The sequence below is a fragment of the Dipodomys merriami genome, unplaced genomic scaffold, assembly GCF_024711535.1.
Source record: "Dipodomys merriami isolate MVZ:Mamm:240054 unplaced genomic scaffold, mDipMer1.0.p SCAF_4, whole genome shotgun sequence".
Classification (NCBI taxonomy): domain Eukaryota; kingdom Metazoa; phylum Chordata; class Mammalia; order Rodentia; family Heteromyidae; genus Dipodomys; species Dipodomys merriami.
Window position 1 is genome coordinate 70,805,059 of NW_027205603.1, and position 72,089 is coordinate 70,877,147.

A 72,089-nucleotide genomic window follows, 5' to 3' on the forward strand; every position below is an offset into this window, starting at 1 on the left:
TTGGGGGACTGACCTCTTCAACTGAACTACACCTTAGCCCTCTGATGTCAACCCTTACTAAAGAAATCTTCAAAATTAGATTAGCAAAAGTGTGGTGCAAGTCACATTTTAAAAAAACAAATATAATGTATGGAACAAATATAACGTATAGATTTTAAAAACAATATTGAGGTGATCAACATTGAATATGTGTGATGTTCAAAATGTGAAATCAATTGCACCCTCAAAAAATAAACCCTCAAAGAAACAACAACCCCATTAATAAAGGGGCTGACTTAAAGAGAGACTTCTCAAAGGAAGAAGACAGTATAGCCAAAAGACACATAAAGAAATGTTCACTATCTCTTGCCATAAAGGAAATGCACATCAAGACAACATTGAAACATTGAAATATCAAACACTGGCATGGATGTGACCAAACGGGAGCTCTATTACATTGTTGGTGGGAATGTAAACTTGTTCAATGGCTCTGGAAAGCAGTGTGGAGGTTTCTCAAAAAACTAAACACAGAACTACCCAGCAATTCCACATTTATCCAGTAGAACACAAACAAGGCCACACCGAAGCTGCCACCACAGCCATGTTTATCACAGCATTATTACCATAACCAAGATATGGGATCAGCTCAGATGCCCCTCAATGGGTGTATTGATCAAGAAAATATGGTGTATATACACACAATCAAATTCTACTCACACATCAGAAAGAATGACATTGCCCCATTCCAGGGAAATGGAAAAACTTGGAGAGGATTATGTTAAGTGAAGTAAGCCAGACCCAGAGAAGCACAGATTGCATGGTTTCCCTCATTAATGGGAACAAGAGTGAGTCTATAAATCTAGAATTAAGCACACTGGGTGGCACCCACGCGGTTATAAAGGAATTAACTGAAGTATAATAGAATCTATGGAGAATACAAATAGTATAATTCTTTAGAAAGACTAAGTCAAAGCCTAACAAAATGAGTACTAGAAAATGATTACTTGTGAGGAGAAGGGGTCAGGAGGAGAAGGGTGGAAGAATGAAGAGGAGAAATGAATAGAATGCAGGCAAGAATGCACTGTATTTGCCACAGAACCGAGGAAAACAGGGAAAAGGAATAAAAAAATAGGGGCTAGGAAAAAGGGGGTGAGGATGTTGATGGGATGATACAGATCAAGATGTATTGTATCTAGAAATTGCTTTGTTAAATGGCAAAAATTCAATGCATAACATAATAAAGAAAAGTGAGGGCAGGCAGGGGTGGGGTGGGTGAGAATGATCAAAGGGGAGATGATCAAGAGGAACTGTACCTGTAAACTGCTGTCGAATGGCAATTCCTTTGTACAACTACCGAAAGAAAATAAAACACATTAAAAAATAGAAGTAGAAATGGAGATGCATTATAAGAGTGTTTTACACTTCTGAGGCCCAGAAATAGACTAGTCATTAAAAATGAAAACAAAACAAAACAAAATGTGGTATCAATGGGGAGATTACAGTTTCCATTTTTATTTGCACATACGATACATTTATGTAGTCATGTTCATTTTAGAAATAAGTAGAGATACAAAAAGAAACAATAAATGAAAGATATCCATACGTCATAATACTAAAACAATTACTGTAACATTTTGTACATGTATGTGTGTATGTTATAACCTTGTAGTCATATTTGCAGAGTCCCAATAAAACTTACATAGACATTAGTGTGCACTTTGACAATACATTAGATTATAGATAATCAGCTGTTGGTTTGTTTACTTTAAATCAGGTCTACCTCAGGGTTGAGAATGAATCTGCCCACCATTGATGGATAAAGTAGGAGATATCACTGGGTTCTCAACATTAAGTAGATGAACTTCATTGTGCTCTGGAGTGGATTAATATGGTCAACCACATGAAGGAAGGTATGCAATGATAAATAGCAAACAACATTATATATCAGTAAAGCTCACCCGTTTGTAGTGGGATCAGGTAGGATGCAAATTTAAAACTTGAGGTGTTCAGTTTTTTTTACTTTGTGACCTTGGACAAATTCATTGACTTTCTCCTCATAGTTTTACTCTAACAATAGTGTAGAATGCTTACATTGTGGTTATTTTGAGGACAAATGAAATAATGTAAGTTAAACTGTCTAGACAACCCCTTGCACATAAAACTTGTGATAGTAGATTACACTTCATCTGAGAGCCTTACCTCCTATTAGACTACTTTTCGGCAAAAAGAATATACTTTATTTGTTCTTGATCTTTAGGCTACTTGTTTATAAGCACTGAAATTATTCATCTTTATGGATAAGAGAACATTTGCATAGAAGTTAATGGTTGTAGAGCCCTAGGTCTAAGTATTTGTGAGATTCCACTATTTGTCCACTCCTCAGTGTTCACAACCAAAGAGAGTAAAAGGATTTAGGGTGTCCATTTCTTGTGTTGTCTGCTCTGCAGTGCAGTAACTTCCTTTGACCACTAGAGAGAGCTCCGTGTAAGAAAGAATCTGCAAACATGAACTATATAGTATGTCTTCCCTTACATTCTGTTTTTAGCAAAATAGATTTTTAAGGGTGGTGGTTTAAATTGCACAGATATACTTCCATGTGACATAGTATATGCATCTGTTAAGTTTTGAAGCAGAATATTAATTTAGGTTCAGTCTGGGTTAGCCATCATTTACATTATTGAACAAAATGTTCATAATGTCCTTGGCAAGATCAGAAAAACTCATATAATCTCATATATCAAAGTAACCTTCAGTGGCAGAATAACTTTGTAAATCTCATACCTTAGGAAATGTACTTTGGGTGTGTATATATAGATGAATAGGCATATGATTATCCTTAAAATAGTCAAGGCAGCAATCATTTTGAATCTTTCAAACCATAACCTTTCAAAGAAATTAATCCTTCCTGTGACAAACATTGCCAAGGCAATAAACTATAAATGGCTTCCAAGGAAGCTACTCCAAATAGAAAAAAGTTACAATTAATATCAATGCTTTAGATATCCTAAATTTATTTTCAGCTCATTGAGCAAAAATTCTTGTGTGCAAGCAAATGCTCACCACTCAAGCAGGAAGTGAAGAACCAACAGTAATAATTCAAAAAACAGTGAGCCATTGAAGGAGGAAATTGATGCAAAATTTATCCCTTACATGGTTAGAAAAAGATGCCATAGTTTAAAAACTGTTTTATCTAAAAATGATTGAATACAATTGTGTGTGTGTGTGTGTGTGTGTGTGTGTGTGTGTGTGTATGTGTGTGTGTGTGTGTGGTATAGTGTGCATGCCAGCTATGGAGCTTGAACTCAGGGCCTCAGCTCTGTCCCTGAGCTTCTTGTGTTCAAGGCTGACACTTGAACTGCAGCTCCACTTCGAGCTTTTTGCTGGTTAATTAGAGAAATGAGTCTCACAGAATTTTTGGGTTGGCTTCAAATCTTGATCCTCAGATCTCCACCTTTTGAGTTGCTAGGATGCGAGTCATGAAGCATTCACTGGTACCCAGATATTGAACTCAACTTTTTTTTTACACGGAAATAATATTTTTATAAAACCAAGTATACGTATTTATTACAGGAGATCAAACAGAAAAATTACTACAATTACTGGGTAGAAGATTTTTATATTTTTTAACATAATTTACTTTTCTATTACTTTTATTTGAAAACAAAGGAGGCAACAAAGCTTGATAGGAAATGTACTCATTACCTTGCTCTTGTAACTGCAACCCCTCTGTACAGTATTTTTACAATAAAAAAACATACAAAAAAGGAAAACGTTAAACCAGAAGGGTAACAGTTACGTAAATCAGGCCAAGAGTACATATCCTTTTGGGTAACATCACTCTTTGCTTCATTCACTCCCATTTTCCCCTCTTTTTTAAAAATTTAACTTAATTAAATTATAAAGTTGATGTACAGAGGGGCAACAGTTACATACAGTTAATGAGTACATTACTTGTTGAACATTGTTATCTCCTCCCTGGTTTTTCCCTCTCTCCTGACTCCTTCCCCCAAGTTATAAAGTCCATTTCCAACATAGTGTCTTGTGAGTATTGCTTCACCCTTTGTTCTTTGTCTCATCATTTTGTTATTCCCCATCTCTTCCCCAGATCAAATAAAAATGTTCACTGCAGCATTATTCACCATAGTTAAGTTATGGGACCAACCCATATGCCCCTCAGTAGATGAATGAATCAAGAAAATGTGGTATATACACACAGCGGAATTCTATGCTTCCATTAGATATTAGAATGACACTGCCCCAAAAACTTGAAAAAAAAATCATATTAAGTGAAGTAAGCCAGACCACAAGAAACATAGGTCCCATGGATTCCCTTGTTTACAATAGTTAGTATACATCTAGATGAGCAGAATAACTCAATAGCTATGTACATATGACCATATAAGAATGATGCTAAGCGACATGAACTTCAAGACATGGACACAAGAGGTTTTTCTTTGTTGTTGTTGTTTTTAATGTGCAATGTGATTTATTGTATGTTCTTTTCCATGGGCTATATTCCTTGCAGTCTTCAGGGTACTGGTACTAAGAGGCGTTGAAACACTTAAGAGTACTAATCCCTAACAAAGGATTAAGGAATTTCTCCTGGCACCCTGGTTAGTCCTCTCAGGAAGATCATTATAAAAAGCAGAGCTTGACCCCCATTGACACACACTCTCTCTCTCCCTTTTCCTCCCTCTCCCTCTCTTCCTCTCTCTCTCCCCTCCCCTTCTATTACCAGATTTGTAACTAGTGATGCTCCAGAGAGGAAACCTCCATTGGGCCCTTAGGTACCAAGTGCATGATGCTGTTGCAGAAAAGGTTTTGAGGACATATCCAGATGGAGACTAAGAAAGCTTATTAATAAAGCAAAACAAAGGAAAGATATAAAATACAGTACCCAACCCAGACAAGGGCACAGGCACATCTGATACCAGATGCATCGTGTGTGTTCTGACATCACAGGTAGTTTTGGTGACAAAGACTAGCATGAGGGTTTGCAGCCAATTCCCCTTAGGAGAGATGTTCCCCTTCGTCCCCACAACTGGCACATGTAATCAGTCTCTTTCTGTACGATATTCTAGCTCAGTTTCCAGTGCGTGTTAAATATTTGAGCCATCAAGTAGGTCAGAGGGTGAGAATTGCTTTGCAGTTTCTTCTTTAAGAAACACTATAGCTTCTGAGGGAGTGGAAGGCTTACATAAAATAATGCTTGTGTGCTTTTAATTGAGCTCATCATTGATAGGGCATTAGTGTCTGAATTCTTGGCTTGTGTGTCCCATGCCTCCTCTTCCCTTACCTGTACGTGCTATCTCCAGTAGCATAAATAAGGTGGGGTTACTGGATAGGAAGAAAGGGATCAGAAAAAGATTTGGGTATACCATTTAGCAAGTAAAAGCTGAAGATGGATACAAATGAAGTAAAATATATAACATTATAAATCATAGGCTACATTATATATAATATGCAAATAGGTAATATATTGATATAATATATAAAACACATCACATACACAGCAGCATATTCTATATGCTATATATAGTGGACACATTGGACTATACTGGATTTTTTTTTCCAGTCCCAAGGCTTGAACTCTGGGCCCAGGCACTGTCCCTGAGTTTCTTTTGCTCAAGGCGAGCACTGTACCACTTGAGCCACTTCTGGCTTTTTTGAGTAGTTTATTGGAGACAGTAGTCTCACGGAGTTTCCTGCCCAGTCTGGCTCCAAACTGCCGTGATTCTCAGGTCTCAGTCTTCTGAGTAGGTAGGTTTACAGGCATGAGCCTCAGTGCCTGGCTTGAATGAGTTTTCTTAATGGAGTTTTAAAAGTATGATCTTGGGAATAACTCCTTTGTTACCTGGATTTCTGTGTTTTTTACATGATAAGAAACTATGAATTTTCTGAGAGGCCTCTGAAAGCTATAATTAACTGGAATGGTTTCAGAAGCAGAGTGCATGGAAAACAGGAGCAAAGTGTACAAATGCGATCAGTGAAGGTTCATCTCCTTCCAGCTGCTGCCTGGATGGTTTTATGGGTCACTCGGGAAGGACAGTACTCTTCTAAAGCAGAGTAAATCAATTAAAAAATAACATCAATACACCATGGCAAGCAATGTAAGACTGAAAATATTTCCTCAGGAACAGGAATAGGCCTAAAATGATTTGATCTACTGTTTTCTAAGCAGCGAAGTGCAAGCTTTATGAGATAACAAATAAACATGATATGATTTGATCATGTATTCATGATCAAATTGTTAGTATTATCCCCACTTCTGGTCCTCAGCTCCATCCAGATCTGAGCTCCACCCCGACCTAGACTTCCCCCCATACAGCTGGCCCCGCCCTCTCTCCGCCCAGACCCTCCTGCCACTTGGATAGGGAAAGAAGCCACGTGCTCCCTCTACTGGGAAATATGGCCTCTCCAATAAACCTTATAATGATCTTCCTCTTGTACCTGCTTGCCTCCCGAAAAGTCCCCTGGGATGGACGTGAAGGATTTTTATTCCACACTATATTTGATTGAGAAACCATCAAATCTTGCCAGTATAATGAAGCTATTGAGAAATTCATCAGTGGAAAAGAATAGATTGGCTTCGAACATACTTTTTATTCTTTCCTCAAATATTTACAAATTTAAGATATTTATCATTCAGTGCCAAGATAGGCAAATGACCTTGTCCTTAGAGAGTTTACACACCAGAGGGTTTGAAATGAGGACTAGATAATAAGTACACAACAGGTAGTTTATAACCTATGATACTGACTTTTCCTCTGATGGAAATGGAGAGCTGTTGCAAGGTTTTGAGAAAAAAAAAAAGCTGTTATTTGAGTTCCAGGAAGATCATTTCAGCTGCTGTGCAGAGAACGGGAAACAAGGAAACAAATTAGGAGTTCTCTGCAGTTATCGCAGTGAAAGGAACTCCTCACTTGGAGAAGAAGAAGAGGGGTGGGATGGTGGAGACAGTGAAAAGCAAGGAGAACCAGAAGTTCAATGGAAAGGGCTGGACTTCACATACACATTGGAACACTATCCGGACATTGATTGTATCTAAAGTTATGAGACTTGAAGAGATTGCCAAGATTGTGTTAATAGGAATAAAAAAAGAAATGGAGAGTGAGATTTGGTAATATGGACATGGAGACTATGGAGGGGTGTGGGCGGGGAGAAACTGGTAAAGAAGACTGAGGAGAGACCAGCAAGGTAGGAAGTAGGGGTGCCATGACCTGGTAGGCAAAGGGCACTGTGTTTAGGGGCTGGGTATGGGGTGAGAAATATGGTAGTTGTTAGTATTATCCCTACCTTTGGTCCTCAGCTCCACTCAGACCTGAGCTCCTTCCAACCCTAGAGTTCCTGCCCTACAGCTGGCCACTGCCTTTCTCCACCCAGACTTATCTGCACATGCACTGCACCTACGTCACTTCCTGCTCCCAGACTCTCCTGCTACCTAAATAGGGATGATGCATGTGGTCCCTCTTGGCTCCTCTAATAAACCTTATAATAATCTTTCTCCTATGCCTGCTTGCCTCTGCATGGTCCCCTGAGATGGACATGAAGGATTCTTACAGTAGTGACTGCTGACTTGTCAAGTATAAATTTAGAAGCATGGAAGAGTCAAATGTTGAGGAAGTGGGTTGGAAAGAGAATGCGGGGAAAGAGCCAATTACATACAATGAGAATTGTCACACTTCCAATCATGAGTTTTGCTGCAAATAGGATGAAAATACAAGTGGGAGGCAAGTTTATTCTTTTTAAGATATAATGAATCCATATGTCCTGCACTTGTATGGTTAAAGTAATGATCAGAGAAGAGTGAAAAGAATGGCTGATGGGAGAAGCAAGAGGAAGCTTCTAGAACATTTTCTTGTAGGAACAAGTGAGCGTATAGATATTGGATCTAGATATGGCGGCAGGTTTTATAGATTATCATGAATACTGTTTTGGCAGCTGGAAGGATGATGCCAGAAAGGGAAATAGTAGTGTTCAAAATGGGTTCTTAACACAGAATGTTTTCCTTGCAACCCCAGCTCCAATCCAACATCCATTAAAGCTCTCTGTTCCGCTAGTGGTCAGTAGAACACTGCAAAACTGGCTTTGGACCATCCTTTCACCTCCACAAGGTATAAACCATATATATATATTTTTTGGGGGGTCCGGTCGTGGGGCCTGAACTCTGGGCCTGGGCACTGTCCCTCAGCTCTTCAGCTCAAGGCTAACTCTCTACCACTTGAGCCACAGCACCACTTCCGGCTTTTTTCTTTTTGCTTATGTGGTGCTGAGGAATCGAACCCAGGGCCTTGAGCATGCAAGGCAAGCGCTCTACCACTGAGCCACCTTCCAAGCCCTAAACCATACTTTAAAATTTAAATTCTTCCTTATTTGTATGGCTAGCATTACCAACACTTCTATGTTTTGATAGAAAAATTAGCTGAGTACCAAATAATCCAATGGCTTTGAATTCTCTATCTAGTATTCAGCCATTCTTCCATCTCATTCTTCCTCTCTCTGTCCTCCTTTGCCCTCTTCCACTCCTCCCTTTCCAATTCCCCCCCTCCGTTCTCCTCCCCCCCTCTTCCCCTCATTTTCCTTCCCTTTCTTTTTTTTTACTTTTTCTTTCTTTTTCCTTTTTTGTTGGTTGTGGGGCCTGAACTCTGGGCCTGGGCGCTGTCCATCACCTTTTCAGCTCAAGGCTAGCGCTCTACCACTTGAGCCACAGCACCACTTCCGGCTTTTTCTGCTTATGTGGTGCTGATGAACCGACCAGGGCTTCATCTATGCAGGGCAAGCATTTTACCACTGAGCCACCTTCCCAGCCCCCTCCCTTCCTTTTCTTTGTCTTTCCTTCCTTCCCCTTCACACTTCTCCCCATTCCATTCTACTAAATTCTTTCAACTCTGGTTAGACAACTGTGTTGGAGGTATCTTTCAACTCTGGTTAGACAACTGTGTTGGAGGTACTATGCTGGATTGAATAGATATAAAAATAGAAGTTGTTTTCTTAGCTCATAAAATACTCCTAGCTAGTTGGGTAAACCTCACAAACAGAGTATGTAATAAAAGAATGGGGGTCAAGTAACATGTACTAAAAACACCCATGATAAAAAAAAAGTACTGATTTAGAACTTCTTGGGGTTACCTTATACATTCTATTATTCTCAATAATACACTGGACCACAGGGATTCTTCCAAAGTAATTACATTTTCCAAGATCCTCAGCTGGCCATCTTTGAAAAACAGTTTTCTCCGTCACCTCATCTTCAACTGCAAGGCCATTGCCTTGTGACTAAAATGGAAAACATTTTAGAGTTGGCATGTGCATGCCTGCTTTCTATTATTTAAACTTACAAGCTCAAATAGAAGCCTATAAAAATAAAGGTTCCCCAGTATGTCAATAGAATGGAAGGATGAGACTGAGGCTGTACCTAAGCCTAACTCCACAGAGATATTCTGCATCTAACTCTTTGCATTCACACTTTTCTGTGTGTTGTAGAGACAGGCTGCAGCATTCACTGGCAGGGCTCTATCCAAACAGTAGCAATTCATTACATAGACCCTGAACTATCTTTCATGGACCAAAAAGATCTACCCTGTTATCAACTCAATGATGACAACTGGTTACAAAATTTTCTTTTCTTTTCTTCTTTTCTCTTTTCTTTTCTTTTTGTTAGTCATGGGATTTCAACTTAGGACCTGGGTGCAGTCCCTGGGCTCCTTTGCTCATGACTAGCACTTCACCATTTTGAGCTACCATACCACTTTGGGTTCTCAGGTGATTAATTGGAGATAAGAGTCTCAAAGTCATTCTTGCCTGTGCTGGCTTTGAACCACAATTTTCAGATCTCAACCTCCTGAGTAGCTAGTAGTACAGGTATGAGCCATCAGCACCTGACTACCATTATCTTTTGTTTTGCTCAGAAGCGGTATTTCAGAGAAACTAGGACTTTTCTTGACCAGATGAAGTTCTTTTGAAGTCTTACGGCATTCAAACAGTTATGTCAGAGGACTTTGGCAAAGTCCTGGAGATCATTTGTCAACCCTGTTATGGTGTTAATTTTTCTGTTTGGAAATCAAGTAGACTCAGGGGGTCCACGCATGAGCAGAAGAGGATATATTATCCATTTGTATGAAAGATGTTCAGTTATTTAAATAATACATATAGTCAGACTTGTGATGGCTAAATACCAACCTGAGAGATATTGTGAATTTACTGTTTTCTTGACAATGAGTCAGAGCTCTGTGTTATTTATTTATTTTGACCCATTCACCTTAAAACTGTATTTTGTAGTAAAAATTTCCCAAATATTTTTCTTTGGAATCACGAAAGAGGCTTGGTTTCTAATTTGCTACATAAAAGTTATTTTAAAATATTATTTATTAAGCTATAATCTGTACCTGGTAACAAAAATCAAACTATGTATAGAGCTAGGAAATGAGAAGTTAAACATCCTGTCTATACTTCTCCCAGAGATCATTTCAGGAGTAATTTAGTTCTAGCTCAGTAGTTCTCCTCAGTTAAACACAATAGTTTCATATGTGTAACTCTAAGCAACTTCATATAGCAATTATTTAATTACGAGAACTTTAAAATATAGTTTACAAGGTCCCTATTTGCTAGAACTGGCAAGAATCGAATTCAGTAGTTCTATCTGAATTGGAACATAACCTGAGCCTCTAAAAAGTTCTGATGTGTTTTGTTTTTTGTTTTTTGGGTTTTTTTGCTCAGAGGGAAAGAGGGTCACTGGGAGCAATACGATAATCATACGTTATTCTAGAGCCTTTATGTGACCAACATAGTTACACTTGCTTTTCTGACATATAAGTAATGTTGGAATTTTGTCACATAAAAACTTTGCTTCATTCTGAAAGCACACTACTTTGTTTTCTTCACTTTTTTTCTTTCACCTTTCCCTCCCTAAGCCTATTTGCCTTTTTGTGAACCTTCACTGTGTTCTAAAGTTTATCTGTTAAGCTTTGTATTTCCTGCTTCTCTACCAGATGTAGGGAGCCAAATAAATTGCTGTCACATCATTGTGCAAAGAAAATGGACTCAGAACAGCTCATTAAAATTGTAAAGAGCTGAATTATCAGATGACCAGAATTTTCTGGGAAAACATATAATCTTATGATCAATTAATAGAATGCATGTTCTCAAGAGATGGAAACTCAGCATATCGATTTAACACAGCAATTTATATTTAGCAAAAGTTACTCATCACACTGGGGGAAATAAACTCTCTGTGCTTATTTCTGCCTGCCAAAGCATTTAATGCTGCCCCAGTTGTTTATAAGAAGGAAGGTAATGTGTCCTCTAATAAAACTCTTGTGTAGGACACACTGAACCACTGGGCAGATGCGGTGGGAGCACACATACACACCCAGAGCAGGACATGGCACTGGCCACCTCTGCCCTCATCCTGTCCTTATTCTAAGCCGCACCAGGATTTCTAATATTAAAACAGGTATATTTTAATATTCATATTAATATGTCATTCTGTGTTCTAATACTTTCTCAAATTTGTTTGTAGGAGCACTAAAATTGAATAGTGCTTTCTGCATGATGAATTTCTCTTTTTTGTTTATTTTTTTTAATGAAAGGGTCCACAATGCAGCATTCCTGAGAATCTAGACCGGGCCAAAGCAAATGAAGAAGACTGGGAAGAAAAAAGTCCAATGCTTCCCTACGAAGCCAACTTCTTTGACTCTGAAATTAAGAGCTGATTAGTCTGATCCCTAATGAATAGCCTTGAACTCAGTATGTATTTTTATCTCAGTTGCTTTCACCCCTAGTACAAACTCTAGAACACAACAGTTTTAAGTCCCTCCAATACTTCCTTTCAACAAACAATTAGGAATGAACAATTAGAAATTAAAAATTTTAAATAATATACATAATAGCACTTAAACTATAAAATATTAAAGGATTAATTCAACAAACAATATACAGAATCACCTTATTGGGATTTTTTTCTGGTAGAAAAGATGGAAACAAATTTGAGTAAACACAAAGAAATCATTTATTAATTAGGAACTTCAATATAGGAATGTTCATTTTTCCTCAATGTTTGTGAATTATACATGTGGAAGTGTGTGCTCAGAATAATCTAAATAATGTAAATTCCCTGTGAGCTTTTCTCTTTTGTGGTACCCAGTATTTAATTCTGATCCTTACTTTTGCTAGACAGATGCTCTACCACTTACGCCATACTTCCAGTCCTCCCTGAGGGCTTTAAAAGAATATAGACAAGCTTTTTCTAAAATGTATTTAGAAATAAAAAGAGTAGCTAAGATTATTTTAACAAAGGTAGAGATTACTCAGAGATATTGATCACAACATGTGCTATAAAGCTGTGGAACTGGAGACTATAGTACTAGTTAAATAAAAGATAAATTGATTAAAATAGAACATGTAAAAAAGGTCCATATAAATGGTCAAATAAGTTTCAGATAAGCAACAAAGTGATTCAGTGAGACAGTCTCATGGTACCAGAAAAAACCATATCCAAAGTATAAAGGCATTAACTTCTATCTCACTCCATGTTCAACAATTAATTGGAAAAGCATAATTTAGGGCCTAGAGATAAAAGCCAAACTTTGAAAGATTCTAGGAAAAAGCCTAGGGCTAGAAGAGACAAATAGCAGAGATAAAGAAACTATCAACTGAAACTTTTCAAAACCAGAAATGTCTCAACAAAAGACACTGTTAAATTGGATATGATGGCATCTAGAATCCTGGATATGTGTGAGGTGGACGTAAGTTGATTGTGATTTGAAAGTTTTACCAAGCAAAAGCATGAGCCCCTATGAGGAAAATTAACCAAAGTAAAAATGGTTGAAAGCACAGCTCAAGGGATTTAAAATTTTTTTTTTTACAACTTGTAAGGTCTTGAGTTCGAATACCAGTATGACAAAATAAAATAAATAAGATGTCATTAATAATAATAACTAGATAGGCAATAGTTTACAAGAATGACTAAAACAAAGTTTTGACAAAGGACATAAATCGCCAACATATAAAGGGTTTTACAGCTCAACAAGAATGAGACATATAATCATACAAAACTAGACCAAAGGTTTATGTGGGACATTTCAAAGAACAGGAATATAAATGTCTAATTGGCATATACATAGTGTTCACCAACACTAATCCTTAGAGAAATGCAACTTGAAATACAGGTTTTAATGGTAATATGTAATATTTTAGAGGATGAAAATGATGGAACTCTCATACAGAATGTTGGGAGGGAAAAAAATTACTGTCATCCACAGTTTTATGAGTTACCCATATATGTTTCCAACCCAGAATGTGCATGCGCAGGTGTTTAGCTAAGCAAACTGAAGGCAAATGTTCATAGAATCCTTTTCTGTAGCTCCAACCAATGACAACATAGCTCAAAAATACAACTCAGTCATGCAGCAGAGTCACAATAAAGAGAGACTGAATTGCTGACATCGCAAGAATAAATTAGGAACATTAGTTAAAGGAAGCCAGAAACCAAGTGGTATGTTATTCCTGATTGTATGTATAAGAAACTTAGCATAATCAACATAATCTATGATAATAAAAATCCCATGCGTGGTGACGTCTGAGGGAATGAGGGAGACTTCCTAGAAAGGGAAAACTAGGAACTTGTGGGGTGATGGGGCTGTTGCATTTCTGGACAGAGATGCGTTTTCTGTAAGTGTATTCCTTTGTCAAATTGAACAAACTATACATTTAATATCTCTCACAAGGGCTGGGAAGGTGGCTCAGTGGTAGAGCGCTTGCCTTGCATGCATGAGGACCTGGGTTCGATTCCTCAGCACCACATAAGCAAAAAGAAAAAAAGCCGGAAGTGGCGCTGTGGCTCAAGTGGTAGAGCGCTAGCCTTGAGCTGAAGAGCTGAGGGACAGCGCTCAGGCCCAGAGTTCAGGCCCCACGACCGGATCCCCCCCCCCAAAAAAAAGATCTCACACAATGACTGACTGTACACGGTAGCATAATAATTGAAAGTATCTTTCAGAAGTACAGCTTCTTACCTAAGCTTGAGCCATGAGTACTCCACATGTATTTTGCTTAATAACAAAGTTAAAAATTATAGCACACTGTTTTATTCTAGGACAGGGTCATTCATGTCTCAGTGTCATTCAGGTCTCAGTATCATTCATATCCCAGTGAACGGCCCAGCATAGAGCACATTTTGGCTCTCCTTAGATGGCCAGGTAAGCCAATTGCTTACTTCTGCGTACTTCTGGACATCTCATGAATACACCACAGTTCCAAGTTATTTCAAAACTAGTGAATCCCTTCACTTCCCTCATTTGTTATCATTTAGACCCTTCAAAATACAAGTTGCTTCAATGATTTCCCCCTGAAATCATCATCTCTGTTACATCCTTCAGTATGTTTCCTTTTACCAAACTTCAGCTCCCATTTATTATGTATCTCTCTGCCAAGTTTGAAAAAAAATGGTTTTGGAAATTTTATTGTTAGAAGAAGAGGCAAGAGGGGCTGGGAAGATGGCTCAGTGGTAGAGCACTTGCCTTGCAAGCCTGAGGCCCTGGGTTCTATTCATCAGCACCACATAAGTAAAAAGAAAAAAGCCGGAAGTGGCGCTGTGGCTCAAGTGGTAGAGCGCTAGCCTTGAGCTGAAGAGCTGAGGGACAGCGCCCAGGCCCAGAGTTCAGGCCTCACGACCGGACCCCCCCCCCCAAAAAAAAAGAAGAGGCAAGAGTGAAAAATGTTAAGGAAAGAAAAAAGTTCCTCTCCAAGGAACCTGGATTTCTTCATGGAATACCTCAGGTCTATTTTTGTATCATTTGGATCAGGGATGCTTGAAACCCAGCATCTTTCTCAAGTGGAGGCTTTGAATTATTGCCACTCCCTCGCCTATGAGTGGACTAGGCTTTTTGCTATAAATTAAACCACAACAACAACCCTAAGACACAAGTGAGTACCACCTATTTGGCTCTCATTTTGCATTTTACCTTAAAGTGAAGTTCAGAAATTATTTTAAGAGCGGGGAATGACATGATTCTTGGAATTAACATCATAGATAACTTGTTCTTACTGGTGGTACTCTGTATAAATTTATAATGACAACTCTTGTGATGATTAGTTATTATTAGTTTGCATACAACTCTCAGAATATTATTTCTCTATTTGAATTGGTTGCAGTTTAACACTCTCAGAAATTTAACACACACACGCACACACACACACACACACACACACACACACACACACACACACACACACACCACATAGTTAGAGAACACTGTTACCCTAATACATGCTAATGAATCACCAATGTTTATAAAGGACTCTGACATCTGGCTTAGTGTATCTATCTGTACTCCCATAGCATCCTGTGCAAATATCCATGGAGGTGTCAAATGAAGAGTCTTAGTTTTTATTTCTCTTCTATTTTAGTGGTCATTTTCACCTCTTCAGGACAGACCCAGCTGTTCTCAACTTCTTCCTTTTTTAAAATCAACAGTTTTATTAAGGTATTTTCACTTACCAGAAAATTCACCCATTTAAAGTGCCCCACCCCAAGCAATGGGTTTTTATTTCATTCATAGTCAGGTTTGGAATATTTTCATCACCTTGTGAAGCAATCTCGTATCATTCGGTGATCATTCAACTATTGCACATTTCCTACCACTCAGCCTTAAGCAAGTGCGAAAATACTTTCTATCTCTTTGGTATATTGAACAATTTTGAAACCGTAAACCTCGAAAATTCTTCATCTGGTTTTTTGAAGTCTGTGTGAACGGAATCACATAGTGTATGGTCTGGCTTAGGGCTGACTTCTTTTGGTTAATAGCTGTTCAAGACTCAGACATGAATGATGTATAATAATATAAATATTTCATTCCTTTATATGTCCAACTAGTATTCCATTGAACAAATATGGCATATTTTCTTTGCTTACTTGTTTTTGATAGACATTTTGGTTGATTCTACTTTTGTATATGAAAAATAATATTTCTATAAATACCCATAGTGAAGTTTCTGCATAGACAAATGCTTTTGTTTCTCTTGGATGTTTATTTAGGAAGGGAATTGCCAGGTCATATGTTACATTTGAATACTGCCCACTTTTTAGAATCTGATATTTCACTCTGTGGCCATAACTCAGCCTCACTTATACCATTGTCTTGAAATAACTATGGAGTCTCTTGTCTTCTCTCTTTTTTATTATAGCATGAAATAAAGACATGTATTTAGATTAATGCAAATATTTTTTGCTCATGAATAAATTTCTGGTTTGGCATCATAAAAGTCCCTATTATCTAATCTCAGTTGAGCTATAGGCATTTAAAAAAATTATTTCTACAGTACCACATGGAATGACTCTCAGCCCCATCCTACCCGACTAATCTCTATCACAAACCTGGAACCAGTAGGACTGTTAACATAAGACAGTAACTTCTGTTCTGCTTGAGTCATTTTATATATATGGTCTCTTTTTAAAAGCAAATTTTTACCTTAAATTATACAGGGCTTTTTATGGCTCTCATTTTTCTTTTTAACATAAAGTGTGGTTCAGAAATTATTTTAAAAGTGGGGAATGACATGATTCTTGGAATTAACACCGTAGATAGCCTATTCTTGCTGATGGTGCTCCTGTAAAATTTATAATGACAACTCTTGTATAATTAGTTATTATTAGTCTGCATACACTCTCAGAATATTATTTCTCTATTTGTATTGGCTTCAGTTTAACACTGCACAGAAATTTAACACATATGCACACATACACATATACACAGGTAATCATATCTAAGAAAAAACAGCAAATTGATGAGCAGATTTAACTTTTATAGGCTTTGATGTATTGCTGCCAAAACAAAGGTCTTCATTGTTTTAAGTTCCAATTAAATAACCTTAACTTTTAAGCCTTGCAAAATTTTCACTACTCTTTTGTTGCCATATGTAAAATTTGTATGTAAGTATATCTCAGTTGGGATATTTGAATAGAGTTATTTTACTAGAGATGATGCATCTATATCGATATCACACCCACTATAAGCCAGATATAAATGTGCAAATACCTTCTTCATTGCAACATATTCTGACTTTCTACAGAACTTAATATATTTAATCCTTGATGTCTTTCAGTCAGATTATTTCAGAACTGCTTTTTTTTCTAAAAGCAAATGCTTAAAAAATCACATGTTTAATTTTATAAAAGAATAGGAACAGCAGTAATATCTTAAGAACCCCTTTGGTTTTTTGCTTATATTCTTTGAATTCAAAACAGAAAAACAAACACAAAAAACAAAGCAACCTTTTCTTGCAGGAAATAACAAAGGTCCTAAGAAACAGTAGTGATTTCCTCTGATAGCCATAACCTCCATGATTCAGTCATCTACCAGTAGGCCACACCCCCAGAATCCTACCTTCACGTGCCTACACTGGTCACCAACCTTCCAGAATCTATACCTCTAGGGGACATACTCAAGCCTCCATAGCATTCCTCTCTTTCTTGTAAACTGGTTCAAAAGTGGATTTCTTTATTAAAATCATTCTTTTACATAGCATATAGTGTCCAAATTGATAAAATCTAAGAACATCTTTCAGTCTTGATCACACTGCTGTAGTTGACCTCTCTTGGTGTGTTAAATGTTTCTACTCATAGGCTCACTTTTCTTTAGCTCCCAGTAGGTTTTCATTATCAACCCACTACTCTTTTTAATACATGTGCTTTTTCATGATGGTTCTCGTTTTATGTACTGCCTATGAGATTGATCTGTAGATTAAACCTGTCTGACTTCTCTACTGAGCTTAATATTTGAAAACGGAGACTAACTGCACATCTTCATAGGCTGTTTCATAGGGCTCTGTATGGTTCCTGTCAAGCTGTAGACACATTGCTTCTGAAAACTATGCTTTCTGAAAATGGCACCTGACACAGTTGGGGATGATCCTGCTACCTTCATTTTTCACTGTTCTTCCAGTGCCATTGTATCTAGCTACTACATCAAATATTATATGGAACAACAAGTGAATTGTGCTACAGATCCTAGACAGTTTTATTTGTCTGATACAAGAATCTCTTCGTTTAAAAGATAAAACATCAAGAAGTAGGCATACAAAAGGAGGGAGGGGAAATGGGTAGACAGATAGAAGAGAGGGAGAATGCGGTCAATAACCCAATGTATTCAAAATTACAGAATGAGGCAAGGGAGGGGTAAGTAGGGGAGTAACGGATGACAATGTTGAAAGCGATGACATTGATCAAGATGCCTTGTTTCTTGTTTCTTTCTTCTTTTTAACCTAGAATGGAAACTAAGGATCAGCAATCTACATGCAACAATAAGGTGGTCTTAAGGAGACAGCCATTCAGCCAGGGTGATATTCTCTGTATTCCAGACAGAGAAGCAACCTGGCCCATTGTCATGCTGGCCCTATACCCCTGTATTACTTAAGATTAATTATGACTGTGAGAAAAAAGAAAATCTCAAAAAAACTATGGTATGAAAACATAGAGGTTCATTTTTCTTTCATGCAAATGAAGTTTTTGAATGCATAGCCAATGACTAGTATAACTTATGACTCCATGGAATAAAAACTTTGGAAAACCATATTACCCAACTATTGCATCCACATTTAATTCATGGCCAAGAAAAAGGGACAAGAACAGACATGTTTCCATTTAAAAAATGTTTTTCACAAGTTGCATAGTATACTTCTATTTACATCCCTCAGGGAGAAATTAGTCATACATCATACAGACGTGTTAAGATAGCCATGTGTTCAGCTAAAAATAATGAATGTTAGAGTGAAGAAAGAAGGCAATAGGAAAACAGGGAAAGTGATAAGCTATTTCTACCCAACTGGATATCTTAGACTTCTTGTTATATTAAAAAGATCACAAAGGATCAGTATCTATCATTTTAAATGATATTTATTGAAATGAACCCCAAGAAATGGAAACAAGACAGTTTTTATTTTGCATTTGTTTTTGTTTTTCAGATCCCCCCCCCATTTGTCATTGTTTTTGATTTCTGTACCTTTTGTCTAGTATGTAAGTTTATCTGTTTGGGGGAGGGTAAGTGTTACAGAAATGGGACAAAGGGGGAACAATACAGCAGAGACTCATACTATATTGAAAATGAACTATACAACTTGTGGGAGACAGGAGCTCAGAGAGAAAATACTGGGAGAAAAGAGGGAAGAGGTGATACAGTGCAAAAAGAAATGTACTCTTTACCTGACTTATGTAACAGCATTCCCTCTCTATGTACCACTGTTTAAGTAACAATAAATTTTAAAAAAATTCACTAAAGTTCTTTAGTTAAGTTTGATTATATGCAGTTAAATGAAAATTTTCATTAATTCATGACTTAGATCTAAAAGGAGATTGCTAAAGGTAACAGAAGTTGAAATATGATTAATAGAAGAACATGATGGTATGGGAAAATAATGACATGTTGCAGGCTGGAACAGTGGTATTCTTTCTGTAGAATCTGATCAAACTGTTTTCTTAATGATTGTAGTAGTCTAGAATCCAGACCACACATGTATAAGGGGTATTAAAAACTGGTAGGCAATTTGAGTGTTTCCCTATTCTAAAAGCCAACAAATATATGTCTGTGATTTGGAGAAACTTTTGTACATATGCTCCTGGAAATATGTGCAAGAAAGTTCACAGCATCATTGTAATGGGAAAAAATGGAAAAGGAATGAAAAACCATGGAAAAATATATAAATTATGTAATGAATACAAAATTATTCACCAGTAAAAGTTAATGAAACACAAGTATATGAAGCAACAAAAAAATCTTATAAAGGAAAATGTTGAGTATGAAAACAAAACCAACCTTTTGAAGATTTTTGCAATACTAGTTTTTATAATACAAGCAAAACTGAAGCAAATGGTAGGATGTAGGATATTGTACGTTGGTATACTTAACTTATATGACAAGTTACTTTGAAAAACAGTGATTTTATTGACCTAAGATTCTGGTAGTTTCTAACCTCTGTAGAGGTGAGGAAATGAGTAGCTGGAAGGACATAGGAAACTAATATGAGGCTATGATTCAAGATCTTAAGTTGAATGGTTTGGTTTATGCATTAAGCTTATATGTATTTATCTTTATACACATACACACGTATATACATATATACACACAGACACTCTTTTGTATATGTTAACGGAAACATTTTTTAATGATGACATACATGCTGGTATAAACTAATGTCTAAGACAGATCATTAAACAGGCAGCTCTCTTGGTTTGCTTGCATGGGCCAATCATGGGTGCTTATACCAGTGGTTCTATATAATTGCTGATTGTAGAATTTTTACCCTCATATCATCCCAATTGAAATAATAAATTGCAATTTGGTCCTAGAATGTTCTGTTGTTAAGTGGAAACACACCAACTACAGTATAGTGTTTATATATTATGCTTTATCTCTCATAATAAGACCTATTCAGGAACCAATTTAAATTTTAAAACAAAGGTATTGTCTTACTTCACTTAATATGATTTTTTCCAAATCTTTTCATTTCTTTACCAAAGGGGTGATGTCATTCTTTCTTATAGAAGCATAAAATTCTGTTGTGTGTATATACTACATTTTCTTGATTCATTTATCTACTGAGGGGCATCTGGGTGGGCTCCATATCTTAGCTATGGTAAATAATGCTGCAATGAGCATAGTTGTGCTGGGAGCTTTAGTGTGGCCTTGCTTGTGATCATTTGGATAAATGCTCAGCAGTGGGACTGCAGGATCATAGGGGTGCTCTATGTTTAGTCTTTTGAGGAATCTCCATACTGCTTTCCAGAGTGTTTGAACCAGCTTACATTCCCACCAACATTCCCTTTTGGCCACATTCCCACCAGCATCTGTTATCATTTGTTTCCTTGATAATGGGCATTCTAATTGGGGTGAAATGGAATCTCAATGTGAAGTAAACCAGACCTAAAGTAACATAAGCTCTATGGTTTCCCTCATTTGTAATAATTAGTATATGCCTTGGATAGTCCTGGCAGACAATCATGATAGCTCAATACCTATGTACATATGATCATACAAGATGATGCTAATTGAAATAAACTCCAAGATATGGAAACAACAGGACTCTTTTTTTTTTTTTGGTTGTTGACCTTGTTATTACCAATGTACTGTAGTTCTTTCTTTTTATTTCAGTTTTCTTTTTCTATTGGTTTATCCCTGGCAATCACTGTCTTTGATTCTGGTACCCTGCGTCTTGTATATGCATTTATCTGATTTGGGGATGGGAAGAGGAATAACAAAATGCTGAAACAAGGACAAAGGATGACTCATAGCAACAATGATACTCACAAGACAACTTGTGGTTGGGGAGAGGGTGAGAGGGGGGAGGGAAAGGATAGTAGGAGAAAAACAAAAAAGTGGGTAACAATGTTCGACAAAAAATGTACTCATTACATTACTCATGTAACTGTAACCCTTCTGCACAGCATATATACAATAAAAATAAATTAATTAATTAAAAAAGAAGAAAGAAACAAGAGGAATAATAAGATTAAAAACCAATAGAGATCAAAGTGAATTACCTGTATAAGTGACAATATTACAATGAAACCATTTGCATTATTAATTTTTATGGTGAAATAAACAATAATAGTTAACATTTAAGAAAAACAAAGGTATTGGGCATAGCCAATAATTTAAAAAGAAGATACATGGAAACAAAGTGTTTGGGAAGCAACGGTTCACTACAAATGGGAGCAATGGTTCTGTAGAGCAGCGGTCAGGTAGGTGGAAATGGGGGGGGGAGATACTTTTTTCTGCAAATTCTTCAACTGAATAGAGTTTTGTCCTTTATTCATGTATTACCTACTTGGAGCAGTAATGTAAAACAATAAAATCCATTTCTAATGCATTGTTATCTATACTGTGATAGATATTTTCATTTGTGCCTTGTAGTATACTTCATTCATGTGATATAGTTCAAGATGTAATATTTATTTTAGTATTTATTGTTCTCACTTCCATTTGTTGGATATTTGCTTTGACATGCTGTGCTAAACACTTGTAGACACACTAGATTGTCTTGACAAACCTACAAGGTAAGAGTACTACTTACTAGCCGTGGTAGTAAAAAGTTATGCCTTCTGCAAAATTATTCTAGTTCTATCCTATTTATAGTATTCCTATTTCTCCTCAACCTGTGATGTTGCATATGTTAACTGCTAACTGTTTGCCACATCAGTAGTGGTAGTATTCTGAATTACAAGTGTTGAACTCTCTTGCTCAGCTACTTACCACCTATCTAAATCTGAGAAGACTGCTTTGCCTTTCTGAGAAAGCCTGGATTTCTTATTATAAAAAAATGAGGCAATATGACTTGGGATAAAGTAGAAATAAACTGTGAACTAGAACACATACCATAGAAATTGGAGCTATTGTTATTAGTGACCTAGAGTACCTTTTCTAGCAGGAAAGCTACAAATCAATAGAGATATAACTGGAAATAATTTGAAGACCATTTTCATGCTTGTAACACAAGTAACATTTTCTCACTGCTTGCTGCTTTATATAGTTAATAGTTTCATGCATAGCAACAGCCTTGAGGCAGATCAGCAAGAACACAGCCAGCATAGTTTCAGCAGGAAATGTTAACTGATCTCTATCTGTTGTCATGGGCTGGGCCTCAATTAATTTATTTTTTTCAGTTGAAGAGAAAGTAGATGACTTCATGTTGTTTATTGCACACCAACAGATGTAACATTTGGTGATATAATGGAACAAAATTTCTGGCTCTTTCTCTTAAAAGAGTCCTGGCAATATTGCTGAAGATTTTTCATTTAGCCTCAACCTCTTTTTGGATAATTTGGAGGCTATTGCTGCTTCTTCAGCTCCTTTGCCTGAAAAAAAAATCTATGAAAAATACTGCCAAATAACAATGAAAGACCTTGCCAGAAATTAAATGGAAAATAATGTAGAAAATTTTGATTTTATTGATTAGGATAGAAAAGCATCCATGAAAAATATATGCAGAGTTCCAGATGACTGAATAAACTATAAATCCTACTGAATGCCACATCTATGCTGCCAACACTGCAGGAAGTGAGGGGGAAGGTGAGGCATGTAGCTTTCTCATTTTTATAGTCTGGTGAAGTTACCTGGCACCCTTGTCTATGCTCTGGTTTATTTGAGTTTGCCTCGGCACTTTTAATAGCTGAGCTCCCGACCCCCACCTATCCCCTGCCCCAAATCTTCTAGATTAAAAATCAATTCATCATATCAACAAGCTCAGGCCACTAAGTTTATTTTATCACAGAATTCTATTTTTTCTCTCAATAATGCCTCATTCCCCGCTCAGCCTCCTCCAGAGCCCCTTACTCACCCCAGTGGCACTCTGCTGGGTAGCGTTCCAAGTAAAGAATGAAGATTTGAAAATCTGGGGAAGATGTGAACTGCAACCCACATGGAATTCTTTATTTAGATAGATTTTACCCAGAGATCAAAAACAAAAGAAAAATCCCACCAAAATACTGGACCCTATTCTCTTAGCAGAAGCCAGAGAATTAAAAAATGTGTCTAATGATCAGTATATCATGACTGCAAAGAATTCAACACTTATTCTAAGCCATATGATTATTTTTGTAATCCTTTATCCAGGACTGATAGCCATAACAAGAGCTTGATGGGCAATAAATTCTGAGTGTGAGTTTTGGAGTCAACCTGACCTCGCTTCATATTCCTTAAGTAATTTTAGACCACATAATTTGACTGCTGTAACAGAAGGAGATTGAATTCTACCCTACCCAATGGAAGCCTAATGAAACAAGACAGCAGTCCAAGCAATAAATGCCACAATTAGGCCAAAATGGTTGAAATGCATGGTCATTACATTGTATGTTTACTGCAGTGGAAAGAGAGTGCATTTGAAGTCAGGAAATATATACATTTAGAATCTTAGAATGGGCATTTACAGGCAAGGTGATCCTAAACTCTTCAGCCTCAACTGGGCTAGGGAGTGTAAGCATGTAATTCTAGTTACCTGAGAGGAGATCAGAAAGTTGTATTTCAAAGCTAGCCCAAACAAAAAGATATCTTCATGACTTCATTTCAACCAATTGCTGGGTACGGTAGTGAACATTTGTTATTCCCAGCAATTTGGGAAGCACAAGTAGGAGGTTCAAAGTCCAGACCAGCTGGAGTAGAAATCAAGATACTAACTTGAAAATAACCAAGAAAAAAATGGGGCTGGAGACATGACTCAGAAGGTAGAACACCTGCCTAGCAAAGCAATCTGAATAAGCATGAGTCCTAGAGTGGGTAGGGAAACAGAAATAGGGGAGGGAAGAGGAAGATGGGGTTTCAATATTCCTTTCAAGGACAAAATCCAGTGTCTTATTTTCTGTTCACTGGCTCCTACCTCCTAAAAGTTCTATCACTGCCAATAGTACCAAAGGCTAGGCACATTCAAGGTTCAAATCCCAATTGAGGGTCATATGAATTGTTAAAGACAGATGTTGGAGAGCTGAAAGACTGAGGTGATATGCCATTTAATATTCATCATTTCCCTCGCATATGCTTTGTAAAATTAAAATTGGATAAGATGAATATGTTGGGTTCAACTGCCATACAGTGACCTATCACAGGAATGATTTTATGTGACCAAATCATCTAACATTCATGATATAAACCATTGCTGAGAAAGCTTCCACTATGACTTTCAGAATACATTAACATGCAGACCCCACAATATGTCTAACAGCTGTTTACTTGATTCCAGGTGCAATCCTCAATGGCTTTAGATAAAGTCGCATGAGAATCAACCCATCTCCTAGGGTGGGAGATATGGGTTAAAAAGCCAAGTGCACCAGCGTAGTCATGCTGCATTGGTCACAAAAGCTGTTTTAGGAGACGAGTTGCCAATAGCAGAGCTAGACAACTATTAGCCAGCCCATTCTGAGTGTGGTTTTGACAGAATGCATCTGTTGGCAGGAGCCAGAAAGGCAGCAAATGCTTGTGGCTTGTTCTTGCTCTGACTGCAACATTAACTTCTCCTAACCTTTATTTGGCAGTGTGCCTGAAGCTCTCCTTAGCAAAGATTCAATTATCCCTTTGCCCTTTCTCAAAATTCTCTCCATGTCATTTTGTAGTCTGGCTGCAGCAATGTCATGCCCGATGACTGCTGTCAGATATGAGCCCTAGCCAAGGGTGTCATTAGCTGCAGAGGGGACAGTGATGTAATTTTACACCATGATCTATAGTGAACAACCCTGGGAGTGCTACAACCCCAAAAGCTTTTACAGGTTCAATGCTAAAGCCAGGCTGCCAGCACAAAGGGAAGGAGATGATTTGTTTGCTTTGGGATTGGGTTGAGGTATAGGCTGACTGTATCAGTTACAGTGTTCGGTATTCTCTTCCTCACAGCTGTAATCCAACAGCTTCTGGATCTATAGATTAAATGAATATCCAGGGCAGTCTCCCTCCTCTCCTCTCCCACCCTCCCTCCTTCTCTCTCTCCTTCTCTTTCTCCCAATATTATGCCTCTTCTTTCTGAAGATATCCAGAAATCCACCTGACTAATATCTTTCCTAGCTTTTAAACTATTCTTACTTTACAATCTTTTGTGAATGAATTTTGTGTGTGTCTCTGGGTGCTAAATTGTGCTTAAGTTGTGTCTATGTATGTCTTTCCTTTGTGGAAGAATCAAACTTAATTCACTTACCTTATTTTGATGTCAATTTACTTGTCAATCATGCCGTCATTAATTCAATAAACCCCTATAGTATAATTAATACAGTATTCTATTACACCTTAGAGATGAAAAGCAGCATACTATTATGGTTCCGAATATGGTTTTTAGAGTCAGAAATTTGGCCTTCTGCATATACTTACCCATTTATTTGATCTTATATTGTATTTTCTAATCTTTCTACACTGTAGTTTCCCCATCATGCAAATAAAAACTAAGTCATAGAGTTCTTATAAGGATTAAATTAGAAAAAGGTATTTGCATAGGGGCTGGGTTATAGCAAATATCTAACACAAGTAAACCTTTATGAATAGTGAGTGACTCGTGAAAATTACTTTCCTTCTTTTTTTTTTTTTTTTTTTTTTTTTTTTTTTTTTTTTTTTTTTTTTTTTTTTTGAGTCATGGGACTTGAACTCTGGGTCTGGGTGCTGTCCCTCAGCTCTTCAGCTCAAGGCTAGCGCTCTACCACTTGAGCCACAGCACCACATCTGGTTTTCTGGTGGTTTATTAGAAATGAGTCTCATGGACTTTCTTTCCTGGGCTGGCTTTGAACAGTGATCCTCAGATCTCAGCATCCTGAGTAGTTAGGATTCCAAGCATGAGCCACCGATGCTGGGCTTCCTTTTTTAATTAACTAATTATTATTTTTCTTGTTATTGTAAAGGTGATGTACAGAGTAGTTGCAGTTACATAAGTCAGGTAATATGCACATATGGTTTTGAATAGTATCACCTCTTCCCTCCTTTTATACCAAATTTTCCCTGTAGACCCCACCCCAAAAATTGTATGGTTCTTTTTTTTCTTTTTTCTTTTTTGGTCTGTCATGGGGCCTGAACTCTGGGCCTGGACACTGTCCCTCAGTTCTTCAGTTCAAGGCTAGTGCTCCACCACTTGAGTCATAGTGCCACTTCTGGCTTTTTCTGATAGTCCCATATCTAGAGTTTTTGTTCACAGAGGCCACAGGCAAAAAATATGCAACCTTCTTCCTGTTCTATCTACCCAAAGTATCTGCAGGTAATTACTCATGGCACTCAGTTTTATTCTCTACTTAGATACTTATATAAGGACATTTATAATGTCAACCAGACTATCCAAGATTTAGACAACTGCTTTTTGAAATACATTTCAAGGATTTATTGTAATATATATATATACATTACTCTCTTCCAAAAAAATTAGTCAACCAGGATTCTTTGCCATCCAATAACCACATGAAACAGGCTTAGCCACAGGATGTGGAGCATTCCCTCAGAGGCTTTGGAAGGAATCTTAAAGATTCATTCTCCACCCAGTACATTTCTTCCTATGCTTCTGAAATGATCATGATTGAATCCAGTAAGTCTAGGAAATAATTTCTGGCATTTCAGTTTTCATGCTGTTATCACCAAAGACCCAAACTGACAAAACAGGCATCATCTTCAATAAAGTGTTGAGGGAGGAGAGCCTCTTAAAACATAAATAAAATAAATAGGGCACAGGCCAGAATCTATCATCTCTCCAGTCTCACTCAACTGAATTTTCAGAGAGTCAAAGCACAGAAGCACATAATAGACACTGACATGATGTTTACAGCCTCCTCCATGTTGTATCCCCTCCATTCTGGAAGAAAATGTACTTAATTATTTAATATATGTTCCTAAGCTGAGGATAAAACAGCTGATGCTCATGAGTAGGCAAAAAAATCTATTTGAAGTCTACTCATCATTATGTAATCTCAGGATTTATTGTAGCCTCCTCCTCATTTTCTCTGACTTCTTAATCTGCTCTCTTTTAAATGAATTTCCATGAGTAGATAGGAAGTTTAATCTTAGTGATGACAGTTTCAATGACCAAGAACTTCCAAAGCTAAACTCAGGAATTTGATTCTCCAGCATCATATTCTTATATATACTTTCTTCCCCATGATACTCTCTTACCTGATAGCTTTTCCATTGATATATTTATCATCTGCTGTAACAATTTCTATGGTATCATTTCATGTAAACCTGCTTCCTTAACTAGGTGAAATCACCTGGTAGCTTCTGGCTTTGTCTTGCTTACTTTTATATTCCATTGTAGGAAAATACATCGACTATAACATTCAGTCAATACAATTTACTGAGTATATGCATATATACATACATACATAAATACATACAGATATACATGCATATGTATATACACATATATATAGGTGTATATGTATATACATATATACTCATAAGAATAAATGTCCCACAAATTTGTTTCTTTTACTTTTCCAGCATGGTCATTCCTGTATTTCCTCACTGTACTAGGCAGCTTTGTGTCACTACAAAAATGCCAAGATAATTAACTTAAAAGAAAAACTGTACTTTAATCATTTCAGCAGTTCTAGTGCAAGATTAGATAGACATATGCTTTGGGCCTAGTGGAAATGTGTACCAGAAGAAATTCTGGCCTCAAGGTGAAGAAACAAACCCAAAGATTAGGGTATATGGCTTGGTGGTAGAGCACCTGCTTAAGTATATAAACGGCAATCCAAGCAACACACACACACACACACACACACAAATACAGAGACTAGGACACACAATCCCTTTCAGGAGTATGGTCCTCCCAACAGGCCTCAAATATCACAGATATTAAGGTTCTATTCCCCCCAAATAGTGCTATCATGGCACCAATACTTTTACTCACAGAACTTTGCATGACAGTCAATATACAAACTATAGAACTCATTTTCATATAATTCATAATTTTCACAGAATAGACATATTGCTGAATATCAATTAAACTCTTTTTTACCCACTGAAACCAACACTTCATTCCAACACAACACTTTCCACTTGTTATGCTTCAAATCAGTACAGATAAAATAGTTGTGAGTTAGTCATTGTGGAACGTAAACCTGACACTGTTAAAGGAGAAGAGCTTCATTTCAGGGAATTCCAAAAAAATGTTAATAACTTCCAAAGCATTAGTATTTCTTGGGAACTTGCTATGCAAATACATATCTAAGAATGAGATCATTTTCATAGTGTTAGATGTCTTTAATAAAGTAAAATTCAAATATAGTATACAGTCATATTGGAGATTTTATAAGGAATACAAAAGAAACAACTGGCCATTGACAGTTGATATTAACATGTATAGATTAGATCATTTGGGGTGACCAGAAGGTTGTCTGACAGTTTTTATATTTTGTGAAAGAATGTCTATACTTACTGTGTTCTGAGAAATAAGTAAATATGTATTACTTAGGAATCAAAGCAGCTATGTAAAGAACCTTTCTAGTAAAAGGTCTAATTCTTTAACCAACATTTTTTTCAATTAACAATATTTACATCTGAATTAATAGCCTTCTCTATGAGAAATGATAATGATATCAGAATCATCCATCAGGCAGGTGTAGGTCTGCTGTTTGACAGAATAATCAGAATTAACCATTATTTATAAGCATTAATAATTCTTTCACCTATGAAGATTATAGGTATCTGATGATTTAATTATTCTTTCATGCACACAATCTGATACTGAAGTGTTTAGGAAAAGAATAGAAGAGTTATTGAAAAGGTGGTTGGGGTAAATAGTGGTGAGGCATGAAATTTGATTCCTATTTGATCTTTTCACTTTAGTCTAAGAATAAGGATCTTCAGAAACTCCATTTCTATCCACACAGAGAGAACAAGAAAGTATTTTATGGGGTATTCAATTTCTCTTTTGCCTTCACAACATAGCCAAATAGGAGCACATGCTAAAGTGACCACATAGCAAAGCGACTGTAAGCCAAGAAGAAGAAAAGCTAGTTTAACAATGACATCTATGACTTTACAGGTCTTTTAGATTTTCAACAGATGTGACATTTTCTTTTTTTTTTTTTCTTTTTTTGATTGGTCATGGGGCTTGAACTCTGGGCTTAGGCGCTGGTCCCTGCACTCTTCAGCTCAAGGCGAGTGCTCTACCGCTTGAGCCACAGCGCCACTTCTGGTTTTCTAGTGGTTTATTGGAGATAAGAGTCTTATGGGCTGGCTTTGAACCGTGATCCTCAGATCTCAGCCTCCTGAGTAGCTAGGATTACAGGCATGAGCCACTGGCACCCGCTAGACGTAACATTTTTCTATAGCCATTTTTAAACCAAAGAAATAACAAAATAAATTAAAAACATCAAAAGCCCTTCAACACTTAGGGATGAATAAAAACACCATCCCTTTCCCAGGATGATAAAGGGAAGGATTCAAAAGAAGAGAATAGAAATAAGAGTTACTTGTTTTTCCTCATTAGTCGTAGACAGAATGTACCTAAAAGTCTAGAAATATACATATTGGATGGTATGTAAGAGGGTACAAATAAATTCACTGAAGTATAATAGACTCTATGAAGAGATCAAATAGTATAATCTTTTGGAAAGACTGGGTAATAGCCTAGCCCAACAGAACCAGCATTGGGAAATGGGTACATGTAAGAAGAGTGGAGCCAAAGGGAAAGGGGTAGATTAATCAAGGGAGGAAGCGGGGGAGAATACAGTCAAGAACTCATTGTATATACCACAAAACATTAAAACAATAAGGGAAGAGGTGGGTTGAAGGGGGGTCAGAATGTCAAAGGATTACCTCTGATCCGATGCACTGTATTCTCAAATTGCTTTTGTACAACTACTTAAAGATGATAGAAAAACACCTTTGAAAAAAAGAGAGAAAAAAGAGAATACAGTTTTAGCTATGGCGGATCAGTAACAGAATAAAGATGCATTTAAAAACTTAATTCCTAGATTCCATCTACATTTCTACCTATTTGGAAATAGCAGTCATTTTAAGATGAGGAGAATTTCAGACCCTTTCTGTGAGGATGATAAAGTTGTTTAAAAATAAAAGATCATGAGGCCACCATATTTTATTGGATGCTGTTCTAAGAGACAGAACCTTTTTGTATTCTGTTTGCTCTTTAGTCGGCTGGTGGAGGTCAAGCCAGCAGGTAACACAGGGAACATGAACTTGAACTACTACTCAAAGAAGAAAGTTCTCCACTGTCCAGCTCATCTCACTCCATTGTATCTCTACTTACAATTTACTGACCACTAGTAACACTTGGATCTAGTTTTTATATATATTATTTTCCACTTTCCCAGGTATCTTTAAGAGTAAGATTAGTCTTACTTTGCCAGAGATAAACCCCTCTTCACATTCTCTGCCTACCCATAAGAATTCAATGAAGCTGAGTCCATTAAAAGTCTAAACAATCTGCTTCATGATGCTTTTTGGTTCTAATGTTTCTAAGCTTTCCAGCCTCTTCCTGTTTGATTTTTGTCACATCTAATCAACGTGGGTATCATTTCTGAGAATACAGATTTGACACATTTGCTGGTCCTTGGCTTGCTAGTGTTTGACCTTAAATATAAAAATTGAAAATTGGGTACACATGCCTGCTGTTCTTACTTGAATGAACTGGACATTCAACTTCACATTTGAACTAGTGCTCAGGTTTTTAACTAATTCTGAAAAGAGACCTTCAGGTCTGGCACATCTGCCTTTCTGAGGTACTTCTTTTTCATGTGTCAAACAATACTACAATTATTAGTCAAGCATCTAAAAAATCCTTCTTTCTAAAGGGCTTTAAGAGGTAGTGGTGGACTTGTCACCCATAGACAACAGAACTTAGCTAACAACTTAGCTCTTTATTTATTTTTTCATTTAGCCAATATAATTACTTTTTTTTATTTTAGAAGACCAGGGCATGAAAGAGGAAGTAGATTAAGAGAGATGTTAAGAGAGATGATTAATTGGCAATAAAAAAGTTTGAAAACATCCAATTTCCTTTCACATTGAGGTTTGGTTTTTAATTATATATGTTATATATAAGAATATATTTATATTCCTGACCCAGTTCAGGGTTAAGAGTCACCTGGACAATCCTATTAATACAATATACATAGAAAGACATATTAATACAGATGTTAAGATATTAATATAGAATTAGATATGAATATCTATAATTATATAGATATATTGATTCAGCTATATATTCTATAATCTCTCTCTCTCTATATATATATATATATCAATATATAATAGAATGAACTTGAAAGTTCCTGAGCCTTACCAAAATCTATTTATAGGCAACTTCAGTACTCTACTATTACGTTTGGTATAGTCTACTACAAAATGACATTCATAGAAAACTGAATGAGTAATATTTCTTCTTTGTATGTCATTTCTTCATAGAAAGTCTCATATCAAAACAGAAAATACCTTATTGAAACTGTTATTTCAGTAACCTTTATCAATATTACAAAAGCCCAAGATTTGTTGCATACTTAATTCACTAGAGAAAGAGCTTTTAACAAAATGAACTTCTATGCTTCTACCCTAAATTATGATCTGTGATGTACAATAATTAGAAAGTTGGGAAGGCTCATTTAAAAGGTTCTCAGCATTCTGGCCCAAAGTCTTTCTGAGGGAGATTTTCTCTGTAAAAATAGAAAAGTTTGTTGGAACCAGCCTGTTTGTTCCTTGTCAGAGTATTAGGAAAAACAGAAAATATACTGAAGATTATTTTCAGTAAGATCAGCACAGTCTAACTACCATTGCAAGTACTTGTATTTACTGTTTTTCTCTAATATTTAAAAGTCACCACCAGGGTTTGGGAATGTGGCTTACTGGTAGAGTGCTTGCCTCTCATGCATAAAGCTCTGGGTTCGATTCCTCAGTAACAGATACACAGAAAAAGCTGGAAATGATGCTGTAGTCAAGTGGTAGAGTGCTAGCCTTGAGCAAAAGAAACTCAAGGACAGTGCCCAGGTCTGGAGTTCAAGCAGAGGACTGGAAAAAAAAAAAGAAAAAATAAATAAAAATAAAATAAAACAAAAGTCACCACCAGATGATCTTGTCCAGAAAGTTATCAATTAGATAATATTTGAAAGTATTCAGTAAAAGCAGCAATGAAGAATACCTTTATCATTGGATTATTAATTAGTGGGTTAACATTTTGGTTTTGTAGAATCATTAAAATGTTCAGTACAGAGGAAATGAAGGCTTATCTTTTGGTTGCAGTAACAAAATGTCAGTATAAACCTTCAAACATTTCAAACAAAAATTATATAAGTGCCATGAGAATTTTGTGAATGACAACAGATTGAAAGTAATTTTCCAAATAAGAGAGATTTTTGCAAAATTCCCACTGAGCCCCATTCATGGGAATATGGGAAGAGCTTCTATAATGGAATTTGTACAGTAGATCCCATTTCTTCTCCCGGAGGTCTGACACCTGAAGTATTGGAGTTTCTTTCATCCACACACAACAATATAAACAGTTTAGGCTCTTAACAGAGAGATCAGTAAACAGAGTAGAGATTCAGTAAGTTTGTCAGAAGTTTTGACAAAAATCAAACATTTGAGCGGTATAGAAGCAGAATAAACATCAGTTATAATTCAAGTGTGACAAACTATACTTTTGTGATTTGTCACCATCTCAACTCATATCAAGCCTTAGTTCCTCAAGGAAGTCTTAGTGCTAGAGCCCTTATGACTAGATTAATGCCATCTAGTGGGAATGAAGTTGAAGAATAGAGCAGAGAGTGGTTACTACTGATTGAGGGTGGGTAGAGCGGGGGAGATATATAAATCTTATCCATAACTATAAATATATATAAAGATATATCTATATATTTATATGTACTTTTATATATACACATATATACATACATGTATAAAAATATATATATACATATATATATATAAAGATATATAAATCAAGAGGTGTACTATTCAACATGGTGATTAGAGTTAGTAACCATACACTGACACCTTGTAGACTAGAAAAATTCTGAGTTAAAGTGATCTTGCCTCAGAAACAACATGTAGATAGATAAGTATTGCATATGTTTTAGTCACTCCATAGTATGTGTATACTTTAAAACATCACTTTGTATGCAATACTTTAAATTTTATTTACCAATTTAAAAGTATTGGTGTGAGTTCTATCTTGTTTGAAGTTTTCTCTTCAGCCTTCCCACACAAAGAATTATTTATTGTTAATCCATATACTCATCCTTAGGCAAATTTCCAATTTCCCTAGCAGCATCTTTTCTTAACTTGGTATTGCAGGTACTTCATCACAGCAAGTCACAGTTTTTAAATGCTATTTCAAGGTCAAATTTTTCATTACATTTCCTTTTTTTCCTTCATTAGATTTTTATGTGTAGGTACTTCTTGTCAGAAATGTGTTTACATGCTAAATAGCTCATGGACTGACTTTGTGAATAGTTTATAATAGGAGATTTATGAGGATGATATTTAATCTGTGAGCTAAAACTTCATTGAATGTCACAGAAATAAAAAATTAAACCAATATCATTTAATACAGTTAGAAATAATTATTCTGCTTATCTAGTTTTCTTATTATAGTAGATTGAAATCAATAGTACTTCTCAACATCATTATAAGTATGTTATTAAATTAGACCATCTTTGATTGTTAAACTGATATTTTTTCCATGTATATTATGACACAAATTATAACTTCATAAAAGCCCCAGAAGAAGAGGGGAAACTGATGAAGTATAGTTCAGCACAAATAATGCCATCTAGCTTCCAGCTAAATTATTCATGGCAGCTATTTATATGGTGTAATTCCTGTACTTACCTGACAATATGCTGACAAGTTCATCCTACTAAATTTTACTCAGTTGTCTTATTCAAGACTCAGAAGTAAAAGAACAATGGGATCTCTTTTCTTCATATTTAGATTATATTTTTATTCTTTCAAAAAATTAAGTTATTAAGTTGATAGGAAGTTGGTTCATCTTTGAGGCTCTTTTAAAGATAACTGTAATTAGAAGACAAACTGGGTCGTCCAACCTGCTTTATGATTTAATGAATCACTGACTTATGGGACTGCCTTAGTTTTTGACAGTCAACTTCCTCCTTCATCGTGAAGCATTGTCTCTATAGTGTAGAACCAGTCTCACTGCGATTCACAGAAAAGTTCCCCTATCTCCCCTTGGAAACTCATTCCATTCACTACCTGGATATGGGAATAGTCTTCTTAATGAATAGCTAAATGATTTATCTTGATGTTTTAATCCCCTTATATTGGTTCAAGAGGTCAAGTGAAAATAAAATTAATTCTTGATTTTCATTTTCCTTATCTATTGAACTTTTTTTTTTTACAATCATAGATAATTGGGTGAGCTCAAATCCTGCACCCATCACTCACCAGCTGTGTGACTTGAGGATTTATTTCTTAATTTTACAACAACATTTTTGTTCATAGGAAACAATAGTGCCTACTTCAAAGTGCTCTTATGAACACTGAATAAAGTTTGAGTTAATATCTGTAATTCCTTGAATTATAATCCTAGCATATTTTAAGAGTTACAACAAATGTGTTGAAAAAAAATTTTTTGGGGGGTTCTGGTCGTGGGGCCTGAACTCTGGGCCTGGGCGCTGTCCCTCAGCTCTTCAGCTCAAGGCTAGCACTCTATCACTTGAGCCACAGTGCCACTTCCAGCTTTTTTCTTTTTGCTTAGGTGCTGAGGAATCAAACCCAGGGCCTCCTCAGGCATACAAGGCAAGCACTCTACCACTGAGCCACCTTCCCAGCCCCTGTGTTGAAAATTTTTAAATTCATTTGGAGGACAAAAAAGAAAAACATATAAAAATACAACAAAGAAAAATCTAACGATGCTCTAGTGGAAGCAAATATCAGTATCATCGATTTCTTCACTTAATGTTAGTTCATGATATTTCTTCATTTCCTTAAAAACCTTTGACATTTAGTGATTTTTGCACCAATCCATGTTGTAAGCCTGAAAATCTCAATATTGCTGAGCTATGATGTTATTTTGGGTTTACTACTCTTTTAAAAGGCTAATGCAGTAATAAATATATTTTCAAACTATCATTAGTATCTTTTTTTGTTTTGTTTTGTTTTGTTTTTGTTGTTGTGGGGCTTGAACTCTGGGCCTGGGCGCTGTCCCTGAGCTCTTCAGCTCAAAGAGAGCACTCTACCACTTGAGCCACAGTGCTACTTCTGGCTTCTGGTGGTTAATTGGAGATAAGAGTCTCATGAACTTTCCAGCCTGGGCTGGCTTTGAAACGCAATCCTCAGATCTCAGCTAGGATTCCAGGCATAAGCCACCGGCACCTAGCCAATCATATCATATCTTTAAATATTGCTATTCTAAATTTTTTGAAGAACATTTGAGAGAATGGAGATAGACAGACAGATAGATTATGTATACATATACATGTGTGTGTGTGTGTGTGTGTGTGTGTGTGTGTGTATGTGTGTGTGATTGACTTATGTTCCAGAAAGAAATGACTCAAGTTCCTATGAGGAAATGTATGATAGTACGTCTCACAGAAACATTCAATGTTGCTTTTAAAAAGGGAAAAAATGATCTTAGTTTGATAGAAAAGTGATATTAATTTAACATTTTAATTCAGATTATTGATTCCTCATTCTTGTGAATGTTTCTATATATTTACAGTCATAAATTAGTTAATATTTTGTATCAAGTCATGTCTTAGCCTTTGGCTGATGAAGTTGAATTTATAGTTTTTTTTATGCTGTTCTTTGAGTCTCATGTTGTAACTTGACTCCAAGGATGAGAGGTTACATGAACATGGAGATCAGACTGACAAGAATGTGGCATAGTGGAAGAATTCATCATGACATTACCCACACAAGTCAGGAACAATTATGTGACCAGTATGGGTTAGCTATGACTTTAGGTAGTGTGAAGGTAAGAGTAGGTCTTTGTTCTCTCATAGTTTAAAGTCCAGTTGGGGAAAAAATAGAATGAGTTCATGTAACAATTAGTGATTAATATAAAGCAGCCAAGCCAATAGAAGAGAACTGTGAAATATACCCAGTAGGTAAAAGAGTTATTTAAAGGAAAATGATCTCCCTTTTCTTTAAATTGAGTAATCACCAATAATGGGTACAACTGGCAGAAAGAAGGGGAGGGTTCAGGTGAAAGGAACTACAGAAGTTCATAACAGCCTACATTTTTTGTAAGACCTGGTTAGAAAGCCTCAGCTAATCTATTTAACAACTTACCTTAAGAGTATTAACTCATCAGGATGTCTGGGTTTAAATTCCAAATCTTTTAATGAATTTTGTAATCTTGGGCAACCAAATAATTTTACAGGAAGCCTAACTTGGCTTAATCATCAGGATTTATAAATGTATTCACAGGATTATTGTGGGGATTTGATGAGTAAATGTGAAAATCAGAATCCATAGTTGGCTCTAAAAATTAGCTGATGTAAGCACCAATTTACTGAACTAAGTAAATTATTGTAATAGGATATCATAATGATTCTTCCCACATCAATAACTATGTAAATTTTGGCTAAAAACTGGGCAGATCTGACGCTGAAAAGGAAAGGCACAGACGGGAACCGTCAGGATTCTCGTGTTTTGAAGTGGAGTGTCCAGCTCTTCCTTCAGGTTAGTTCATTGTTCATCTCAGTCCTCCCACTTCTGTACCTTTTCCTCTGAATGGGACAGCCTTGTTTTTTCTCTAGAAGGTCCAAGTCCGCCTCAACTTTCCAAAGATAAAATTCAGACTTTTCATTACTACTTCCTAAGTAAAACAAATACAATTGATATTCCAAAACTGGGTTAAAATAGAAATGTTAAAATATTAATAGTGTAAGAAAGCACTATATTAGTTTAACCCTAAAAAGGATAAAGGAACTTAGAAAAATTGGAGCAGTGAATGTGAAGGTTTTAAATTGGATATGGTCTTTTATCATCATCATCATCATCAACGTCATTATTATTATTATTATTATTTGACACTCCTCACTTCTAAAGGTGAAGCCTAAATTCCCTCTCCAGGACTGTAGGCTGCATCTAGCAACTATTTTAAATATTGGGAGGTGGTAGAAGTGATGTTAAGGACATGCAAAATTTGACCATAGAACACTTGGTAACACATTGGATCACTTCGCGTCAGGGGAAGCCGGCAGCCATTTTGTGAGGAAATCCAGAAAGTCCTACGGAGGTAACCCGGAAGCAAATCTGGATCTCTTGCTGTCAGTCAGCTTCATCAACGTGAAAGAGATACTTTGGAACAGAATTCTCCAATTTCTGTAAAAGAGACTGAAGTTTAGAAAAACATTGACTGAAAATTTACAAGTAAACATTGAGCCAAAGCCCCTGAACTAAGCGTGCCCTTAAATATCAAACAGAAATTGAAGAAGAATAAAGAAAGTAGAATAAAGTAAGAAAGTCAGATAAAGGTTTAGATTATTTTTTAAGGTACCAACCTTGGGGCAATACGTTATACAGCAATATGTAACTTCTAGACTGAACTTGATACAAATAGAGATTTCACCATGAAATACTAATTTAGCAGTGAAAATAGTAACTAATTGAGCAGAGTCAAAAGAACCCCAAATATTTTTTAGTGAACTACAGGGATGACTTGGTCAACAGAAATGACAAAAAATAATTAGAGAAAGCAAACAAAAACAAATTTCTTACTTATAAACAGGCTATACTTTATGAATGGCACAGTCTATTCACTAAATCCTTATCTTCTTTATTCTGGATATAATGCTATATTACATTTCTCAGTTTCCCTTTGCAGTTCAAAATGACAAGAATATCAAGTGCTAACTAACTAAACGTGAAACTCTCTGCCTGCTAGCTATAGACCGACAACCAGTGTGATCTTGGAAACTACATGTTGAAGATGATAGTCTACAAGTCTCTGGCTCTGATTGTGGAGAAGACAGCTCTCCAACAGAGTGATGGAAGGTAGTTTCCTAATGCTTCTTTGGAGCTTCTCAGCCACCAAGATTGGGGAAGTCAGTGAATAGTATCAGTTACGCTGGTTTCTTAACCACTTCATTGGTACAAGCTAGTCATTTTGAACCACTTAAATAAAAAGACAGCTGGGAAATGTAGTTCTGATATAGGCTTATGCTCTCATGAAGCAACTGTACCTAAGGAACAGGGAGCATAGGTCTTTAGTGAATCTGCCAGATTTAATCTGTTTTTAAAAAAATTATTATCTTTAAGTAGTTGCAAAAAGAAGTTTCCATATAACAAAGCAGTTTATGAATACATTATATCTCGATCAGTATCATTCCCTTCAACCTTCTCACCCACCTTTTGCCTTATTTTTCTGAATTTTGTAGTATATACATTGAATTCTTGACTGTATTCTCCCCACTCTTCTCCTCTTCATTCATCTATCCCTCTCCTCTTGGTTCCACCCCACGCCTTACAAATACTCATTTCCAGATGTTTATGTTGTTGGGCTTTGACTTTGCCTAAGAAAATACACTATTTGAGTTCTCCCTTGAATCTACCATATTTCAGTGAATGCATTTGTAATCATTTGTATGTCACCTGAAGTGTTTACTTATGTGTTTATAGGCCAATAGCTTAGCTTCCACATGTGAAGGAAACCATGCAACTTCTGTCTCTTTGGGCCCACTTACTTCACTTAATATTTTTTTCCAAGTCTTTCCATTTAAAAAAAAATGGAATACTATCATTCTTTTTAATAGATGAGTAAACTTTCACCATGTATATATACCATATTTTCTTTTTATTATTTTATTTTTATTGTTATTGTAAAGGTGATGTACAGAGGGATTAGCTACATAAGTCAGGTATATACTTGATTTGTTTGTCCATTGAGGGGCATTTGGACTGATTGCATACCTTTGTTTTGGTGAATAGTGATGCAATGAACATGCATGTGCTGGTGGCTTTACTATAACCTGGGTTGTGATCCTCTGGATAAATTCCCAGGAGTGGAACTGCTGGGTCATAGGGAAGTTTTATGCATAGTCTATTTTCTTTTTGTCAGTTATGGGGCTTGAACTCTGGGTCTGGTCACTGTCCCTTAGCTCTTCAGCTCAAGGCTAGCACTCTATCACTTTAGCCACAGCACCACTGCTGGTTTTCTGAGTGGTTTATTGGAGATAAGGGTTTCATGGCTTTTCTTGTCCAGGCTGGCTTTGAACTGTGATCCTCAGTTCTCTGTCTCCTAAGTAGTTAGAATTAGAGGTGTGAGACACCGGCAGCTGGCCTTATGCTTAGTCTTTTGAGGAACCTCCATACTGCTTCCCAGAGTGGTTGAACAAGCTTGCATTTCCACCAATAGTGTAATAGGGATCCCTTTTGGCTATAATTGTTGGTTAACATGTGTTATTGTTTGTTTTCTATCAAGAAAATGGCCATTTTAACTGAGGTGAGGTGGAATCTCAGTATGATTTTGATTTGCATTTTCTTTATGGCTAGAGATGTTGAGCTTTTCTTCATGTATTCATTGGCCATTTCTACTTCTGAGAAGTTTTTCTAGGTCAGTAGCCCATTGTTAATTAGGATGTTGGTTCTTTGAGGGTTAAAAATTTTAAGCTCTATGAATGGTTTAGTCCTTATTACAGACAAAACAGACTCATCTTCCAAAAAGGATGATTCTAAGATCCATCTAGGAAGTGGCTCTGTGACTCAAAGTGGTAGAGAGCTAACCTTGAGCACAAAGAGGCTCAGGGACAGAGCCTAAGCCCTGAGTTCAAGACCCACAACAGATTTTATATATATATATATAAACGGATTTATATATATATATATAAATATGTATGTATTAGCAAAATTTTGTGATAGTATTGCCTCCAGCTCTAAATCCAAGGCCTGCAAAGTGTACACCATCTTTCTCATAAGGTTAGGAAGTTTCTTCTTGTGAGTTGGTAAAGTATAAACAAAAGAGATAAGTTTAAATTACATATAAATTATATAGTGATTGAACAGGGATGCAACAGCTACAAGAACACTTGTTCCAGTATCTGTTGGTCTACAAGAATGTTGAAATTTTGTAAGGCATAAATTACACAGCTTTCTGTCCTTGGTGTGAGATTAGTTCTGACTATGCTCTGACGATGTTTTCTGGAAGGAACTCACTTGCCCACTGTTCTTCACCCTAAGCCTCTAGAAATTTCTTCTTGTCTTTTATTCTCTACTACTTCATCTACCTTGGATACTCAAGAACATGCTTTCTTTGGAGGCCGTAGAGTTTTTAAGCTTATTTCCTCCTAGAACAAGTTTGAAAATGCACCAGTCTTGTTTTTTGAGGCTCAAATAGTCAAAGGCTCATGGCTTCCTTGACAATGAAATGTTCTAAGAAACAGTTGGCATTCCTGTTTTCCCTCACTTCTGTGTGTCAACAACCATACTCAAATACTTGAATTTCTTCATTTTTTTAATCCCAGGCTTTCCTTCCCAAACAGCTATGCCCCTTAGTATGAGCTTTGGCATGAGGCTCCATCACTACTGAATTTTTACTTCTCTGTCTCCCAGCCATACCTCGTTGTTTAGAGTGTACTATCTCTCCTTTGAAGCACCTTTTTATTTAGGAAAATCTCTGTTAAGTTCATCATTTGTATAGGATACAATTTCAGTCAGGTCCTTGGCTGTCCTGCTTCCTGTTCTGGTATCTGGGTTTCAATGCTATGAATTCACTCAGCAGTAAAGGGCATCATTGACTATTTCATCTAATTATCAAGGAGAAAATGAGCTCCATTCTTGGCAATTGTTCTTAATGCCATTTGCATTCCAGAGCAGTTTTTGCTAATTTGGCAGAATATGGTCAAGGTTAAATAAAAGTAACAGATAAATTACTTTAAAGCACATGAACCCTACAGTTTGAATAAATGGAAGTCTTTTGGCAGAGTGCTCACTGAGCAGAATCTTCTAAAACTATGGAGGAAGAGGAGAAGGAATATGAGGAGGAGAAGGAAGAGAAGAGGAGTTATTTTCAATCAAATAAAAAGACTGTTAGGATTTTTCTATAACAAGAAGATAATTGAGTTTTCTGTTAAATAACATGCTTATAATTAGAGATATGACTATTCAAAATCTGGAGGGTAATAGTACAGAGTATTCATATATTATATCATAAAATTAGCAAAAGAGTTTCCAAGCTATGTTTTGTCATATGAAGGAAAACATAAGTTTCTTTCTTGTTGGAAAGTGTAAATTTCTTTCTTGTCTATACCAATGGTATAGGTACAAGATATCTAAATGAGAAGATTCCATATTATGATGAGTATAAGATGATGATGATGATGATGATGATGATGATGATGACAAAAATGATGGTGGTGGTGGTGGCAGCAATAGTGGTGGTTGTATTGCCCCATTTGTTAGGAAATGGAAAAACTTGGAAAAAATTATATTAAGTGAAGTAAGCCAGGCACAAAGAAACACAGGTCCCATGGTTTTCCCTTATTTGCAATATCTAGTATATGTATGAGTCAAGCAGAAAAGGTCAGATAATGTGATGTTAGGAAAATGAACCCTTAGATAGGTATTTTAATGTTTTTTTTTTCTTTCATGCATGTGTTTCTAATGCATTTATAAGATTATTTCTTTGTTGCTTTGTATGTCCCTCCCCCACAGTATAACCCCCGCTTTCAATATATTTGATGTCAGTATAACTTGTGGAGATGGGGAAAAACAAGTCGTTTAAGGATTCAGGTGGACCTGTTGCAACAATGAGAAGTACAAATTGTCATGTCAAAAATGAGCTTTACAATGTCGGTGGGGGGGGGAGGATTGGGGGGAAGGGGGGAGGCTGGGAAGGGAGATGAAGGGTAAACAAAGGAGGAGGCTGCAATGCTTGGTAAGAAATGTATGCATTATCCTGCCCATGTAATTGTAACCCCTCTGTACAGTATGTTCACAAATAAAATAAAATAAAATAAAATAAAAAATAGTGGTGGTTGTGGTGGTAGAGGGTGGAGAATAGATGAAGAGATGAAGGAGGCTAGAAGGCAAAGGAGAGTAAGAAAGAAGAGGAAAAGAAAGAAATGGGGAGGAGGAAGAGAGTGATCATTATTTTTTGTTTAGGCAATGAGCAGCCACCTACAATGGCCCAATTCAGATTTTAGCCAATAGGTTTTAGCATAAACATAGGATCTCAAGTACCTTCCAAAGCCCTGATTCTGCTGTTACAAATAACTGCAGGTAATGGTAACAGTAGTTAACAGTAGGTCTATTAGTGGAATGCTAGATAGGATCTTCATTAGCCTTACTGCGATTTGCTTATTGAAGTATCTTCATTGTCCTGCTAATCAAATATCATCTTGTTGATGAAGAATTTAAGTTTCAGACAACTTCAGAAAAGTAGAGGGGTCGATATTGAAACTGAGCTATTCCTTGTTTCTAATGCCTATATTGTATAATGTGCTGTGAAGATTAAACAAGACTGTACAGTGTATGAAAATAGTGTTTGGTAGATAGCAATCACTCAAATATGACTTTCTGTCATTAAATTCCCTACTAGAGAGTACAAAGTTACATTTTCTTTTAGTGTGGTGGTAGTACAGGCTTGTCTGAAGCTTAATGCTGGAGTAAATCAGATGGCTATGAATATGGATAGTTTGAATTTGGTTTTCATATTTTGAGAAACACTACATTGCCTAAAAGAAAAAAAATTGTGACTTCTTTATCAAAAGGGCTTCTTATTTTTCAAATCATGTGACAGTTACTTTCTTTTATGAAATGAAATGTACAAAACAGCTAATATAAATTGATTTTCTTGCCAGAAGGACCAAATTTTCAAACCTTGAATAAATATGAGTTTTCAGTAAAATAATTCTAGGTTTTAATTCTTTATCCAAACTGCTTATGTTACGTGTCTTAAGGAAGTCATTTAATATTTTTCATGTTCGGTGTTTATTTCATTGTCAGATACCAACACTTATTTGTATGAATACAGTGAGAATAGAATGAGAATGAGACAAACTTTCAATGAAAAGCTACATATTAAAGTCTCAAGAATTTCCTCCTACCCCAGAATTAGATGTTAATTTCCTTCCTTCCTTCCTTCCTTCCTTTCTTCCTTCCTTCCTTCCTTCCTTCCTTCTTTTCTTTCTTCCTTCTTTCTTTCTGTTGGTTCTCAGTCCTTGAGTATTTTACTCATGACTAGCACTCTACTGCTTGAGCCACAGCTCTTCTGGCTTTCTGGTGATTAACTGAAGATAGGAATGTCATGGATTTTCCAGCCTGGGCTAGCTTTGAACCACAATCCTCAGACCTCAGGCTCCTGAGTAGCTAGGATTACATGCATGAGCCATGGACACACCAATTAATCTCCTAATTTTTGTAAAACAATATAATATCATATAAAATTGGAAAATAAACTGTGTGATAATTGCCATCTTTATGTACTTTTTGTAAAAAAACCCTAAAATTTAAGTCATTTTTGGAGAATATTTAGAAGAATTTTCTGACCTCAGTAAAAGTATTAAGTTGATTAAGCAATCACTAGAGAACATGGGATTATATGTACTGATATCTAATGTGTTTAAACAAGAAAGATCTTGGGCTGGGAAGGTGGTTCAGTGGTAAAGCACTTGCCTTGCATGCATGAGGCCCTGGGTTCAATTCCTCAGCACCACATAAGCAGAAAAAAAAAGTCGGAAGTGGCGCTGTGGCTCAAGTGGTAGAGTGCTAGCCTTGAGCTGAAGAGCTGAGGGCCAGTGCCCAGGCCCAGAGTTCAGGCCCACAACCGGACCCCCAAAAACAAACAAACAAACAAACAAAAAAGAGAGATCTTAGAAGAAGTTCTGATAGTCATTCCTATCCCTGGGCAAACAGTTCTAACTCTCCCCATTTCATAGCACATAATGGAACACCATTTTCAAGCTTGCTTGTGACAATATAACTCATCTTAACTGGGATCATATAATGCATCCGAGTGCACTGTCAAGTTGAAATCTTTCAGATTTTTCCCCCTAGCTTGGCAACCACAACTATTTAAAAAGACAGTTGCATCAGATTGGGACCCTATCATTTTTTGATGTATTGACATATAAGGGACATACAGCAAGAGATTATAGAACTGCTATTAACTTAGCTTCTTTTGAATGATCAAGGTAGTTAACAAATCAGAAGTACTTCTTTATATATGTATATATATATATATATGCATATATAATGTATGTGGGTGAAGAAATAACTACTAAGTTAAAGACAGATAAGAATTTCCATTCATGGTTTGTCTTACAAAGGCAAAATGATATAACGCTCACTTCCAATTGTCCCTTGAAAAATCTTTGATCTTGATAATATGCAAACATAAGAAGCATAAAATTCCACTTAATCATATAACTTGTGATGTATTCCCCAAAACTATGGTGATCAAAGAAGTTTAAGATCAAGTGAAGTTGAAGAGCAGAGGCACAAGCAATTCAATATTTTCACCTAAAAGCCTCCTCGATTTTTAGATGCTTTTAAAAATATGTACTCAAGTGTTTTTATACATCATGTAATTCATACTCTATATTCAATACTGAGAAATTTGGAGAAATCTAGATAGATTTGTCAATTTCATATACAAAACTAAAAAGAAATCTTTAATATAGAGCATTTGGCATTGTTTAATGAGGTGACAGCAAGAATGTTACACTTCGATTGGGAATAGGTATTACCATTTTTGCACAGATATTTCAAATATAATTTAAAGATTCCAAATTAGCATTGAATCAGATAAGATAAAAATATTTTAATAATTTTATTTAGAATAATGACACATTTGCTATTAACATATAATGCATCAAAAACATAAGAAAAAAGCTGTAACCTCCATGTTTGCCCTTTATAATAGCAAAAAGCACATAACAGCATCAAATTGGTCATAAATGTGGAATTAGAAGCACAATAAGAAGCAAAGAGTAAAATCTTCAAACACAGTTGAGGGAATGCCTCATCTTTTCTTGTTTTGCACAACATTTGTTTGAGCTGGGTTAAGATACATAGAAATGGCAGGGGGAAAATAGGCTGGCTGAAATACAGGCATATCACTAAAACTTGGGAACAAAGGAACATGCTGCCTACATTTAGAAATTGTTTTACCTAATTTATGGTAAAACAAGTTCTAAATACACCACACTCTTATGAGCCTGAATTGGAAAGGTTAAAAAAAAATAAATCAATAAGCATTTGTGGGATGCTGAACAAACAAAAACAGATTTTTGTAATTACGGCATATCATTCTTAAGTTGATTCCAAGTGCTTCATTCATGACCTGTGAAAGACTTCTCTGTTCTTAAAATCAACATTAAGGCATGCCAAGTTCCTGTAAGAAAATTGTTTTAATGAGAGCTGTTGGTGGGATGTTAAGTTCTATAACTATAAACTATATCCTAATATATACACAGACTTGTGCATATAAACCATGAGCACACTCTTACAGAAAAGCCACAGATTTTTGAAATCTGTTAGTGTTAATGGCCACAGTCAGGGAAATTACTTTCCAAAATGTATGCCCATAAAAGCCAGGAGAGAATATCTCAGAATACTATACAAGCCATAAAGTAATGTAGCTGAAAATAAGCTAAAGAATGACTTGTTAATGTCTGTCTTATGACCCTTACATCAAGAAAAGTCAGTCTGACTTGCTTTTGATTATTTTTATCACAGCCAAGTTTTGGGAAAGGTTAAAGCCATTCTTTTGATGCTGTGGAATCTAGTTGATGTTAAGAAGTCTTGCTGCAATAGATAAACCACTGGCAAAGATTGTGAATTTCTTTTGTCAGTTTGTCTTTCTTGTTGTAGCCAGTTACTACAATGGAGCCTGACCTTCAGATTGAAAAATGTAGTAACATGTAGAACGCTTTATGTTTAAATGATTGATCCAGATAAAATTCTTGTGTCTGTCATGGCACATGTGAAACATGAAGGGAAAAATGTTCCCAGGTGCCTAGAATGTAAACAGAACCACTTGTGTTCAAACTCAGTTCTTGCTTCAACTAGAAAGGAGCTCTTGCCTTTAACTTTGCAGTGGTAGGTAGGGGAGGAAGAAAGCACTAATGATCTTGGTAAGGAAGTTTCCTTGTCAAAATTGAAAGACAAGTGATAACGCTAAACAAATTGGGTCCTCCAATCAGTAAATATGAAGATGGACCTGACATCAAGGCAAGTACTCAGGTAAGTGCAGAATAATAGACATACCAGGAAAGTAAACATATTCCCCAGCCACCCAAGAACTTCATGGTTCCCAGCAGGCCTGAATTCCTCTAAACCACAAGTCAACTATTCAGTATGAAGCCTGGGGAGAAGGCATTCTTCCTATGAATGGCCAGTACATTCTATTATAAGGTCTGCATCAGGAACTCCAAATGCCTGTATCTGTGAGGACACACAGTGTTGCCAAAAGAACTCTGCAAACTTCACCACAAACAGTTTAAGGTGTCCTAAAAGGAACAGTTTATTTAAAATTTACAAGAGTTCATCGTCCATTAGCAACATTCCAATAGAAAGGGGGAGGGGCAGTGTTTCCACTGTTGGACTGCACTGTTGAAAAAGAGTTGCCATTGAGATTAAAAAGATGATTGAGCTGAGACTTCTGAACCAAATCATTAAAGCAAAGACTCAGGACTCTGTTTTCTACTGAAGATCTAATAACCATAACCAACTGAGATCATAATCAGCATCATGCTTATACATCTTATCAAGAATTCAAGACCAATCCCATTGTCTCTTAAAATTTCTCACTGAGTGTGGCCAAGGTACTTTTAGTGCCAAAAATAGTTTGTTTTAAATTGAAAATCATAGTGCAGAGGTTCAGAACTATTTTGTTTGTCCTGTTTTTACTTTATTAGAATTTATTCTTTGTAATGCTGAGGATCCTACACATGGCCTTCACATATGCTAGGCAAACACTCTACTATGAAGCCACATTCCAAGCCCTGATGTTCATTTCAAACTCAGTTAATCTTCATCTTGAATTCAGGCACTAATAGGATGGATGAGGGCTATGCAAATAAAATACCTGGGGGAAAGCTGAGTAAGGCAATAATCTGAATTATTTCAACTCAGTCTTAAAGGAATCTTCTAGGTGTTTTTCTGAATTTGTTCCTTTTGATGTCATGGTCTGGCTTCATAAAAGCAGGACCTTAAAGGTTATGCTTTGTATTTAAGTACATTTTGTGAAATAATTACTTATTCACTCTCAATTTTAAATTTTCTTCGCAAAAATGACATTTTAAGTGTGCTTGAAGATTACAACTCTATTGTTTAATAGCACAGCAATATTCATAAATGTTGGAATTCATGAATATGGAAAGTTTTGTTTTTCTATCATCAACTTTATAGAACTGAAACATTTCAAAATGTTTCTCAGATTCATCCTCTACTATAAACTGAAAATCAGACTATTAGTTAATTCGGTTTAGTCTTCCAGTTGGCTAGTTAATCTCACCAATAAGTGAAAACAATATTCAGCTGATTTGAGGAGTCTCATGATCTTTGAGGACTAAAGTTGTCGATTTTAAAATGTGTTCAAGTGTATTTTTCATTAAACACAGTTCAGATCTATTCACTCATCCAAGCAAATCATTCTCTCTTGCATCAATCTATCATCCAATAGAATTCCTCCAGAAGACTAGACCTGGACAATTCAAAACTCTCCAGAACATGCAATTTATAATGCTAGTAAGATAGGCCCAACACACATCATGACATGAGAATCACAGGAAAGCAAAAAGTTCATTCAAGATGCTCAGGAAACCAGTTTCAGAAAAGCAAAGGGAATCTGAACTACATCTCTTTTCCTATGATGCTCACATGGTTTTTTCCTTCTTACCTAATTGTTCTTCTATATAGCTCTCCTCTCTCTCTCTTTATGCATTTCTCCTTAATTCTTAATAACTCACCATGGACTTCACTCAGCACACTGATCTGACTTCCTGAAGTGCTCAATTGCACAGATACCTTTCATATTATAATTTATAAGCAGTTGGGCCTTACAATGTATAAAGATACCACTTTTTCACTCTTCCCCTCCACTATTCATACTTATTATCAGCTCAAATCCTAATGAAAAACTGATGCTGTAACAAACTAATAAAAATGACTATAGCAGAAGGATAAGGAAATTTCAAAGAACTCCTGCACAATGCAAAATATTCCTGAAGCTGCGTTCCCCCTCCTCTTCCCAAATGACTGGCATACTGAGGCAGTGTCTGTAGGCACACAGGACATGTCACACAACTGTGACCACTCTGTACTATTTATGAGGCAAGAAAAGACAGGGACTGGATCTGAGTGAGGAGGAGGTGAGGGATGCTGATGGATACAACTCCATCAAAGGGGTAAGTTTGATCTTTCTCTTTCCATGGTAATGTTTTTGGTTGTGTACTTAAGGGCTTCCTACGGCTATGGCTTATTGTAAGCAAGAGCCTGCTAGGCACAGTTCTCAAGAGTCTAGCTGCAATTACATTAGACGTTTTCTCCAAACACCAACAATAAAACGTTACCTGGGAACATGCCAGAGTGAATCATGACTCAGACTTGTCTACATGTTTAGATGTCTGGAGATAAATTTAAAAGTCTCCTGCTTTGCCTCTCTGGTGTGAGAACTAGAAACTTTCCACCACACCGGTGACCAGGAGGATGGTTAATATAAACAAAAAGGAATTATGTCAGTAACGTATTTTACTTTGCTTGGAGAAAGGGCATAGACAATGACAAATATCTTGTGCTAACATAGTGAGCTAATTTCTCATTGGTGTCATAAATGATTTATATAATTTTATTAAACAGTTTAACACAATGACATAAGTGCTGTTTTGAATATAGGAAAAATTTAAACATGACATTTTCATAGTTTTTTTAAAAAATAACCAACGTTCCTAAGCTTCAAAACCCTCACTTCAAAGTTTGTATTTTAGTGTTTAGCTTATAGGAAGAAAAATTTAGTAAGAAAATAAATAAGCACCTGTGAATCTTCCTATGGGATTAATAGATTGGCAATCAATTTCATTTTATGTTGGACCACGAAGTATTCTGAATCATAGGCAATACATTTGTACACTGGGTCATTTGGATGATTTTTCTGTACATGTAGAAGCTCAAAGTCATTACAGATTAATGACATATTTTTTTACACTTCTTAGAAAGACAGACGTAGCTGATTATGGTTTGTTAGGCTTTTACATGGTTTTTCCTCTTCTTTGCTTTTTTTTTTTTTGTTGGTTGTAGGACTTGAACTCAGGGCCTTGGCACTGTACCAGAGCTTTTTCGCTCAAGGCTAACACTGCTAGTTTGAGCCACAGTGCAACTTCCTGGTTTTTCTTCTAAATATTAGATACATGGAGACAACAAACAACAAAACAAACAAAATAACACACTCACTGGCTGTTGATTTTGGACAGGAACTTTTCTTTCCAGGCAAACTGCACTATTAACTTTGAGAAAACTATTATCATTTTTTTTCATAATGCCTAGGCAAATTCTCATGATGTTCATGAGCAGAATTAACTTTGAACAGCAAGAGCATCTTCTTCTACCAAAGACAGTTCCAGGGTGTTTTCATTCGTGCTGGTTTTCATCCTGAAGTTGAAAGAACCATAGAGTTTTGCAGACTCTTTGGAAGAGGCAAATCTGTTCCTACGATAGAGCTCACCCTTCCACATAGACATCATCAACAAACAGGACAGGACAACGCCCCCAAGAGTGAGGAGGCAGAGCCCCGCAATCACACAGCGGTCCAGGTGAGCCCCCAGCTTTGCACTCTCTTTTTCTAGACGTTCCATCTCTCGGGCTCCTACTGTGTTGGGATCCACTGTCACTTCCCGTGGGACAATGTAAGATATGATCACCAGCAAAATGCCGGTGACTAAGAACAAGATGGCACTGATGAAACCATAGTCCACTCGCTTCCCTGAAGACGTGGCTTCTGAACTTGTATCATCTTCATCTTCAGATATCAAGGAGATGGCAGCCTCCTGGGACCACTCATTTGGATTGCCCCAGCCCTGTTCTCCAGGGTTATGACTCCCTTTTGCTGAAGGGGACCTCTGGATCCGTTGCTCCAAGTTAACATTCTCATCCACATAGGTAAAAGAAGTTTCCAGTTCCTGGCTGCAACAGTTGCAGACTTGCCGTTCTCCAGTTATTTGGCTGTTCTCTGAGTCAAGAGGTACTGGTGGGAAGAAGTTTGGCTGAACCACAGTGCCTTGCAAATGGGATGAAGAGGATTCTGGAGAAAGGCTAAGTCTAGATCCTTCTATTGGTGTGGACATACAGTGTTTCTGATAGCTGTAAGAAGCTCTACTGGCCACTACATCTGCCTGGTCAGGCCTTGCTGAACTCCAGTCCCTGGCATCACAGAGGTCTGCCTGGCTGCTGTTCTTAACAAGGTTGTGGAGCTCCATGGGAGCTAGTTAGTTATCCCCCAATAGCTGGAAGCTTCCAGAACTCTGCCAACAGCAACAGAGATAGATAAGAACCCAACAAGAGCTAGAGACCTACTGTCAGTGGCGCTGCCCTTGAAGTTTCCATATCCTGTGCAGCCATGGTGGTCTGTGAGTACCCCAACCCCAGTTCCTCCTAGAGGTGGTACAAGAAAGGATCAGCAGTGAGAGTATGTGCAAAGGCAAATCCTTTGACTTGTCACAGGGGAGAGCAGTGAGAAACTCAGGTCAGAGTAGAAAAGAAGCTGGAAGTGGCAGTGTCTCTGGAGAAAGCGTACTGCTGTCATTAAGCCAAATTCATCAAGGTCTCACACATTCCTGTGCCAGGATCCCCTCCAATGAGAAGGTAGGTTTCCTGTACAAAGATACAAACAAGAAAGGCACAGGCCCTTTTCAGCAGAGCAGTTGAATGGCTGGAGAACTTGGGGGAAGCAAGACTTCTTACCAATTCAATTAAAGTATGTGTTGGGAAGCGATTCTAACAGAGATTTGTTTAATGAGTGTATGTTCCTCCTATCGGCTGGGTGCCACTAGAGCAAGGGCTCAGCAATTTAACTCAGCAGTCCTGAAGTAGATGAAAAGGCTGGCTTACGCAGTCACCTCTTTTAACCCTGTAACTCAAATATCTAATGACTTAACTCACACAGCCTGGGAGTCTGTTTATAAGCCACAGATTCCATTTTGCCCATCCCTTCCATGATCCTTGAGGGCATCATGGGCTAGCTGTCAAAGTGCACACTTCAGTGTGTAAGGTGCATACAGCTTACTCCTCCACACACATACACAGCCCACTCCATCTTATCTTGCCTGTCTGCTATTCCAGCCTCACTTGCTGAGTTCTAGAGAGTCTGTTTTCCTCTCTCCCTACAGTTTACTAACAAGCACCAAAAAGCTATTAGCCAGCCAGAAAATTTTACAAACTCACTCTAAGAATGATGATAACAAGAGGCAAATTATGAACCCATAGACTTCGGTGGGGGACAATTGGATGAGGAGCTCTTTCTGAGGTCACTTCTGGAACTTCCTCTCCAGGACACTACCTGCCACCCACTGCAGCATGGGACCTTTGTGGGAGGGAACTCTGGGATGGCAACAAAGCCATCTGCCCATCTTCCTCCGCTCCTGCCATCTTCCCGAATAATAAAAATCGACTTTTCTCTTCCAGTAAATATAGGGGTTTTAACCAAGAGCTCTTTTAGTTTGTTTTAAAATCCAGGGTGATAATAATTGATTGTAATTCATGGCTGGAGGCTTGGCACACTTCAAAATCAACAGCTTCAACAGTGGATAACAGAGGAACAGGCAAGGCTCAGGTCAACATAGTACCACCAAGACTCAAAACTCAAAAGTATAGGAGAAGGAATATATATATATATATGTATAATATACATAATGTATATACATATGATGTGTATATATACATACATATAGCAGGAACATGTATGTGTATATATATATATATATATATATATGTGTGTGTGTGTATATACACACAGCTAGCTAGCTAGCATCAGTCTCCCCTGTTACACAATCCCAATTATAAGAGTTTCCAACTGTAAGAGTTTCTCTGCGCCTAAACAAGTAAACAGCACAGCAGCAACAACAAACAACCTGGAAGTGAAAGAAGACTGCCAGGGAGACAGAGCTTTCCCTCAGCGAGTGGATAAAATCCCACGGAAAGACCTCTCAGCCAGCAGAGCCCTGGCAATGGGTTTCATCAATTACTGAAATGAGCAATGCTCTCGCAGATCTCCCCAGGCGTGCGGCACTCCGATTGACCTTTGGCACCATGAACTAATCACATTAGACTCTTTCGGATACAAAATAAAATAAAATCAACAGGGTCCGTTATGGGACCCCTCCCCATATTTTTTTAAGAAAGGGGAAGAGAAACAGGCACCCCAATTCTTTTCTTCTGCTTCTATCTCGGTGGGGGGAAAAAAGCCTCTTCTATTGGAGATAAATAGCCATACAGTCGATTTCCTCTGCGGCTCCGCGAAGCGGGGCTTCCATTTCTCAGAGGAGAATGGAGATCCCCGGGGACCAGCCAAAGGTCTTTTCTTCCTTCCCCCCTCCTCCCCCCCACCTCCTCTCCCCCCTCCCTCCTCTCTACCCTCCCCCCTCCCCCCTCCTCCCCCCCAACTCCCTCCTCCCTCCCCACTCCCTCCCTCCTCCACTCCCTCCTCTCCCCCACTCTGATTTTTTTTAAAAGCCGGTTAAGGAAGACTGCACGTCAGGGAGAAGACACTTTTCCGGGTCTGTCTGTGGTCAGTTAGAGGCAATCCGATCCGCAGGGGAACTCGGAGACCACAGCAGGGGAGGCAGCGCTGGGGAGACCGCCTGGGACGGGTCCCGGCCGAGGAGCCCCGCGGGCGGGCGCGGCGGGGCAGAGCGATCCATTCCAGGTGAACGCGGCTCACACCGACACCGCAGTTGGCTGCGTCGGCGGAGGTCCTGGAAGCGAAGCGGGCACCTCGGATGGGGAGTGGAGACACGCGCCCGGGCTCCGCCGGGCTCCCCGTGCGCCCCGGCGCCTCCTCTCCACCCCACCCGACCCCACCCCACCCCATCCCATCCGCCGCCACTCACCTGGCTCGGCCACTCGGCTCGGTCCCAGCACCGCGCCTTCGCTCCAGCGCAGATCCCCGAGAAAGTCCCCGCTCCCCATCCACAGCACTTGTAGCCTCCGCGCGCCGCTGGGTTTCGCCGGTGGGCAGCGCCCGCCTTCCCCGGCGGGGCGGGGCGGGGCGGGGCGGGGCGCTCCCTCCGGCTGAGCATCCCGGGAGATGTAGTTCAGGGGCAGCCCCTGAATCCCTCCGGTTCCCTCTCACACCGGAGCTCCAGGTGTTGCTTTTCCTGAGCTCCAGTTCCCGCTACCCCCACCCCACCCCCACCCCCAAACACACACACACTCCCGCCTGGCCTTCTAAGGTGCGAGTGGGCGCCTCCAGAGCCAGCTGTGGCCACAGGATTGCGAGGAAGGAGCATACAGTTAGTTCTAATTGTATCAAGGAAATAATGTCATTATTGTTATTATTATTTTCTTAATTAAAGGTGGGGAAGCAGACTCAGTGCCGATTACAATAACAATAAATAGTGGAAGCGGCCTCTAAAATTGTATCTACGAGTAAGGTTCCAAAGACATGGCCTTTCTTAAGGTTGATATGAAAAGTGTGTTACAACAATAAAGTGGCTGGATACAGTTAGTAAAATACCTTCCTTCCTCAGTCAAGACTGTTTTTCCTAACGGAGAGATCATCTCAACCGCTCAGCTTGAATTTTATTTTGAAAGAATCTAAATATCAATAAAAGTCCGATCTCTACTACCCCTTTTGTTTTTCTAGAAATTCAAAATCTTTTTTAAAGAAAGACAAAGAAAACTATAACCATGAGAAACATTTGTTTTGTGTAACAGCAGCCTGAACTTTAGTTGTTCTGTTGAGCAAAGCTAGAACATCTAGAAACCGTGGGTAAAACCACTTCCTTGAAGACATGCAAATGTAATAAGGTAGAGAAACCCAACTGAGCTAGCAGCAAGAACTGCAAAATGAGATCTAAGGCCAGTGGGGGTCTTGGAGCTTCTTTTCACTTGGGGGATGTCCCATATTCCAAAGCTGACAGACGCTAGCCCCGAGTAATGAGAGTAAGGGTTGAACCCACCAAGAGGAAGAGCTGTAAGGAATTCACTTCATTCCCTATACTTTGGGTTGGAATCATGAAAAGTTTCAGCCTGGCAGTATGGAACAGGAGTTGGACTGACCTTCACAGAATATTTTTGCTTAGTTTGTGAATCTCCTTAAATTTTAACCAATGTGATTCTAGAGTGCAGAATATTGCTTGGCAGAAGGAAGTGTTATAGGTCTCAAAACCTGCAACAATTTTCGGGCCAGTTTCATTAACCATTTTGGAAATACACTAAGTAAAATATTATTTTATGAAAACCATGAAGGAAGCTTGTCTCTAAAGGATATGTGGCATAATCTATGCAAGATTTTCAAAATGATAAAATTATAGTGTTGGAAAATAGCCTGTTGATTTCCCTAATTAGGGATGGTGGGCGATGCTGGCATAGATGTGATTACAAATGGGGACTGTGAAGGAGATATTTGTGGTGACAAGAAAGTTGAGCATTTCAAGTTTAAAAAAATGCATGTGAGAAACAAATGCATGAAAGAAAAAAAATTTAAATACATATCTTAGGGTTCATTTTCCTAACATCAACTTATCTGACCTTTTCTGCTTTGTATGTCCCTCCCCCACAGTATAACCCCTGCTTTCACTGTATTTGATGTCTGTATAATTTGTGGGGGGGAAGGGGAAAAACAAGTCGTTTAAATAAGGATACAGGTGGACCCATTGCAACAATGAGAAGTACAAGTTGTCATGTCGAAAACGAACTCTACAACTTTGGTGGGGGGGGGTGGGGGGAGGATTGGGTGTGGGGGGGTCTTAGAAAGGATGGGAAGGGGAAACAAAGGAGGAGTCTACAATGCTTGATAAGAAATGTACTCATTATCTTGCCCATGTAATTGTAACCCCTCTGTACATTTTTTTCCACAATAAAAAAAAATGCATGTGAGATGCCTTCATGTTCAGTTCTATACCTGGATGCCTATTCATGGTCTCACTTTAATCATGACTGTGGTTCTCTTGACTTGATCTTTCCTGTAACAGGAAGGGTATTTTACTCTGGACTATTTTTTAAATATAATTCAGAAGTATTTAAACTCTTTTTACTCTCTTGCTTCCTGTTCAAGAGATACAATCTGGGTTATGGGACAATTATTGCCATGAACTTCCTTATTAAGGTCATTAGCAGCATTCAATAACTTACCCACTTATTCAACAAATATTAATTGTCATCAGGTTCTATGCTAATGGCTTGGAGATAGACCAGTGAACTGAATGGAACATCCTAACATTCAAGGAACTTACAGTGTAATGGAGGATGGGCCAATTTAATAAGTTAGTAAAACATAATTTCACAAATGTAACAGCAAAAGAAATGGATAATATAAGAGGAACATGTAGAAAGAGCACCCAATTCAGAATGCCAGGAGTTTATAGATTTCTTTACAATATAATATCTAAATGAGACAAACATAGAAAGAAACTGTCCATTAGAAGAATAACATAGTCCTTTGAGTACTAATAATCTTCCCATACTCATGGTTATGGTTCCTAAGATCCATGAGAATTGTTATTAAAAAAGAAATGTGGCAATACTAATGTTACAAAGTGACACAGTCCAAGAAGGACAAGGATTCTCTGCATGCCCGGGGAAACAGGAGCATGACAGTGAGCAGAGTGGCTGTGGTGGAAGGACTTAAGCTGATTTTCTGGGGAAATAAATCAAAACTACAAAGAAGATTGTGCAGAGGCTTGAGTGTGTTGAGCCCAAAAGCAGATCTGAGAGAATGCAGGCTATTGAGAGATATAAGCATTTTGAACTAGTCAGAGATAAAAAAAGAGAAAGGGGCAAAAGCAATCTAGTTCCAGTCCAACACTTTTGTTAGGAAGATAAAAAAATATGAGGTCTAAGCTCCCACTTTTGTCATGGAGACAATAAAATCCTAAGGTCAGAAAAACAGGAAGATAGGACGGAGGTAAAAGTGGGTAATGATTGAGAAGTGAATTATTGGAATGAAAAGGTTCAGCATGTTTGCAACATAAAGTGTGAGGGAAGGAATGTCAACTTCTGATAATGGAAATGTCAATAGTGGACAGGTCAACGCTGGACTTTTACATAAAGATAAAGTGTGTGAACTAAAATCTTAAGACCTGGAAAATACCAAAGATGATTTTTAAGCACGAGGATCTTATGTGAATTTTGTAAAGGTCATTCTAGGTAATAAAGTGAAGATGAGCAGGCCTAGAATCCTTAAATATTTTATTGTAGTCATCCAAGCAAAAAATAACGGCAATAAAATTTAAATATCAAGACACGGGTCAGTTATAGGAGAGAGATATATCCTGCAATCTTTAATTAGAGGGACATAGCTGTGTTAAAGTGAGCTTCTGAATAAAAAAATGACATGTCAAAGGGAAATTAAAATATCATCATTAAAGATAATAACAGTAAGTAATAATATGGATTGTGGATATAACTCACTGGTAGAGTCCTCACCTAGTATGTACACATACTAGGTATCGTCCAATTTCTAAGACAAGATAGAAAGGTTAATACATTGAAAAGACACACAACAATGCTAACAACGAAAACACTCTCTCTGCATCTCTGTGTGATCATTTTTACAGCTCTGATTGATGGAATATGTGTGGGGATGATGTGTATATTTCCAGACTGAGATACTTATGTGTCTGAAGCCTCTGTGTATCCCTTCACTTCCTTCTATTCTAACATGACCACAACATGGTCTTGTAGCACAAGTACCACAAGTACCACAAGTACAAGACCGCAAATCCCATCTAGAAGAAAGCTACTGGATCCATGTAAAATTCAAGTGTGAGTCAGCATATAACCAACTGACTTCTACTCTTGAGGACTTACCTGTGGTGTGCCTTGACGCATATTTGGTACGAAGGTCAGTTTTTGCTTCTTCATTGCAGTAGATCATAAAGGACATGAAGGTGGATGTGATTGGCTTGTCTATCCAGATCAGAGTGGTTTAAACAATTACTTCAGTTTGCTTTCCTTTCCCATGGTTGGAGATACATATTTTATTTTATCCTTTTAATGGATTTATCATTTATCTTTTGCCTGACATTTTTCTATACTTAACTTTCTACTTGAATTTTTCCCTGCACTCCTTTTTCTTTGATTATAAAACAGGCATGCTTGAGAAGCATCATATTTTAATAGCTATATTTTATACATTTGTTTTTTATTTTGTATTTTATTTTGGAATATATATATATATGTTTGTAAGATGTTTGTGATATCACACATGTACACATGAACTTAGTTTAATTAGCTGTGTTTACACTCTTACATACATGCACACATATACACACATGTAATGTCCTTGAATCATAGTTTTAAACAGGCACCAGAGGAATATCTCAGTTGGGTTCCTATAAATATCTATGCATATGTCTCTAGAGTTATGTTATATTCTTCTCACACAACATGTAAGCATTTATATTTATATATTATGTAGTTGTTTCATGTACTATAGCAATATAATCATGAAGAAAAACAATCAACATTTTACAAATTCAGTATTTTTCATTACCTCAGTGCTTCTGAGGCCTTTTGGTTTGCTAATGAATGATTTGAAGCTGAAAGCCTAGGACATACTTTCCAAAGCTTATATCATCCCAAGGATTATGAATCTTTTATCTTTCACTAAGCATACTGCAGAACTGGTATTGTGTAAAATAAATCCTGAGACGCACTAGTTCAAAAGAACACTTTTTAGTCATGTCAGAGAAATATGCCTTATTTTGACTCATATTCATAACTTGTCGAGTTACCTGTTACGTTCTGTTACTAAATGCCCTGTATTAACAAGTATCTTAGTGCTGATTGTGCCTCAATACTACTTTTTAAAATGTCATTACACTTTATGGTAGATTATTTAACTTTAGTATTTCATTGCTATTGTTAGTTTTCTGACCTTGTTGTGTTTTCTTCCCTTATTTCTATTTCCTCATTGGAAATTCTCATCATCCTTTTCCAGTGGTTCAGTGGTTTAGTAAGTGTGATTTGAAGTTTGCTTTCTTGAATCAAATTCAGTGCTTATTATATGACTCAATAATTTTCATAAAATATACTTGAGTTTGGGGCTGGGAAGGTAGCTCAGTGGTAGAGTGCTTGCCTTGCATGCTTGAGGCACCACATAAACAGAAAAAGCCAGAAGTGGCGCTGTGGCTCAAGTAGTAGAGTGCTAGCCTTGGCCCAGAGGTCAAGCCCCACACCTAACAAGAAAAAAACCAAAAACAAAAAACAACTTGAGTTCAGTTTCCTTTTCCATAAAACAAGAATGATATTACTTACACTTATTTGACTAGTATGATGAAGAGTTAAGTAAGATGTTCAAAATACTTAGAACAGTATTTGACATCCATTAAATATCAAATACATGTCCTGTTGTTTTTCGTTAAGTATTTTCCAGCTATTTCCAAAATGCTATTTAGTCTATCTACACTTTATAATTTCAGCATTTTTCTTTTTTCTTTCTCATTATTCATTTATTTTCTTTTCATTACCATCTGTTCCATTTCTATTGCAGAGATACATTCTTCTCCCTTAAATATTTGTGTGTATTACTTGTATATACCCAAACTAAAAACACTCCTCATTTTTATTGGTCTGCTCCCTAGATATTGAGCAGAAGGTCTACTGTTTAGTCTGTCTTCCTGGGATGTTCATGTTCTTTCCAAAATAGTTTGCTATTTTTTTTATTGTGTTTACCCCCAAAACAGGAATTTTCTGTTGGGTTTGATGTTCCATTGGTTTGGTAATTTCCTTGAGGGAGCTTCATATTTCTTCAATCATTTCTCATCTCCATTCTATATTTTAGAAATTCTGCTTTTCTGCACCACTAACCTCCACATTTCTGGAAGTAGCTTGCTCACTATACTTGCCTCTTGCTTATCTCCCGGCTTGGCTACAGTCACACTAACAATGAAATTCAAAAGGATCTCCCACTTAGACCCATAGTATCCTTTCCCTAACTTGCCTCATCTATTTAGATTGATTGGTTCTGAATCTTTCTCCTTCAACTCATTGGATGAGATTACCTACATACAAGTCAACTTTTCTAGACCTTGTATTTATCTCTAACCCTTTCCTCTGCCTGGGATTGGCCACTGCTTTTCCTGCACCTCAGCTTAATTTAGTAATTACAGAGCACTACCAATATCACATTATCTTTCATTTGCCTATGGAAAAGCAAAGAATTCAGTCATAATGATCTCCAACTTTCACTTCCAAGCTAAAAAAGGAGGATGCCAGATAATGACTTTGAATTTGCTGAGCCTGGTGATACATGAAAGTGCAAACTGGGAAGCTGAGAAAGATTTAAATAGTACTAAATTAGGAAGAAGTGGGGGAAGGCAAATCTAGAGTGGGAGAAAAGGCAGAAAGAGGGGGCTCTAAGGAGGAGGGAAGAAAAAAATTAGTGAGACATTAAGGAAGAATCTTTGTAAGTAGGATGGAAGAAGGCAAAGGAACATAGCCTGACTAGAAGGTTTTGGGTGCAAAATGCATCAGCAGACCTCTAATTTTTGAGCTAGATCTATTTCAAATGAAGGAAATTCTTTTTTTTCCACTTTATTTTTTATTTTATTTTATTTTTTAATTGAGATTAGGTGATTCCATAAATTTCACATATTTCACAGTATTGTGGAATAGTGATTCTTAGTTAAAGTCACAAACACATTTTAATTTTTACAAGGCAAATTGTCATTATCATGGTCTATAAACTCTGTGAATTCTGTGATCTTTGACGATACAATTATTTCTTCCACATCAGGTGATATTTACATTTCTTTCCTTTTGCTTAGTGTAGGCTGTTCCCTCTTTCCCTCTCATTCCTGCCTTCCCATTGCTGTCTTTGGGTTGCTTAGTTCATTTTCATCTATGTCCAGTGCAGCTGATGGGCCCCTCTATTGTATGTTTTCCCATTTCCCACTGATTCTGTGTCCTCCTCCTAGCTTCCCTCCATTGCATGCATGCATATATATATGTGTATATATATATATATATATATATATATATATATATATATATATATATATATATATATACCATATGTGTGGTCAAGAACATGGAGTCATTTAGCAATGATAAGACAAAAGGAGTGGAAGTCCTTTGTTTCTCAAGTCCTGTTCATTTTGTCATTTTGGCTTTAGAATCCACACATCAGGGAGATCATGTGCTATTTGTCTTTTTGCTCTTGGCTTACCTCACTCAAAATGATTTGCTCTAGTTCCATCCAGTTCCCTACAAATGCCATTATTTTATCCTTTCTAATGGCCTCATAATATTCCATTTTATATAGGTACCACAATTTTTGGATCCACTCATCAGTAGTGCGGCACCTGGGTTGTTTCCATATCTTGGCTATTGTGAACAGTGCTGTAATGAACATGGAAATGCATATGTCTTTGTATACTGGTTCCTGTTGTTCAGGGTAGATGCCTAGGAGTGCTGTGGCTGGGTCATAGGGGAGGTCTATATTTAGCTTTCTGAGGTACCTCCAGACTGCTTTCCAAAGTGGTTGTATTAGTATAAGTTCCTACCAGCAATGCAGGAGGGTTCCTCTTTCACAAGGAGAATTCTTAGAAAATGTATTTTATTGGGAATTGACAACTGATAATTGTACATAGCATAATGTTTGATACATACATAAATTGTATAATGATTAAATCATGCCAATTAGTATATCTATTATTTCTAACATTTAACATTTCTTTGTGAAGAGAACATTAAAAATTTTCTGAGAATTCTAAATATGCATCTCATAAGTTTAAACATGGTCAGTCTACTGTATAAAAAAACATCAGAATTTATTCCTTCTGCCTGTACCTTATACCCATTAAAGAACCTCCCTATTTTCCCATTAGTTTATTCTTTACTTCTATGAGATCAACCTTTTCAGATTCCACCAAATGAAATCATGTGACATTTTTTCTTTTTTGCCTGTCTAATCTCAATAAAATATTCTCCAGATTCAGCCATGTTATTCTAGATGACAGGAATAACAGGAAGCTGCTTCTGGTTGAATAGTATTTCTTATGCTATAATATGATATATATATATCAAACACATGCACATATATATGTGTCTGTATATACATATAGACATGTATGTATATAAAGATATATAAATATATAGAGATATCTTCATATTTATACATCTATATGTGTATGAATATGTATGTGATATATCTTACTTCATTATTCATTATTCATTCAGGTAGACTTTTTACCTTTTTTTTCATTGCTTGGGTTTTAGTTTGGTTTGAGATTTTTTTTCCTATGAAATTTTTTAAAAAAGTTAAAACTTTGTATGTATAAATCCCCAATGGTATTTTGGTACAACTTGTGGTCAGACATTAACTTATTCATCAGAATGTCTAGACATTCATAGTAGTTGAGTTAAACAAAGATGGTTTGGCTGTCAAATGAGTTTGCTATCAATTAAGAACTCTTCTGGTTTTAAGGCCTAAATGAATTTGACTAGGAACTTGGAAGTTGTCCTAGATAACCCTTGTTTGCTTTCAGTACTCCACTAGACATTCCTGGTCTGGTCTGAGCACATACATGTCTTTGTGATCAAATGCTAGGTAGGATACTGATGTGCCTATCAATAGGATAACTTTTCTCCCTTGGATGTTTCTACTGTCTTAGGAGAGTAGCAGCAAGGGTCCAAGGAGGTGAGTAGTGGAAGCCAACAAATCCTCTTGGGGGCTAGGCAAAGCTTGCACATGACAATTTCTAAAACATTATTCTGTCAATTCACCAGCCCAGCCAGACATAAGGGATGGAGGACTAGATTCTGTCTCTTGATATGATGACTTACAAAATCATGTAACCAGGGATGTGCAACAATCCAATCCATTTTTTAAACCAATGTACTGTAGTGATGAAGTACTCAATTTGAGCATAAGATAGGAACCAGTGGTATCTTCAAAGGCACAGTGTGTGTGCATTGATGACCTTACCAAAATCAATTTTCCATCAAACTTTTTCTATCAGCAGTTAAATTTTCCTCAAGTTACCCATTTTCCTCTTTGTGTAGCAATGTTGTAGCGTGAGGAAGATTGACTCTGCTCAGAAGCAGAAGTTAGATCCAATGCACAGCAATTGGATCAGGGGAAGGAAGAAAACATTTCTAAGCAAATCAAATATAGAATATTGTTAGATATGATTACCTCAAAAATAGTTTAGTTAGCCTAAAGTTCAGAGTTGTGAACAATGGTCAAAGATAGAAGAAATATGGAGTTCCATTTCTGCTTATGACCAGAAGTAAGTTATCTGGATAACAAAGCTGATATACAAGAGGGGAATGGAGTTGGGAATCACCAGGAAAGTCACAGTTAAACTGTATGGAAGCTCCTCTCCTCTTTTAAACTTCTTGATAACCTCAATCGATAAATCACCAGCTTGAGTTAGTTTTCTCTTTTGTACCAAAACATCCAAATGTGATATTTCCCATTGTATCTCATAGTCTTTGAAGTAGTACCAGGTCTGATTTATACAGCGTTGAATTTCAGTATGGTGTCTGTCTATCCTTGTCTGTTCAGAAGAAGTATTTTAAAACCTTACCTATCTTGAAACTTGCTATAACATAGTTGCTGTATAAGAAAAAGTAAAAGCAATGTCTATAAATGAGAAAACAAAAAAACAGTAAATGGACTTCAAACAATAGGGCTCATTTGATTTTATAGAAAAAATGCTAAACCATTTGATAAATGAGAAATGTAAACTTGAAATCCATCTTTCTGTATAGGTATCCTATTTTGCTAAGTCATAGGACAATACCATCGTTGTTTTGTGCATAGTGAGTTTCAGAAGAAGAGAATAAGAAAAGAAAAATAAACTACCAAAGACTAGCTTCATAATGAGTATCATGAACATGGCAACTCCAAAATCAGCATTCTCATTTTGCAACTGTATATGTAAGCTGACGCTAATTCCTCACATCTTAGGTCCAGGGAATTTGGTGATACGGAAGTGGCTGTTGCAAAAATTACCTACAGCGGATATCTTTCTAAAATGAGAATCAAAAACTTCTAAAACAAAGTGTTAGATCTGTGAGACAGAGCCAGGGTTCTTACATGGTGAACATTCTGTCTTTCTTTAATCTTAATGAGAATTAGAATGTACTGTATGCTTTAACTTGCAAGATAAAACCCTTTCTTTCTTTTCTTTCATTTCTTTTTTTTTTTAAACCAAGACAAAGCAATCTTAAGCAGCAGTAGAAATGAAGGCTAAATGTTGGGGAGAAAAGCACTTTAATGAACCATGAAATATGTAGTTACTGTGTCTGTCACTGTGCAAGATCAATGTCACTGTCACAGCTGCTAAGCTATGGAATCTGTCCATCAAAAATATTTCAGAAATAATTAAATAGATCATTGAAATACTAGTCTAGCTCCTTCTCACTGTGAAGAAAGGCTGTGTAACTAACTCATTGCCTCGTTTCTTAACCCAGCCAACAGAACACTCATTTGTATTTTTATGCATCTACTCAAGTCTTAATTATTCCTTACAGTCATAACATATGAGAATACTGCATGAGTGTCTTTCAAGACTTATGATTAGATGATAATCATGTTCAGACACTGTCTTTGAATAATACCAAGGAAAATGAACTTGCAAATTTCAAGTGCAAGGTAACTTGACTTGTCTACATTTTGCCTAGTTATAGTTGGTGAGATTTTTATGATGATGCTTCAATTGACACATTCATTTTGCTTCACACAGCTAGTAAACTCTACTGAGCATGAACTGTGGTCAGACAGTACGCTAGACCCTCAGTGCAGAGGAACATGTGGTTAATATCTGTACTTGTATTTTTCAATGTGATATAGACTAGCTTGTATTTTCCATTTGCCTTTTCTTTAATAAAAAAAGGATGAATACAGGAACATTTCTATTACCTTTTCTTTTTTAAAAAAGAATGAATAAAGGAAGAGAAGAGAGTGAGGTCATAAAATCTAAAGCATATCATATAAAATTAAGAAAATTGAGGGAACATGTGGGGTTGAGAGGGATGGAGCAGAATGATGAAAACGGTGACATTGATCAAGATGCATTGTAGTCACCAACTGTTTTGCTGAAAGGCATCTCCTTTGTACAACTACTTAAAGATAGTAATTTTTTTTTTGGTCGGTCATGGGGCTTGAACTCTGGGAGTTGTCCCTGAGCTCTTCAGCTCAAGGCTAGTGCTCTACCACTTGAGCCATAACTCACCACTTCCAGTTTTCTGAGTGGTTTATTGGAGATAAGAGTCTCACAGATGCTCCTGTCCAGGCTGGCTTTGAACTTGATCCTCAGATCTCAGCCTTCTGAGTAGCTGGCATTACAGGCGTGAGCCACCGGCACCCAGCAAGATAATAATTTTTAAAAAGTGTCACAGAAGTCCTAGTGGTTTAGTCCACAAGAAATTGTTCTTATGTGCTCAGTGTCTTATAGCTTATTTATTTACTTTAAAAATCCTTTAAATATCTCTTTCACCTAACTCAGTATCTCTACTGAACCAGCCACTATGTTGAATAGATGCACTGATGTCTTTCATGGTCTGGGAAGTTACCATTCTGCTGATTCTCTCAATGACATTGAACAGTCATGTTCTCTTGGGATGAGATGGACATAAATCACTTAAAAATCCTCAATGATGCAGATATTCATTTGATTCTCATTCTAATCCTAAAGGGAAATAGTTGGCACATTTTTGTCATAGAAATTATAATGAAATAAAGCAGCCCAAAGAAATTCTCCTTCCATCTAGTCATGAGTTAAAAAATGAAAGACACAATTACAGGCCTTTTATCTTCATAAATACTTTAAATCTCATGACCAAATGTATTCAGTATTTCTCTGTTTTAATTGAACTGTGAGAATTTAATCATGGATTGGGTTGGCAGTTCTGATTTTCTCCAGGCATTTTCTTATTGTCTCTATTGCCCTGGAGAAAGCCAACCAATAGTTTGACGACACAAGATGTATATTGATTGGAAATTAATGTATATTTTCAGATGTTTACGTCAATATTATTTTTAAAGGATACTATTTTCAGGATTTTTCTTTAGGAAAATTACTTGTATTTGGAACTGCTTAATCCAGAAATGTGTGGATGTAACAGCTATATATCTCAGGGCTTGAACTTGTTGTCTTTTAAAAAATACATTGAATATGAACCTTTACTGCTCTCTTTAATAAATTAAAGCTGAAGAGCTTTAGTCTTGTTTCTGCACTCCTATAACCTCTGCACCTACCTATCTGCAATCACATTTACCACACTACTTGTCATCTTCATTTCCCATCTCCCCCCATCAAAATATGAGTTGCTTTAGGGACAGGAAAATGGTTTATTCATCTCAGTTTCCTCATTGCCTAGCAGAGGAATGAGAAAGGAAAGATGACTAATAGGGAGGGATAGAATGAAGGAAAGAAAAAAGACTGTAACAATAAAATGTACAAAACATTTTAATAAATGTGGTCAAAGATGATTAAAACTCCATTATAGCTTCTACTAGGCAAATTGTCATGTTTGTTAACTATTAATATATCTATCAAAGAAAAGAAAATACTGGAGTAGATAAAAACCTAATATGCAATAAAGTGGGGCTAACGTTAGCAAACTCTTTAAAAAAAACACAGAAGCCTATTTATTAGTAACTTCACTAATATCACAAAAAAGAAAAGTCTGCATTATAACACCTTGAAACACACACTTTATATGGCTAACTGAAACTAAAACAAATATATATATGATGTGACAATCCCACTTCTGGGTATTTGCCTGAAATAATTAAAATCCCAAAGAGATATTAGCATTCCTATTTTCATTGACGTAGTATTTACAACAGCTAAGATGCAGAAACAACCATAGAAGGGTGAATGGACATAAACACTATGGTATATACATGTAGAAGATTATTATTTAACCTCAGAAGAAGAATGTATATCTTCAATATGTAGATGAACCTTGAGGATATTTGGCTGAGTTAAATAAGTCAAAAGAAATACCACAAGCATCCACTTATATGAGGCATTTAAAATAGTCCAACTCAAAGAAGCAGAGAATCGACTAATGGTTTCTAGAATTGAAATGAAGAGGAAAAGTGCAACTGCTAATGAAGGGACATAAAATCTCAATTATGCGAGATGAATACATTCTACTGATCAGCTGCACACTTTTATAGCTAACAATACTCTATTGTACATTTAAAAGCCGGCTAAGAGTGTATATTTTGTGTTGTGAGGTTTTACCCAAATGATTTTTTTCAAGGAAGAAAAATTTCCTTTCTAGAAGAGAAACTTTAGAGAGAAGAGCTTAAGGAGTATTTATTTCTTTGTTGGGGGTTGGTTCTGGGGAATTAATGAAGCTGTCCACACTGTACCTGTATAGTTCTTTTTTTTTGGTCTGTCAACTAAATAATTCTCAGTTCCATAGACAATGCCAGGTAAATGGAAGTCACAAATGAATACTTCTTTGTTAAATAATGTAATCATAGTCAATTGTTTTTGACTGGACTAAGGCATGAAATCTTGCTCATGCTATTCCTGAATCAGGGTGGGCTGTTTCTCATTATTCACAAGGAGGCTGGGCGCAGAAGTAGAACTGAATGACTTCCAAGGATAAGAGAAAGCAGTAATGTGTCTTCCATATTGCTTACTTAAACATCTGGAGATCCAAAGCTTCACTTAGGAAGTTCGCCTGCAGTGACACCAACATACTAGAGAGGCTGCATAGACGACATCCAGTTTAGGTCTAGTGAACAGGTTCAATCAATTTCTATTTCTAGGGGAGTCATTCTGGATACTCATCATCACTAAGACTTCCTATGAGACTAAGACTTAAAGAGATCAACTATATAACAGACTCTAAGCAAGAAATGTCCAGTGTTCAACTTAAATTAGCACTGCAAAATCATGAGCAAAGTGAAATAACTGTTTTAAAAAATGTAGTTCATTTCATTTACTTTAGAAAATAATGTCATATTTTTGTGGTATCCATCGTGAGATTTTTTGAAATATGTACACTTTCTAGAATGGTGAAATTGAGTGAATTTGCATGTATACTGCCTCAAATCCTCATCTTTTAAAAAATTGCAGTGGGAACATTTAAAATATGTTCTGTTAGCAATTTTCAAGTGTTAAACAAGTTTTATGATGGTCTTTGTTTTCTGCACCAAGCCCCAAAGACCAAAGCAAACCAGCGTGGGATCACATGTGTTAAGTCCTACACACTCAAACTGAACTTTGAAATGGTCCAGTTTCAACAAACAAACAAACTAACTAAATAACTAAATAACTAAATAACAGATTCTAGGAAACCTGGGTTAGGTTAATAAGTGAGTCTCTTTATAGGAAAAGTAACTTTACTAAGATCAAGCTGATTTTTGTTCCATTTTCCTCAGCCTTGTTCTGTCTATAAAGCTTATCTCTTCTGCTCAGCTCATAAAAACAATCATCAAGATGTTGTCTGATTCCAGAATTGCAAATGAAACCAAATTATATCTTTAAAATATATTTGTGGTGATTTTGTCTTTTGAAATGAGTGTATAATATGTGGTAGTTAAGTATAGTCACATTAGTAGTGAGCAAATCTCTTGAAAAACATGCTTCTGTCTAATGGAAATTCTCTGTCCTTTGACTGCTATGATTAACAAAACCCCAAATCTTCCCCCATCTCAATTAATGGAAATTCTATTCTACACTCTGCTTTTATGAATTTGACTTTTATATACTATATATGAATAAGACCAGGAAGTATCTGCCTCTTAGAATCTGACTTGTTTTATTTAACAGAGTTTCTTCTAGGTTCATCTATTTTGTGCACATGACACGATTTATCCTCCCAATCTTTTCTGTCTGTATAAATATTCCATTGTGTTCCTCTGCCACATCATATTCTTTGTTTACCCAGTAATGGACACTTAGATTGATTTTATAGTTTGGCTATTTTTTGTGTGCATTGTGAACAGTGCTGTAATGGACTATGGAAATGTAGACATTGTTAACATTGATTTGATTTCCTTTGGATATTTATCCAGTTTCATTTTTTTGGATGTATATTCAGTAGTGAGATGGCTGTATTAGAATCTAATTTGTCTACTTTTGATTGAAACATAACATAATTAGACATTTGCATAGTGTATGGTAACAAAAATGGAATAGATATAATGGATAAAAAGGAGAAAACCAGAAAAAATCTTACATGTAAACAGGCACATTCTGAAGAACTCAATAAAAATACTTGTTAATCCATCCAGCAGAGATTATATAACAAGCAAAGCCTGGGATTCCTGTTACTGAAGGTAGTTGTCATATAAGTAGGAGGAAGAGAAGAAAGCAATCCTACAAAAGGACCAAATGAAAGTTTTAGCCCCTACAAAATCTTCAATTTGTCTTCAAAATGGCTGTGTTGGTTTTTCTCTTTCATTGTGCAGCAATTTCATGTGGAGTCTGACACTTGAGAGATACTGAAAAACCATTCCCTTGGCAATCCTAGATTTTAAATGTCTTCTGAAATTTCAAGTAGCTTACAATATGGCAAAGTCTAGAAATGAGTGTAGCACAGATTTTTCCTTCTGGGAAGAACATTAATTTTGATAATGAAAGTTCAGGACATTTAGCTTATGTGAATTGGCAGAAAGCTAATGTTCTCTGGAGAAATTGTAGGATATGGGAAATAATTATAATGATTCAAATTATTCAGGCTTTACACATATCCTGTGGTAAGAAACAGCACTGTGAAGATATTTAAATCCCTCCTAGTTTCTCAGTCTGCAGCTTCAATATTGTGTAAATCATTTCTCATGTTTTTTTTTGGGGGGGATGGGGGTCTTCCACTGAACATTTTTCAATTTTACCCTCTAATTTATTGATAACAAAATACTATTTTTATTAAAAGTATGAATTACAGCCCAGATGCCCCTCAACAGATGAATGGATCATGAAAATGTCATACAAATACATAATGCAATTCTACTCGTCATCAGGAAGAATCATATTGCGTCAGAAAGAATGATATTGCGTCATTAATAGGAAATGGAAAGACTTGGAAAACAATTTTATTAAGAGAAGTAATCCAGACCCAGAGAAACATAGGTTGCATGGTTTCCCTCATTTGTGGTAGCTAGAACTTGCCAATAAATCTACAAGTAAACACACTGAGTAGTAAGTCAGGTGTTACAAATGAATTAACTAACGCGTAATAGACTATGGAGAGTGGAAATAGCATAATTCTTTAAAAAGTCATGTCAAAGACAACAAATGAGTATCAGGAAATAGGAATACCTTGCAGTAGGAGAGGGTGGGGCCAAGGGGACAGAAGTAGAAGAATGAAGGAGGAGGGGAGAGAAGGCAGGCAAGAATGCATTGCATATGCCACAGAATTGAGAAGTATAGGGGAAAGGATTGGTCGAAGGGAGGTGAAGATGTTAAAGTGATGACAAAGATTAAGATACAGTGTACATATAAACTGCTTTGTTAAAGGTAAAAGAATTCAATACATAAGATAACTAAAGGAAATGGTAAGTTGGAAGAGTGGGTGGGAATGTTGAAAGGGATGACATTGATCAAAATGCACTGTATTCATAAACTGCTTCCGTGAATGGCAGGTCCATTGTACAATTGGTTAAAGACAAAAATATTCACAAATAGATAAAAAAAATATAAGAAATGAGCCTAGTGTGGTGTTTCATGTCTGCAATCCTAAACTGAGATCTGAGGATCGTGGTTTAAAGCCAGCCTGGACAGGAAAGACTGTGAGATTAAGATTAAGACTGTGAGAAAAAGCAGGAAATGGTGTTGTAGCTCAAGCAGTACCTTGAGCAAAAGGAGCTTAGGGACAGTGCCCAGGCCCAAAGTCCAAGGCCTAGGACTAGTTAAAAAATATATGTACATATTTTATATATTTATACATTAAACATATAAAATATTTACATATAAATATATTTATATATTATATGTACATATATGAGAAACAAAAGTATGAATTATAGAGCAATACTCACAAAAGTGAATGTAAATACTGTTATAAAATGGCCCTGCTTTTTGAGAATAAATGTTTTCGACTCATTTAACTTGCTTCTCAAATATTTTGTCTTCAAGATTTGAAACAATATTACATAATACATTTTCTTTAATCATCAATAAAACATTTCAGCTGTGAGTCATGTGTCAGTGATATTTGGCTAGTAATCCCAGTTGCTTGGAAGAGTAAGAACAGGAAGATCATGGCAGAAAAGTCCCAAACTCAGACTCTACAGAAGAGAAGCTGGCAGAGTGATACAGGTCTCTAAACTTAGAGATGGGAAACATATTACAGAGTGAGAAAGGGAACCCTACCCCACTGAGCCACATGGCTCAGTGGTATCAGCAAGTGCAAGGTCCTGAGTTCAAACCACTAGTACTACAGTGTACCTAGGTACAAAACAAACAGAATATTAACTTGAACACAATTCATGTAACTGACTTAGTAATTTGTTTTAATTTGTTTAATTGTTGTATTTTCAATAAAAGGAGTCTCAGCAAGTCACAGTCAATCAGCCAAAATTTTTATGCACTTAGTGGCCTGCTTCTATTGGACCATGCCCACAATTAACAAGGCAAATGCTTCTCAGAAATACTCAAGCGCGATACCAGCTGTATGTAGCTTTCTTGTTTCACAGCTCACATTTCGTGTACAACTCCCTGGACCTCTTCTGGCCCCTCAGGATGCCCAATTCATGACTCATTCTTTGTGCAGTTAAATAGCATTACATTTAATTTCTTTTATTTTAGGCCAGGCCCTGGCGGCTCACTCCTGTAATCCTAGCTACTCAAGAGGCTGAGATCTAGGGATCGAGGTTCAAAGTCAGCCTGGGCAGTAAAGTCCATGAGTCTCTTATCTCCAATTAACCACCAGAAAGCTAGAAGTGGTGCTGTGGCTCAAGTGGTAGAGTGCTAGCCTTGAGCTGAAGAGCTCAGGGCCAGCGCCCAGGCCCAGAGAGAGTTCAAGTCCCACGATTAACAAAGAAAAAAAAACTTATTTTCATATGATAAATATTAACTCAAATGCTCTCAAGTTTTCAGGTAAAGGGATACTTAGCATTTTCACTTTTATGACTTGAAAGATCTTGTCTATCTTGAACCAGGAGAATTATTATGAATTTAAAATTTTTATTTTATTTATTTAAAAATTTATAGGTTATCTGTTTTTTAACATCACTGTATGTGTATTCTCTTGGCGTGAACATACTTTTATTTCAATTTTTAAATACTTATAGAAAGGGGTTTTAATGCAACATATCCACTTGTGTTACTTCTTCCATCATTCTTCCCCATCTCTCCCTACCCCACCCATCCCTGCAATTCGTTTACTTCCATTTGCACAACAGTACATTGAATATTATGGTGTGTTTATCCACCCTTCTCTCTACCCCTCCCATTGATCCTTGTCCACCATAACACATGTTTCTGTTTCCCAGTATTTATTTTGTTAAACTGGAAGTTGTTCAAAGGAGTTGAATGGAACCCTCTCCTGTGCACACTTTACTTGAATTAACATTTTTGTGTATATTTGCACATGTCTATACATAGGTATACATGCATA

The 72,089-nt window shown here is 36.8% G+C and overlaps 1 protein-coding gene and 1 long non-coding RNA gene across 3 annotated transcripts; both read right to left on the reverse strand.

Moving 5' to 3' along the window:
* Nucleotides 1-18,003: 18,003 nt before the first annotated feature.
* On the reverse strand, nucleotides 18,004-37,264 carry LOC138806312 (uncharacterized). 2 transcript variants are annotated; one of them, XR_011365782.1, is made up of 4 exons: nucleotides 36,684-37,264; nucleotides 32,280-32,441; nucleotides 30,237-30,303; nucleotides 18,004-18,234 (listed from the first exon to the last, which is right to left on the reverse strand). It is a non-coding gene; the product is annotated as an uncharacterized lncRNA (long non-coding RNA). The 2 variants fall into 2 exon arrangements; XR_011365781.1 differs by lacking the exon at nucleotides 36,684-37,264 and having other exon boundaries at nucleotides 32,280-33,207.
* Nucleotides 37,265-45,065: 7,801 nt separating this feature from the next.
* Nucleotides 45,066-53,520, reverse strand: Tmem74 (transmembrane protein 74). The gene is made up of 2 exons (XM_069991262.1): nucleotides 53,438-53,520; nucleotides 45,066-51,203 (listed from the first exon to the last, which is right to left on the reverse strand). Exon 2 carries the CDS (start codon nucleotides 50,807-50,809, stop codon nucleotides 49,910-49,912), a length of 900 nt encoding a protein of 299 aa, XP_069847363.1. The 5' UTR covers nucleotides 50,810-51,203; nucleotides 53,438-53,520; the 3' UTR covers nucleotides 45,066-49,909.
* Between the last annotated feature and the right edge of the window lie 18,569 nt (nucleotides 53,521-72,089).

What these genes read in the sequence shown, in the direction of transcription:
- Tmem74 (XM_069991262.1), bottom strand. Translation starts at nt 50,809, where the DNA reads ATGGAGCTCCACAACCTTGTTAAGAACAGCAGCCAGGCAGACCTCTGT.